The sequence below is a fragment of the Ursus maritimus genome, unplaced genomic scaffold (genome assembly GCF_017311325.1).
Source record: "Ursus maritimus isolate PB19 unplaced genomic scaffold, ASM1731132v1 scaffold_22, whole genome shotgun sequence".
NCBI classification, from domain to species: Eukaryota; Metazoa; Chordata; class Mammalia; order Carnivora; family Ursidae; genus Ursus; species Ursus maritimus.
This window is the reverse complement of record NW_024424675.1, coordinates 6,693,616-6,765,133: the sequence shown is the minus strand read 5'-3', so window position 1 is coordinate 6,765,133 and position 71,518 is coordinate 6,693,616. Positions and strand designations below refer to the sequence as shown.

The window sequence follows — 71,518 nt, the reverse complement described above, 5'->3', positions numbered from 1 at the left end:
TCCCTGACGCTTCCCGGACGCCCTACTGGAAGCGCGCACCCCAGCCCGTCCTCCCTCGCTCACTAGGGAGCCCGGCGGGCCGGGGCGGGCGCCAGGCCGGGTGCCAGAGCGCTTGGCCGGCCGGGCCGGAGGTGCCCGCTTCCGCCTGGGCCTGGCACCGCTGGCCCATTCATCGTGGCGCGGGGTGTGGGGGGGGGGGCGGGCACGGCCCGGGTGGCCCCGTCACCCCTCTGGGTGCCTCGCGCCGGGCTCCGCGCGGCCCAGCCGGGGAAACGGTGCCCCTGGCCCCGCCGCCAGGGGGAGCAGGGAGCCGCCGCCCGCACTCCGGGAAGTTGCCACCGCGGCCGCCCGGCGTCCGGACCCCGGACGGCCCCGGTCCTCGCACGGCGTCCCCCGCAGCCCCGAATCCCAGGGCCGCCTGTCGGGGGCCGCCCGCCCCCCCGGAAGCGCCTCCAGGCCGCAGCCTTCTGGCGGGCGTGCTCGGCCTGCGGGCCCCCCATTCAATCCCGCCCTCCTCCCCCCGGCCGGCCCCCGCCGCCTTCCGCCCGCCCCCCCAACCCTCCAGCCCGGACTCCAGCCCGGCAACGTCATCCGGCCGCTTCCCGAAACTTAACCCCTTCCTCCGCCAGCTGTGCGCCGCCCCGCCCCGCCGCCAACTTTCTTAGCCCAACTTCGGAGCGTGCGGGCCGGCCCGACGGCCCGCTGGGAGGGAGGGGTCGCCACGTCGCGCCGCCGGACCGCCGCAGGTTTCCCCCCTCCGACAGCGAGGGGCGTGAGGTCCACACCGCGGGGCGCGCTCGGCCACCGCCCCTGCACGGGGTTCGTCCGGCACACGCCCCCCGGGGCCCGACCCGACCCCGAGGGTCGGCGGCCGCAGCGACTGCAGGCGGCGGGCGGCGCCGCCGGGGGAGGGGCCGCCAATGAGACGTGTCACTCGCGGCGCGGCCGGCTCCGGCCCCGGCGCCCCGACGGCCCGGCCCGCGCGCCGCCGCCGCCGCCGCCGCTGCTGCAGGGCCCAGCCAAGTTTCTTACCTGCAGCCGGAGACGCGGGAGGGAGAGGGAAAGGGCAGGAGCCGCCGCCGCCGCGGAACCGGGAATGAGGAGCCGGCCGAGCCTCCGCCAAGAAGCCGCCCCCGAGCAGCTGTAGGCGCCGCGACCCCGACGCCGTCCGCCCCGTCCGCCGTCCGCTCCGGCCGCTCGCTGGCTGCGTGCGCGCGTGTGGAGTCGTGGCACTTTCTGCCTCGGAGCTGGCGAACGGCCCCCTCCGCCGGGATCGCCGCCTCCTGCCTTCCCCACCCGGGCCAGCCATTCATCGAGCCGCCTCTCCCCATTGGCCCACGTCCCGCCACTCCGAGGGTCGCTGGCCAGTCAGAGTGCAAGCGGCCGAGCCGTGGCGGCGGCCATTGGGCAGAGAGGAGGGTCTCCGCCTCGGCCAATGGGAGAGGGGAGGAGCTGCGGGGATCCGCGGGGGGCGGGGCCGGGGAGGGGCGGGGTCGAGCGGTGCGGCTCTTGGCCCTGCGCGGGGGGCGGGGCGGGGCCGAAACGCCCCGCCAAAGGGGAGGGGGTTGCCGGTCGGCCCCGCCCACTCCAGGCCCGCGGCGCCTCTCGCAGTCGCGCCTTGGGGCCGGCTCTGTCCAGACAGGCTGCGGAAGGTTCGAATCCCGGCCGTGCCGAGCCTGCGCCACTGAATCTCGGCGGGCCGAGGTGGCTGTGGGTGTCACCCTGAGCGCGGTTGCGCAACCCGCCAACAGCCGGGAGGAATGCCTTATTTAAACCCACTAACTTCCCCCAAGCAGCGGTGCCTCCAGGCCCAGGATGTGAGGACAAGTTCGGCTGGGGGTCAGCCCGGAGAGGACGAGCTCTAATCTTCAAAGAGATGGCATTCAGTACCAGAAAGGATTTTCTTCAGCAAACGGAGGAATTAGGATCGAAGGGCCAGAAGGTGCACAAGGAGTGGAGGGTGGATGTGATTGCACCCATTTTTAGGGGTGGTACAACTGAGTACAGGCTATTCGAGTTACTTGTACAAAGCACAGCTGGCAGAGCAATAAATATAATCCACCCTATGGCGTTTTACGCCGTGTAAAGAAGAGGGTGAGAGGGTCTGACCCCAGCAAACTCACCCGTTTCCCAGAAAATTGAGCAAATAGTACTTCTTCATTATATGGTCTCCTCCCCTCAATATAAGCCAACACTGTCTCTTCATAACCAAATAAGTCTTTCAATTAAGATAATTTTAGGCCTGGTTTTTAACCATTAGATCAGGGTCTCTTAAGGCCAACTCTTTGAACTTGAGCCAAAGCCAGCTTCTTTCAAATTTCCAAAAAGCCAAAAGGGCTGCTGCAGCCTAATCTGCCCCACACCACTTCCCTGGCAGTGGCTGCAGAACCCTGTTCCTAATATCTATTCGTCGGACAATTTCACATTACCACCCCTCCCCATCACTGGTACTGTACTAGTTGTTGTTAGAAACATGTGGAAAATACAAGCTGTGGTGAGGGAGTAGAGGGGCTGAGTTGAAGTTAAACCGTTCATTCCTGTTTTTAATCTCAGCAGCTCCTTAACATATTAATGATTAATCAATGGGAATTAACCTGGATTAACTTTCAGCACTCAGTCTTTTTCCAGTGGTGAGCCTCCACTTGAAATGAATATCCAGAATCTCAGCCTCTGGCTGGCATATCAACTAGTTCTAACTGACCATGGGTAAACCAGTTAACTTCTCTGAACATGGGTGTACCCCTCTAGGACAATCTGGGTTTTAGAGAGGAAATTCATTTGTTCTTCATTCATTTGTTTGTTCGTTGGTGTTTGTTGAGTGCCTGGTATTCACTAGCAGGCTGGGCAAGCAGCCTAGAGTGATATTCAGACCCAGTAAAGACTCAGCTGCCCTTGAGGACCTTGCTGTGGGCAGAGACCCTCATCTTACCCACTGTTTAGGGTTTCCCAGAAGCAGATCCTGACGGGGGTTTGGATTCAAGTGACTCATTTGGGGGTGATCATAGGACACATGGGTAGAGAAGTAGAATGGGAGGGAGCTGAATCAGGCAAGTAACACGATTATCAAGCAAGTGACTGGTGTGGGCAACCGGGCTCAGTATCACTGGGCATGCCGGGAAACCGTGTGGAACACATCCCAGAGATGTCCTGCCTGAGGAGTGAGGAGGTGGCTCATTTACCCACCGCTCCCACTCCTCATTGACTGAGAGCTTCCTCTGAGAGGACTTTAACTAGTCCCAGGCCTTATCAGCCAGAGAAAACCTTCTGGCAGAGAAAAGCAGCCGCTCACCACAAAAAGCCCTTGGCAGAAGGATACGTGCCTGGAGGGTCTGGAGGGGTCAGAGTCGTATCTTCTATGCAACCGTGTCCCAGATCCTGACACGGCACCTACACAGAGTAGAGGCTCAGTAAACGCATGTTCTGTAAATATGTTAAACAAATTACAGGGTTGCGAAGTTCCTAGGCATGAGGGGGCTCTCTGTTCTCTTCCATAATCTAACGTTTGGTTTGGCCTCAACACAATGTATGTTTCAGTATGGAGACGTGGCCTGGCCTGAGCCTTTGCCTTCCCTCCCTCCTTGCTCCTTGTCCTCCCTCCACCAGGCTCTGTTAGGGCCAAGGCAGGTCCCCTTACCCCCCGCCTGACCTGGCCTGACCTGACTCTCATAGCCACTGCTGTGCCCACGGACCCCCATCCTTGGTCCTGCTCAGCCTCATCAATGAGTTTTGGCCTTGTTCTCTCCCAAGGTGTGTCTGGGAAAAACAGGAACCATCCCAGGATTAGGAGGACAGGGGTGCCTGTAGGGAGATGGAGGGGCATAGTGGGTTTTAGTTGTGTGTTAAAAACAAATAGAATGTTCTTAATAGGAAACCCTAAATATACAAGAAGAATCACCTAGTATGGTCCATTCACTCATGACGGTGCTATGCTTTCTATTACAAAATCACAGGTGGTATTTTAAAAGAGTAGACAGAAAAGATGAGACTATCTTATAGTGTAAAAAGAGCTTTTGCTTTATCAACAACTATGAAAGGGTGATAAATGACACACAGAATAGAATGTCACGTGGAAACAAAGCCATCGTGTCAATATATAGCATTTTTGCATCTTACATGCACCAGGAGCTATTCGAGATGCTCTATGTGTAGGTAAAATTATTTAACCCTCAGAACAACTCAGTACAGGGGGTACGGTTATTATCTCCATTTTAGGGATGAGGAAACTGAGGCACAAGGAGGTTGAGCAACCTGCCCGATGTCTCAGGGCTAGTCAGAGGGGGGAGCACTGGGCTTCAGGGTCCTGCACAGGACCGCTGCACTTGGTCCCAGATACTGAAAGGCATGCTGTGTGTGTGGGCGGGTGACTTCAGGAAGAGATTTGTGATCCATGACAGCTGACATCACTCCCTTGGCCCTCTCTTTCCAGCAATAGTGATGCTCAGCTTGGTTGGGGACCCACTAGGTTGGGAAACCATTGTAACAGCTCCAGTGACAGGGGCTTGGGAACGGGGTGGTGGCAGGAGAGGGAGGTGCAATGATAGTTTATGAGGGGCAATTAGAGGTGAAGTAGGTGAGGGTTGGTGACCACAGGGCGTGAGGGACAGGGATCTGCCTCCTGTGAGCTCCTGTTCCTGGCTGGTGTCCAGAGTGACACCACTGGGGCAGGACCCACAGGAGAATGAACATGTAGGGGACAGGAATTGGGGAGGATGTTGCATGTTTATTGACATGTGGAATTTGAGGAGCCTGAGGGAAGCCCAGGTGGAGATACTGCTTCTGTGAAGTTCAGGCGCTAGGGCCAGTGTGGGTCACACGGACCGGAAAGCTAAGCACATAGTTGGGGATTTGGACCTTAAGGACAGAGATGAACACACACAGCATATAGAGCTGGGAGCTGCATGTGGATGGGAACAAGAGAAAGCCAGTACTAGAGTCCTGGACAGAGAAAGGAAAACCCACAAAAGACTCTGTATCGATCAGCTATTGCTGCCTAACAAACCACTCCAAAACTCAGGGGCTTAAAACAAGGCTTGAGGCTTGGCTGATCTTGGCTGGCCCATGCATGGGTCTTTGGGTAGGTTGGGGTTCACCTCAACTCAGTACCTACTATGTGCCAGTCACTGTTCTAGGTGATGGCGAGACAGCCAGGAACAATGCAAAGGGTTTCCTTTGTTGGAGCTCATATTCTAGTGAGAAACAAAAAATAGACAAGTCAACCAATAAATAAACAAGATGGATACAAATGGTGCAAAGGGCTACAAGGAAGAGAACAGCCTCTAGCGATGGAGAAGGGCAGGGATCTAGGAATGGGGAGGGCGGTGGGTGTAAAGAACATCATCAGAGGAAACCTCTCTGGGGAGGTGATGGTTGAGTTGACACTTGAACACGAGAAAAAGCTGATCTTGTCTTGGAAAGAAGGATAAGAAGAATAAGAAAAAAAATCCTGCGGTGGGGAGGAGCTTAGCTGTTGGTTCAGGAAACAGGAAGAAAGGTAAGGGACGAGCAAGGCTGGAAGGTACCTAGGTATCCCATTCCCTAGAAGGTATTGGGAAGCCAATGGCGTTGGGGAGCTTTAAGCAGGAAAGTCTTGCGATCTGATCTACATTTTTAAAAAAACACATTAGCATTAGTTAAGACAGCAGAATGGTGGATCCCCAGACCAGCTGGGAGGCTTTTGCAAGATTCCAGGCAGGATAGGGCTGTTATGCTGGTAAATACTTAACACTGGGCTCTGGAGGTAGGGGTGCAGGAGGTATTCTTAATTTGCAGCAATTGCCAATTTCCAGGGTGTCAGTACTCCCGTCATAGCTGATTTTAAGCTGCTGAGTCACTGAACACAAAGGAGGGAAGGAATTTGCAGTAATATGCCATTGTATACCACAGAGATAATCTCATAAATCATCTCAAGGGCATATGTAACAATAAAATGTAGTGAAATCATTGGAAAGAGATGATGTTGAGTATTTATAACTTCTGTTTTTCATACAATCTGTTTCTTTTTTAATTTTTTAACTTTTTAAAAAGACTTTATGTATTTATTTGGGAGAGAGAGAGAGAGCGTGAGTGGTGGGGAGGGGCAGAGGGAGAGGGAGAAGCACCGCTGACCTTGGAGCCCAACAGAGGGCTGGATCCCAGGACCCCGGGATCATGACCTGAGCCAAAGGCAGATGCTCAATCGACTGAGCCACCCAGGCGCCCCTCGTACAATCTATTTCATTGTAAGTTTATGTCATTAAATTTTTAATAAAGGCTTTGTTTAATGAACTGCTTGAAAAATTCTTAAAAATGTAACAATCAGCTGTCATGAACCAGCTGGCTCCTTCACACCACGAATATAATCGTCATCTGGACCAGAGTGGAGGGTGCGTGTGTGTGTGTGTGTGTGTGTGTGTGAGAGAGAGAGAGAGAGAGAGACCCAATGGGTTGTGAAACTGTACATATTCGTGTTGGCATTTCTTCACACGTCTCATTCCTTGTCTGAACTTCGGGCTCCTTGGGGTCGGTAGCTCAATCTGATGCGACATCATGTTCCCTGAACACCGAGCCCACCACCTTGATTTGGGTACACGCTCACCTTACTTAAGCTGGGTCTCCACCGAAGACACTGTGGAAAACAAGATTTGAGTGAAGGCAGTTTTTATTTGGAAGGTGATCCCAGGAATCACCAGGAAGAGAGAAGAGAAGTGAGACCCAGAAGAGAAGACGATGATGAGCGGTGCAAGTTTCCTGTGTAGGCCGCTGAAGCCCCCCTCCATGAAGGAACTCTGGGGGCCGGTGTGGAGTATGTCTCAGCATCACCCTAACTGAAAAGCCAGGAAGCTTGGGTACTTATTCCCTAACACCCCTCCATTACTGGTTGGAGGCTGCTTCTGGTATTTCCAGCCCACACCAGAGACAAAGCCCCAAGGAAGAAGGCACCGTTGAGGTGCATAGGAATGGCGGACTGGGTGTCAACAGGCCACCAGCAGTGTTCGTCTGAAACTCATGAACCCTTGTTGAATGAATGAACAAAGGAATGAATGAACGTAGGGCCCTTTGAGCGCCTTTAAACACAAATTTAAGATCTAGAAGTTTTAAAAAAGAATGCAGCTCCTTCTCCATAGGCAGCACATTTATACTTCTGCAAAATGTAGAGCAGAGACCCTGTGATATCCCAGACGGTTTAAGTTTTGCAGGAGTGCCACTTAAAATCAGAGTAATTTTATCATGCACTTGAAGAAAAATTGCTATAGACAGACTATAACAAGTGTCAAAAGAAAAATAAAATTTACGCAAAGAAATTGGATGGTAAGCGTGAGCCTAAATCACCAATTTTTATGGTTGCAGGTGGTAGTAACAGGTAACTTGGGTAAGAGCGTTTGGTTTTGTGTGGGTGACATTGGAAGTGAGCTTGGAGTTAGGAGTCTTGCAAAAATGAGGACTGACCCAGTGGCTGGCTGTGAGTCCCCAAAGAAAGCAAGGGGAAAAAAAAAAAGATGGTTGATGTATATCTCACACTTTTACTATTTCTAAAGTGCTTTGCAGATGATCCTTACCAGAACCAGGAGAGGGAAGTATTATTATTGTACCCTCAGTAGCAGAGGAGGCAGGTGACTTCACGCTTATGACAAAGTTAAATAAGCCTCGGAGACTCCAAAAATGGCATCTTTCCATAATACAGCCCTCTGGGTTCTGGAATCATACTCCTCCGTCTCAGATGGAAAGTACCAGTCATGAATAACGTATTGTGGTCCTGGGATCAGCTTAGTAGGGCTAGATGCCTCTCGCTGGACCTCTTGGGATGAAGTCTGAGAGCCACTGAGTCAGAAGCACAATGGGGCTCTGGTTTTCCAGCCCTGAGTAGAAAACATCCTTCACTAGCCTAGCTAGTTAGACATCTTGACTCTTCTCTATGATTACCAGCGATGAAGAACTCAGGACTCCAGAACTTTGTCCCACATTCCTGATTTACTTCTTTCATTCGATAAATATTTATGGAGCATTGCCGCACACTAGAGTCTATGATAGGTGCTAAGAATTCAGCAGAGAATGAGCCCATAGGACCCTATGCTCAGTGAGCTTACAGTCTGGTAGAGATGGGGGCAGGCAATCAATAATTCATTAGACTAACGTTCAGCTTGTGGTAAGTGCTCCAAAGTAAATAGAGTGAGAGGGTATACAGGAACTGTGAAAGACCTGACTGTCTTCTTTTTTGCTCTTTTTCTTTCCAATCCATCCTGCTCACTTTTAGCAAACTTGACCTTCGCAAACGACTACTCCCAGCCTGTCTTGCCTCCCCCTCGGGAGCTTGAAATCGTGCGCACTGCATCAAACCTTCGTTTCTCCGCCTGACTTTTGTGGAAGTCCATAGCCTGGTGTCCCCCTCCCTTCGCCAAGCTCTGCCTTTCCCTGTCTGTGCCCACCCCAAACCTCTGCCCAGAGCAGGCTTTCCCCAGCTTTAATCATTCCCTTCCACTCCACCTTCCAGGAGCTGCCTTTGATCAATCATTCCAGAACTGGGCGCTGAAGTTTGCCAGGTACCCTCTTGGTGGTGGAGGTGCAAAGCTGGATCGGACTTGCTTTCTCTCCGCCCTCGTAGAGCCCACAGAGCTGTTTCCTCCACAAAACCTCTGAATGCACTTTCCCCCCCATTTTACCAGCTCCACGCAGAGGCCACTCTGACATGACTGGGCACCAGAGTTCACCGGCAAAATCCGTGTACTGGAATGATGACTCTTCAGCAATGATAAAAACTTAGGAAAGGGCTGAGTCATGTGTTTTCCTTCCGAATTCCCTGTGATTTTGGAAGTCCTTTCCTCTGTCTATCTTAAATCACTCCTACCTGTGTACTCATTTCTTAAAGCCTTACTCTTCCTGGCTCGAGGGCAGAGCGAAGGCACCCACTCAATGCCCGGTGTCTGCTGAGTGTTCACAGAGTGCGTGTCGGTTGATTAGTAAGTGCCTGGCACTTAAAAATCATTATTCTAGACCCTTCTCTGGGTTCTGCCCTCCAGACTTAAAAAGTGCAGCTCCTTCAACCTTTCTTCCACGTCTTTTTCCAGCCACTTAATCATCGTGTGGCTCTTCTCAAACTCTGTTAATCAGCTTTTAAAAAAAAAAAAAATCATTAGTGAGAGTTTTGAAGAAAGTCTTTAACCAGAAGCAAAAAAAAAAAATAAAAAAAAAAGAAGAAGAAGAAAGAAAAGAAAAGAAAAGAAAAGGAAAAAAAAGTATAATAAAATTCAGAAAGAGCCCACTAGGGTGGTTGGATTCAGCTCTCTGCTTTGGCTTGGCAGGCCCCCCAACCGGCTCATAGATCAAGCCGACTGGCTCGGCCCGGCACAACTGTCCAGCCTTCGATCTGAATGTGCACTGCAGAAAAATTAGATTTGGTGGAATGAGAACATTGCTTGTAGCCCCGTTGACACTCCTCTTCAGACTGCTAATGGTCACTGTGGTCAGAAAAACCCACGCCTGGTCAGAAACTCATGAGCCGGTTGTAAATCAGACAACTTTTGTTTCTTTTTCTAGTGTCATTTTACTGCGAGTCCGTGGATTCTTGTAGAGTTTAGGTGCCATCTGTGGTGGTGATGGTGGGGGTGTGTGTGTGTGTGTGTGTGTGTGTTTGTGTGTGTGTGCGTGAGAGAGAGCACAATGAACTCAGACTAATTCATACTAAAGTTTTACTGACTTGCCATGCAACATCTCCCAGACATTTGCACCAAACTGCCTCTAAACCATCTGTATCAGGAAATCATTCAGATTTACATTAAAATCCATGAAATTTTTGCGTTCTACTCCAAAATATATCCACAAGGACAGATTTTCTAAAAATGGAAATCATTGTATTATTATTTTTATCAAAGTGATATATATATATGAATACTGTACATGATACAGGTAATATAGGGAAAAGGATCATGAAAAATATTTAAAAATCACCTGAAGTCCTAGCCTCATAGGTAACATGTTTTTACTTTTTTTCCTCCTACACTATTTTCTATTTATAAATATATGTTGTTTGTTCTCATATAAGCTTTTAAATCATCTACCACTGTGTAAAAGGATTCTGGCTATTTATCTGGTAGCATCAGGTCCAGGCACTGGGGATAACCCACCTGTTTTCCAGTTTGAAAAGCAGGACCTCAGGAGTGGCGCCTCCAGAAATCATACACATTTCAGAAAAGGAAAGAAGAGAGAGGGCAGAAGAATGTTCTGGAAATGTACAGGGTGGGTGCTTCAAGGGAAAGTGGGGGCACATTTCTGCCTCTGTTTAAGTCTCCCAGGGCCCTGGCCTGCCTTTAGCCCATGGGCAGCAGGGGGCCATCAGTGTGGGCAACCCCCAGGGGTATTTGCAGGCCCGTGGGAGCTGTGCAGTGGGTTGGTTTCCCCCTAAATGACCCACCTACAAACCTACATTAAACTTCCTTGCAGGCAGGCCTCATCCTCCTTTAGCAGAACGCTAAACGCGCCAATTCCTAAAGAAGTGTTTTCTTTCTTTCAGGCAGGAAAACTAATGAGCTCCATCTTTGGCATGGATCAGAAAATTCCACTGTGGCGTTGGCAGAGCTTACACCAGCACCAGAACTTTAAAGAAACCCCACATTGAGAGCTACGAGGAACAAAGGTAAGGCTGATTGGCCTGATTTCCTTGCTCACAGTCGGGGAAAGAAAAAGGGAAAGGAGAAAGGAACAAAGTACCTGGCTGGGAGAGGTGTGTCCGGCCGGAGGGAGGTACTTTCCCGAGCGTTCTCGGAACCGTCCATCTCCTTGGGCAGCACAATGCCCTCCTTATTCCCCGTGTCCTCACGACACGTTGGCTGACTTGCAGCCTTACCCGGCACAGCGTCAGTGGTAAACATTCAGACCTGCGGCCGCCGGGCACATCTTGGGCAGATTCCTCCAGCCACTGGGGTGGGTTTCCACTCTCAGCAGAGGTGGGAACAAGCCGTGTTTGCCTCACAGTCTCTTGTTTTTGGAAAACAGTTGGCAGACTGAATTGAGTAAATACAGCATGTCGCCTACTTACCAATAAGTATCTGTTCATTCATTCAGTAAATGACTTTTGAGCACCTGTACTCCAGGGGCTGGAGATACGGCATGAGCAAAACAGACATAGACCCTCTACTCATGAAGGTTTGGGGTGGGAGGTGGACCATCAGAATTAAACAAATACAGTAACTTCAGATACTAAGAACACAGAGTGGTGAGATAGAAAATGACAGTGGGGAAGAGGCTCTTTCAGGATGCTTAGGTGAAGCCTCAAGTGATATTGCAGCCAAAATCAGAACCTCCCAAAGGAACCAGTTGCCAGAAGATGTGGGTGCAGAAGTCTTCTAGGGAGAGAGGACGGCATGTGCAAAGGCTCTGAGGCAGGAACGTGTTTGACAGCTTCAGGGATTTGAGGAAAAGCTGATGAGGAAGTCATGGTAATGAGCAAGGTGTAAAGGCAGGGGCCAGATTCATTATGAGAATTGTCACATGTAACATTGTAGACTGTGTTATAGTTTGCACAAGGCTTTGAACACACACTATCTCAATTCAATCATCTCAACATTCCTATTAACTTCCTCAGGGTCACAAAACTAGGAAGTGGCAGACAGGTACTCTGACCAAGAACTCTGTTTGCACAACTCCAGAGGGCACTATCCATGCAGCAGGGGGAGCCATTCGTATCATTGCTTTGAGTTTGTGCAGTGCACAGCCTGTGCCACTGTACATAGTGACCCTGTGCTAGCTCAGGTCTATTTTCTCCAAATTTCTGTGCTTTTTCTGTGCTAGGAACTGTTGGGAATACAAAGAATAAAGATATTATTCTAGCCCTTGGTGAGTACATGATTGGTTAAAGAGAAACAATATATGAAGAGATGGTGGATGACACAAGACAGTTTTTGTTTCTGGCAAGTATATTATGAATAATTTAGTAGGGATGCAAGATTTCAAATTGGCTTGAAGATTTAGATTGGTGGATATACAGAAAGAGAAATCCATAGGAGTCATCACACACACACGCAGTAAAAACCTAGTGTATTGTAGACAACCATAAGCACTTGCCTCCAGCAATTTGAGACTAAAAAAAAAATAAATGTTTATTATCCTATGATATAAAAGACAGAACCATACAGGTAAAATTTTGGCAAATATAAGAAGAGAAAAAGAAATCATCTATAATCTCATTAATGAAACACAACTGCTTTTCACATTTTAGTGTATTGCCTTGTGGTTTTTCCTCCTAGGTAAGCAATTTGTGTGTGTGTGTGTGTGTGTGTGTGTGTGTGTGTGTGTGTTTATATGTCATGTGTGGGAATGTATGGATACATCATACATGTCGTATATACACCTACCACAAATACACACACACATTCTCACCTTTCTCGAGATATAATTTACATGCTTTAAAATTCACACATTTTAACTGTGCAGGTTGATGAGTTTTGGCAAATAGAAACACTTGAGTAATTGCCACTATACTGAAGATCTAGAACATTCCTTTACACCACAACTTCCCTTACCCCATTAGTCACTCCCCCACCCTACCCCACCCTTTCCTCCAGGCAATCACTAAACTTACTTCTGCAGCCTGAGACTAGTTTTGCCTACTCCCGAGCTTCATGGAATCAAGTGCATACTCTTGTCTCTGGCTTCTGTTGTTCAGCGTATCTCTGAGATTAATCACGTTATCACGTAGGTACCAGGAGTTTGCTCCTGTTCGTTGCTGACTAATATTCCATTATAAGAATGTACAAGAATCTGTTCATTCATTCGCCTGTTAACAAACATTTGGGTTGTTTCTTGTCTGGGGATATCATGAACAAAGTGGCTATTCTTGTACATCTGTGGAGGTGTTTTCATTTCTCTTGGGTAAATACCTGAGAGAGGATTTGCTGGGTCATTTAGTAGATCTGTATGTTTAAAGAACAAACTACCAAGCCCTTTTCCAAAGTGGTTGTACCATTTTACAACCTATGGGAGTTCAGCTTACTCCACAGTCGCACCAACACTTCTACTGCCGTTTTTAACTGTAGCCACTCAGGTGAGCATGTGGGAGTTTTAAGTTGCCTCTTTTTCATCACTAATGATGGGGAGCATTTTTTTTCCACAGGCAAGTGTTTCTATAGTTGTAATTCTTTGTAGCCTCTGCTTTTTAAATTTACACTTAATATCACCATTCTTCTCTGTTTCCTCGCAGTCTTCATGACCATTATATTAATGGCTCCTAACACTCCAACACGGAGATTCTCTACAATTTATTCAATCATTCCTCCATTAGACATTTAAATGATTTCCAATTTCCCACATTTTGAAATAACACTGAAATTAACACATGAATGTCTAGGTTTCCCCCATATTTTAGACGATTTCCTTTAAATTAATCACAAAAATAAAACCATCGGGCCAAAGGCACTTTTGTGACTTTGGGAGTGTAAAATGTCAGGTGGACATTGAGGCTGCTGTCTTTGAAGGCACAAGCTGAGCCCCCGTTTTCATCTCTTAGCTCTGTGCTGAGGTCTCGGGATTGGGCCCCTTCATGTATGTGATCCTTTCGTCTAGGGGCAGGGCTGATGGCTGTTTAGTAGCCATGATTTTTTGAGTCCTGGGTAATGCTGAAAAGGTTGATGCTATCATCGACACAAAGCTCCAGGACAACAGGCTTCATTCCCCTTTAGCCAAGTTGAAATGTGGGGAAAGAAAAACTCTGGGGTGCCTGGTCCCCTGAGAATGATCTGTGAAGCCAAGTAGCAACTGGGGCCATTCACTGGCAGTTCCATAGTCTCGGTACACGAAGTGTCCGACCAAAGGGGCCAGGAACTGGATTTGAAGAGTGTTTTGATGCCATGCAGAGTGTTTTCACTTGGATTGTATGTTTGTATGTTGGGGGTCTCTGGGAGGACTGACGCTGATGATGGGGAGGGGTATGTGGGAGGAGTTGGGGGAATCACACTCCACCGCTATAGTACAGGTGTGAGGCTAGGCACAGGCCTGGCATGGGCATGGGCACCTGGGGAAGCATATTAATCCTATCAGGCCAGCAGAGACCCTTATCAATCTCTTTCCAAGTATCCGACAGCCCCCCAAACCTAGCAAGAGCCATATTTTATATGGTTCCAGGTCCACATCCATATTCTTGTTTCAGGAGGATTGTCCAGGTAGATAGAAGCAAGAGGAATTTGCATAGCAAATCAGTCCCCTGTGGGTACCCCATTCTGGCCTGCCTATGTGGAAGAACAGGCCTTTGGGCCAGGTTGCCAGGCCCCTTCTTCCCCCTGGCCTCCCCCTGAGAGTGTCGTCTGAGCTCCTACATTTCCTCAAGGTGCCCTTGATGACCCTCCAAAGGGCAACCAGCAGAATGCCTCCATCTGCCTGGAGACCCACCAGCAATTTCCAGAAAGTCCTGATTGTACTAAAGCCACAGTATGTGTCTTTCCCCCTTTAAATGTGAACTTACCAAAGACAAACACCATTCCCTATTCATGATGTCTTAGTCTGGGTTCCCCCAGAAGCAGACCTTGAAAGGAGGATTCAAGGGCAAGTTGTTTCTTTAGAGGCAATCCCAGAAAACTCTGGCAGAGGGGTGGGGAAGTGGGCCAGGAGAGGGAAGGCAGCAAGATAGGGTGTGTCATCAAGCCAGTTAGCACTGTGGGCAACTGAGGCTCGGAGGTCTCTGGAAGATGGCACAGAGCGTGCCTCCAAGCTGCTCCACCTAAGCGGGAGGGAGCTGGGGTATTTATCCACCAACCACCAACAGTCCCTGTTGAGGAAGTTCCTGGGGAGACTTTAATTCCTGGGCTCCCAGCTGCATGGCCTGCAGGCAGGGTGGGCTCCAGCAGCTGAGGAAAGCCCCCAAACAAAGAGACACAGGTGCTGGTGGCTGGAAGTCAGGCCACCTTTGTGCACGGAAGTGGTAAAGCCACAAAGCTATGGGCAGGGCACAGCATGAGCTGTGCCTCCCCGGCGTGGCTCAGCACTGGCAATGAACAGATCCTCAGTAAAGCAGGTTGGTTGAATCCAGAGGGCTCAGCCAGCTTTGGCCCCAAAGCTATGGCTTCTGTTCGTTCTCCAGCAACCCCTGAATACTGCCATCAGCTGGCAGCGTGTGTTTAGGCTCAAACCCAGAAGACGACCACCATTACATTTGTGAGCAACACTTCTTAAAGTGTACTCTCCGGACCCACAGCGGCAGCGGTACCGGGGAACTTGTTAGAAATGCAGATTCTTTCCCTTAGCATTATCTCCTCCAGTGCCGTCCATGTTGCTGCAAATGTTGGGTAATCGTTCTTTCTGATGGCTGAGTAATATCCCATTGTATATATGGACCATGTCTTCTTAATCCAGTCATCTGTTGAAAGGCATCTCGGCTCCTTCCACAGTTTGGCTATTGTGGACAATGCTGCTATGAACATTGGGGTGCATATGGCCTAAGTGAAATAAGCCAAGCAGAGAAAGACAATTATCATATGGTTTCACTCATTTATGGAATATAAGAAATAGGAAGATCGGTAGGAAAAGAAAGGGAAGAATGAGGGAGGGTAAACAGAAGGGGGAATGAAGCATGAGAGACTGTGGACTCTGGGAAACAAACTGAGGGCTTCAGAGGGGAGGGGGGTAGGGGAATGGGATAGGCTGGTGATGGGTATTAAGGAGGGCATGTATTGCATGGTGCACTGGGTGTTATACGCAACTAATGAATCATGGAACTTTACATCAAAAGCTAGGGATGTACTGTATGGTGACTAACATAACATAATAAAAATTTATTATTAAAAAAAAAAAAGAAAAAAGAAATGCAGATTCTTGAGTCCTACCCCCAGGCTTCCTGAAGTCAGGAATTCTGTGGAGCCAATCTGTATTCTAACGAGCCCTCCATATGATTTAAAAGTACCCTAAAGCTTGAAAACCACAGTTTTAGACTCTAAAATTAAGATAGTCTCCAAGGCAAGGCCATTTGCTCTTTGGTTAGAACGCTTCCCGCTCCCAACCTCAAGCACCAGAGAAGCAAGGGGATGGAACTTCTAGAAACCTTTCAGACTCCAGCCCCTTTTGTGGGTTTTCCTTTTCATTGGGAGGGCTTATTAAATAGAAATTGCACCTAATTACCAATCACCTGCAGAGGAGAGCTGCGCAGGCGTGTGAAACCATAGAAGGTACCCTGAGGGACATCTGTGTTGGGTTTGACTAAGGAGAGAGGGTGGGGGAGGTTTACATTTTCCTGTTTGTTTTCTGAGCTAATATTTAAATTCTTCTGTTTGCCTCTGGACACGCCAGGTGGGCAGTGGGGGAAAAGTCATGGGTCTGCCTCGGACTTTTAAATCAATCATAGAAAATGTGCAGAGGAAGAGTAAGGGGTGGGGGTACCCCCTTGAAGTCAATTTGTGTGGGAAAAATTGAGAGAGGCTCTTGGGTCCCTTGTGTTGGCCCAAACCAGGTGGGGTAGGGGACGCTGATAGACTCTAGAAGGGCAGCTGCTTTTCCAGAAGCAACAACCAGAACAGCATCCAAATGTATTGTGTCCTCAGGAGGGGCTCCCTGCGGCCCTGATACCAGCAGTGACGGTGGGCCTTATGGGGGACCCCAGTGGAGTGACATCACAATGTGACCCCATTCAGGATCTCAGGACTGACTTGCCCCTGCGCCAGGATATAAGCTTACCCTCCTAGGGCTGGCCTGCACTCACAGGGCCACAGCAACCGAGACAAGCTGACCTGTGGCGCTGACCTGCCGGGCACTCTTGGTGAGTATTCAGACACGCTGAGAACCAGGGACAGAAACACAGCCGAAGGGTGTCTGGCCTAGTGCCTCAGGGTCCCACACTGGGCAGCAGACCCAATCTGGTGGCTAGCAGTGTGCCAGAGCAAGCCTGAAGCGGGCTTACACGATACAGACACCCCTCTCCTGACCTTGCTGTGTGGGTTGCTATCTGCAGGAACTGATACTCTAATCACCTCCTGTCTGCCCAGTCTGCCACCTGCCCCGGCTCCCTGGACAAAGGTCATCTGGGTGCTTGATAGAGGCTCCGGGGCGGGGAAGCCAGGCTCTCAGATGGCATAGCCACTAGAGAATCGCTCTGAGTCCCTGCTGGGTACAAAGGCAGCCATTGGCCCAGTGAGACCCTCACAGCATGTGAGGGATGCCGCGACCACCTCCCCTCTGACAATGTGCACGGTGGCCTTCCTCTCTGTACGCTTTGCTTCTCTCTTTGGCTGTTTTTAAATCCAACTCCCAGTGGTGCCCAGTGTAGCAAGTCTCTTCCTTCCCTCTTGGGACAGAGAGAGAGAGAGATTTGAGACCATTATGGGAAGTGGGGAGATGGGTGAGAACACCGGAAGGGTAGGCAACAGGGAAGAAGGAAGGGTGGTGGTGAGGGCAGGATGCTGGCTTTTTCCCAGCTGAGTCACCAGCAGTAGCTTGAGGGTGGTCTCAGGCCCAAGGGTCTTCAGCAGCCATCAGTGGGGACTGGCACAGGGGACACCAGAAGGCGGAGCCCACCTCCCCCACTGCCCTGTCTGTCCCTTGGCTCCGCACATCCAGATGGACCGCTGGCCATCTGTAGGAACCGGTGGGTGGGTGTGCACAGGCGCCGAGCACCTCACACACAGGGAAGGTTTGTTGGGGGCCCATGACTTTGAGCCCTCATTTGGAAAGGGAAGGAACAAACACTAGGCACCTACTACATACCAGACCCGCCATCCCTGTGATTGCTCTTAATTCCTGCCACCAGGAAGGTGAAGGAGGCATTTTCATGCTCATTTTATAGATATGGAAACTGAGAACTATGTTCTGTGCTGGGTGCCGCATTTTAAGAGGGACATTAACCTAGAATTTCTATACACTCAGTATACGGACAAGCATATCCATAGATTAGAGCGCTCTGAAAATAGAATGGGCTCCTTTGGGAGGCAGTGAGAGTGCCTTTGGAAGCATCCGGGCAAACCCGGTGCCTTCCGTCAGCAGGGCTGGGACAGGATCCTTGTGATCAGTCGGGAACTGAACCAAAAGCGCTTTAAAAGCTGTTCCAAATCCCAGATTGCAGGATCTGGGTCTCAAAACCTTGCTAGCCTTCCATGTTTGAACCCAAATGGGTCAGGCCTTCCAGGGGGGCTGCAGACCTTGTTAGTGGGGAAAGCTTGGAAGGAACCATAGAGACCAGCTCCCCCCGCCCGCTGGGCTGCAGGTAGGAAGCAGGTGGCCAGGCTGGTTCTGGGGGAAGCAGGGGTGATCCAAGGCCACAGAGCCAATTCCCAGCATGAATATGTGTTGACTGAATGAATGAAGCGATGACAGTGCCAGGACTGGAACCAGCCTGAATGCTGATCAAACACCCCTTAGCCCATCTTTCTCCCTCTCCTGAAACTCTTTCTTATGAAGCTTATGATTCAGCCAACACTTGCTGAGCACCTACTGTATGCCAAGTGTGTTCACCGAGATAATTTCCCGTAATCTGCCCCTTACCCATCAGCTGGGTGTCATTGTCCGCATTTCCCAGGTGAGGATGGTGGGGTGACTGTCCCAGGAGCAGAGGACTTGCGGAGCCGCCACGAACAATAATGACAATGCAGGTCTCGCCAACTCGAAGGACAGCAGGACCTCCACCTGCCGCCTCCCAGCCTGTGCAGCGAAGTCCTTTCCTATTTATCCTTCCTCAGGACAAACTGCTGGTGACTTGCCCAGCTGCTTGGGGGCTATTTTACCTCCTCTTTGGCTTCGTCCTGGCTGCCGTTGGGCTCCCCATGGGCCTGCCTCCTTCACTGCCCGTGCCTCTCGCCCTAACGGGACAAGACGGAGTGACTGTTTCCACACCAACAGATGTTATGCGCCAAGGAAGAAAATATGCTAATCAAAATCAGCTTTGGCTAATTGTAGCAATTTCCCTTCTGCGCATTGCCCTGAAATAGTAGCCACGCTCTGTTCTTTTTTCACATCAGGGAGCCCCAAATTGGCAGCTTAAATGAGGTTGCAAAGAAGTCAGTTAAACAGGCCTTTTTGCTGCCAGTTACCATGGATGAAGCCTTGAACATGCTCTCCTGGTAAGACCCCAGTTCAACCGTTCGTGGACTTGGCATCTTGCCGTGGATAATTCAGACCCACTGTTGGGCTGCGAGAACCTCATTTAATCCCAGGGGAAGGCAGAACCTCAAGGGATTTAACGAAGAGCCAAGCTCTAGAGCACATGGGCTGACCTTGAACCCTGGTTTACTCTGGTTTGTTCTACAGCCAGCGCCGGTGGATAGCACTTTCCCCACTGAGGGAGATACTCTCATCAGCCGGTCCCGTATGGTAGCCAGGAGCCACGTGTGGCCATTGAGTGCTGGAAACGGGGCTAGTGTGACTGACGGACCGAATGATCAATTTTAATTTTAAAAGAAGTTTGGCTTAAATAGCTTTGTGTGGCTAGTGGCCACTGGACCGGATGGGGTGGCTGTAGCCTTGCCAACTTTTGTGACTTCATCTCTTGACCTCGTTCCCCCCACTCCCCCCAGCGGCCCCCTCCCGCTTCATTCATCAGCCAGACCTGCAGCCTATGCCTCCAACAAGCCAAGCTGTTTCCTCGGGGCTTTGGCAGCATTGCATTTTATGGATTAACCCTGTCCACCATCACCGCCTCAGGTCAAGGGTGTCTCCTCAGAGCACCCTTCCCGACCTTGTCTGAGATCGCCCCAGCGCCACTCCAAGCTGGTCCTGATTTCGCCGAAATTACCGTGTGTCTTAGTCCAGATTGCTGTAACAGAGCACCATGGACTGGTGGCTTCTAAACAGCAATCCTATCTCACAGTTCTGGAGGCGAGAAGTCCGAGATCAAGGGCCAGCACGGACAGGCTCTGGGAAGCATCGGCTTCCGAGTCTGGACAGCCTTTTTCTCCTTTCGCCTCATGTGGTGTAAAGAGCGCTTTCTGGGGTTCCTTTTGCAAGGGCGCTAATCCTATTCATGAGCATTCCACCTTGATCACCTCCCAAAGGTCCCGCCTCCTATTACATCACTCTAGGGGTTAGGATTTCAACAGATGGATGCTGGGGTGGGAGGCACACACATTCCACCATGGCATTGTGTTTGGGTATTTTCCTGTCTACTGCCATCTTCCTGGACAAGAACTTCAGCCTGCAAGAGCAGGGGTGCTATCTCTCATGATCACTCCACCCCGGACCTGGAACAGTGCCTGGAATGGCGCGTGGTAGGTGGAAAGTGCTCAGCACAGTGTCTAGAGCGAGTGGACACCCTGCAGGAGGCAAGGTAGTCACTGCCTCTGTAGGCTTCTTCTGTGGAATCCAAAACTTGGTGGTTTAATACAGCAATGATGGGTTATTTCTCCCAATGCCCTGGATCAGAAATTTGGGTAGGGCTCAGCTCTACATGGAATTGGCGAGGGTCACTCCGTCACCCTTCCAGAACTCCCATGGCCTCCAGATGGCATCTCCATGTGGTTAGTCAGACTTTATGACAGCTGGCTTCTGAGGGAGGATGCAGAGTGAACAGGCTTCTTGAGGGCCAAGCACAGTCCTGGTCCCACCACTTCACCACATTCTGTTGGTCCTGGCAAGTCTCCAATAAGCCCAGATAAAAGGCTGGAAGGGGGGAGGCTGCCCACCCCCCAGTGGGCGGGGCGTACGGGAAGCAAGGAACTGGTGGCAGCCATCTTTGCTCACTACCACAATCACTACCGTTACCCCAATAGCGGTGCTTCTCAAACTGGATTGCGTGCATGCACCACTTGGTGCCTTGTTAAAATGGAGATCCTGATTTAGTAAGTCTGGGGTGTGGCCTGAGATTCTGCACTCCTAACAAGCTCTCATGAGATGCCAGTGCTTGGGTCGATGACCATCAGAATGACAGGCAAGGCTGTATTAGAGTGCATCCTGTCAGGGCTGGCCAATGTTTAGGTTTGGCCCCAGACACAACCATTGGTGCATCATTCCCCTGATTAAGCATTGCCCATTTTCACTAGGGTCCATGTGATCAGTCTCTTCTCCCCTGGTCCCCAGGCTTGTGCCCACACAGTGCCAGGAGAACCATCCCACTCCATCTCCCAGATGCTTCCCACACATTGCTTCACCAAGCTCTACAGCTCCTTCCTCCTTTTCTCTAATATTGGATTCCCAGCACATCTCTTGTAAAATTGGTGGGGTGGGGTTCTTTCAGTTACAGGTAGAATCAAACTCAAATTAGTTTAATGGAAAAGGATTGATGGGCATGTCATGGCTTCAAGAATGGCTGGATCCAGCCCCTCAGTGATGTTGTCAGAAAAATGTCACCATCATCAGTTCTGCCTCCCCTTGGAGCTCTCTCTGGCAGGCTCTCCCAAAGTGAAGGAAGAGATGACCCCTGCTTTGCAACCACACCAGGAAGAAGACAACATTTCTTTCTTAATCTTTCTAGCAAATGTACCAGAATTCTCTCCGCTTGGTCCCACTGGAGTCCCGTGTCTGCAACAAACCAATCATGGCGGCCAGGAGGATGTGTATCAGGCCTTGGTCATACTATGCTCCTGCAGCCAGATAGTGAGGCCAGCTCCACGCAGACCACACGGAATGGGGTCCGGAAAGGTGCAAAAATCAGAAAGGAGAGAGAGCTCTTGAGAAGCCAAGAACTCACCACAGTTCGCCATGAGAACAGATGTTCTGTGATGGTTGGGGAAGCAGAGGGCAGGGGCCGTATCAATTCCAGGGAGCCTACAGCCAACCAGGCCTCTTAGCCCCCAGCACAGACTCAGAGGGGCTGAGACCTTTAGTACCAGAAAATTAGTCAAGGCACGTTCCACAGAACACTGGCCTAAGGGATGTTTATTGATGTTACCTATAAGTCTGTGTGGTCCAGGAAGCTTAGGAGTGGGTTAGGCCAAGACAGCAGTTCTCTTGCTGCGTGGGACTTGTCAGGGTCTTGAATAAGCTGGAGTATACTTCGAATCCTCGAGTGAGGGGAAGATGAAGGCTATTGTTCTGTTGAGCACGCTTTGGGAAATTATCAACCTAACGCCACCTCACCCATTTTATAGATGAATCAACTGAGGTTGAGAAAGGGAACGTGATTTGGGAAAGTTAATGTAACTCGTATGGAGCTTCTCCAACCGCTGTGACGTTGACAGATCTGATGCTGTGTAGAAGGGTTACCTTGGAGCTTGGTTTCCTCCCCCCGAAGGGTGTTTGTTCTCTCTCCCAGACGTCCCCTGCAATGGCTCTTAGGCTTCCGTGGCATGGCCCCTGTGAGGGGCTCCAGGCCCCCCAACTGCTGACCCCTGCCTGGGACTTGCCCCTCGCCCGCCGCTGCCAGCCTGACGGGAACCACTGACCGGGCAGGAAGCCCCGTGGGTCGGGACTTAGAAAAACACAGCCACTCACCCAGCAAGATGGCAGCTTTCTGAGGTTGAAGGGGCTCCAAGGTTGGCCAGATGTGGAAGTGTAGCAACAGCCAGGGCACTGCGAGTGCCAGACAGGAGGGGCCGGGGGAATTCAGGTTCCTAGGGCCAAGCGTGCACCGTAAACCCAGACAGAGATCGTGCGTCAGGACCGTGGTGTGAGATGGTGGTTATCACAACAGCATCTTTGAGGGCCTCTCTGGGGGTGAGCACTTCATATGTGGTGCTTCTAAGCCACTCAGTGGCCCACGATTACAAACAATAAAAAGTGGCCATTGGTCAGTTGGCAGAACTCACAAGTATTAGCTCAACATGAAGGATTCAAGCTCCTCTCCTTGCCAAGTACACAGTCGTGGATGTGTTAGTAACCTCTCTAAGCTTCAGTTTTCATATCTGTTAAATGGGGCTAAAATGAGTTCCTGCCCCATAGCTTTGTTAAGAGGATTTTATATATATATGTTCGAGGATTTGCGCTGCCTTGCCTATCCATAGGAAGGACTTCTTATGAGATGCTGGCAATGGAGAGGTGGGCTCAGGTCCAGGTTCCTGGCTAGTTGAGGCAAAGCCAAGCTCAAACACATGTCCAGCCAATGCCCTGACTTGGCTCTTTTCTGCCCCTGCACTGCCATTCAGAGAAGCAGCACTGAGCAGACAGCAATGGCTCAGAGCCCAGGGAGTGCAAAGGGCTTTTTCAGGTCTGGCTCTGTATGACGGGGGGGGGTGGGGGTGGGGGTGGTGGCATCTATGTCTCTTTGGTCACTTCCCGGTGACTCTATCCAAAGATCAGGTGGAGAAGTTGATGTCGTGATCAGGGTGGGATGTGTGTAATTGACCCATGAGAGAAGAGCCAGTGCCAAGCATGACTTGGGTGGGCACCTGCCATCAGCAATCAAAGCCTGGAAGGGAAGAGATAGGGGACCACACCCTAGCATTTTCAGCCAGGTCTACAGGGACTGGAAACCATGCCTCCACCAGTATTTGTATATATTGCAAAATGATCACATTAAGTCTAGTTAGTATCCAATACCATACATAGTTACAAATTTGTTTCTTGTGATAAGAACTTTTAAGATCTATTCTCTAAGCAACTTTCAAATATATAATAGAGTTTTATGAACTATGGTCACTATGCTGTATGTTACATCCCCGTGACTTTCTTATTTTATAACTGGAAGTTTGCGGCTTTTGACTGTCTTCTCCCACTTCGCCCACCCCCATGCCCCACCTCTGGCAACCGCCAATCTGTTCTCTGTATCTATGAGCTCAGTTTCTTTTTATTTGTTTGTTTGTATTTTAGATTCCAACTATAAGTGAGATCATATGGTGTTTGTCTTTCTCTGACTTATTTCATTTAACATAATGCACTCAAGTTTCATTCATGTTGTTGCAAATGGCAAGATTTCCTTTTTTTTTTTTTTTAAGATTTCCTCCTTATGGCTGAATAATGTTCCGTTTTATGTATATGCCACATTTTCTTTATCCATTCATCCATCAGTAGACACTTAGGTTGTTTCTGTGTCTTGGCTCTTGTAAGTAATGCTACAATGAACATGGGGTGCAGATATCTTTCCAAATTAGTGTTTTCATTTTCTTTAGATAAATACCCAGAAATGGAATTGCTGGGTCATCTGGTGGTTCTATTTTTAATTTTTTCAGGAACGTCCATACTGTTTTCCACAGTGGCTGCACCAGTTTGCATTCCCACCAACAGGGCACAAGGGTTCCCTTTTTTCCACATCCTGGCCAACACCTGTAATTTCCAGTCTTTTTGATACTGGCCTTTCAAACAGGTGTGAGGTGATATCTTATTGTGGTTTTGATTTGCATTTTCCTGATGATTGAACATCAGCAGATGCCTTTGAGATGAAAATCCCAGTGGGGACTTTTGGGAAGATTCTGGGCGTGTCTTTGGGAAGACACTCTGGGAGGGAGTGTCTGGCCACTGAGTGGGAAGATGGGAAGTGGAGGTGGGAATGCTGGTTGCCTGTTTGTAGATGACCTTCATGGGGGAAAATCAGAACATGTCCCCAGGAAACCACACCAAGTTTAAAGATGAGAACCACTCACCCAAGATGAAGATTTTATGAGTTGAAACTTGAAGGCAAAGGTTCCTAACCTGGGGCCCCTGGTCCACAGACTTCTGAAATTTGATGTCGAATTGTATTTATGTGTGTGAGCTGGACATCTTTCTGGAAGGAAAGTCTACAGCAGGAGAGGCAAACTGGTGGTATGGCATTGTTTGTTCGGGTCCACATCATGTTACAGATATTTGAATTATTGTCCATCATTTTAAAAATGGGAGTTTGCACATAAAAATCTAAATTTTTAGATTCTTTTGAAATAACTCACCACATCTGGTCACCAGGGACCCACATTCCTGAGAGGGGACTACCTCCTTTTAGCGGGGTGTGGCACCACACTCAGCCACAGCCCACACCTTTTGTGACCTCCCTGATGAATGCCAAATATCAGTTCTTGTTTATCTTTGCCCTCGCACTGTTTTTCCTCACTGATTTATTTTTTTCACTTGCCTGAACCCTTTCGATTTATGTTTGTCACCCTTCGTCTGAACTTTAAATAAATGCTCCAAAGGGTGTCTGATTTCAGATTTCAAAAGGGTCATTGAGACTCAGGTCCTAAACTCTTCCTTGACAATCCAGGGTTGAGACTAATCCTTAGTAGGAGAGGAGCACCGCCCTGCCCAGGCCAGAGAACTCAGTCTCTTCCCCCTAAGGAATGTGGCTATGCTCCATGTCCAGAGTGTGTTTACAAACGAGCAGGCTTATCTTTTGATGGCTACAAAACACCAAAAGGTCTCTAGAAATGACCGAAACTCCTTTGTGTAATCTCTGCAAAAGTCTTGTTTGCAATACAAATAGTTCATTATCTGTTCACATGAATAATGCAGTAAATGAAATCAACGGCAATCTTTGGGAAATCCTTTCTTTATGGCCTTGAGAACCTGGCTTTGAATGGAAACAAATCAGAAAGAGAAGAACACGACTCTGGCTGAGGTCTCCTCTCTGAAGCCAGGACCAGGAAGCCTAGTTATTTTTTTTTTTTGGAAAGAGTCTTTAGTAGGTCTTTGCACTTGGGAAAATTGGGTAAATCATTAGGGCCAATTTCTGAACTAAAACACACAGAACATAGGCCCATACCCTGACAAACAGAGACAGGCAGAATGGGAGGGGTCCTTAGAAGGTACTGGAACTGCTCTGCTGAGGACCAGCAGGCAAGGACAGGCACATAAAATGTGAGCAAAGGGAATAAGGGAAAGTTGAATCTGGGACTAAGCATTCTTTCTGCCAAAGAGCAAGCAGAAGACACATAGCGTGGTGACCTCACATGTCTTAGGAGGAATGCAGTGCTTACAACACTGCATATGTGCACAATTCCACCTGGACCATGAGACGTCCCCTTGCTGGCCAACGGCCAGCTGCCCCAGTTTGCATTTGCACCCAAGTAAAGGAATTCGGTCCAGAGCAGGAAGGAGAGAAAATGATTGCCCAGAAATGCAGCGGAAGCCTGTCTTGATGACTCAGCGCTTGGGAATGCACATATCAGTCTGAGGCTCACTTGGGTTTGAGGCCCGGCAACGCCATGAGTCAGTTAACGTATCTTATCTGTAAAATGGGGATCGTCACAGAGCCCAGCACCTTGCATGCGGGACACATTAAACAAAGTCATACATGGGAAAGAGCTTCCCGAGGTGCCTTGGGGAGCCCGGGGAGGCACTAACGGCTCTCTTAGGCTAGCTTTCCCTGTCACCAACCCTGAGAATCGAATTTCCTCGCAAGCAGTTAATTTGCAAGGGGTCCAGGTCATACAAGTAGGAGGGCGAGGAGGCAAAACAGGAAGGGAGGGTGGCCGCTAACTGTCCACCAGCAGGTTGCCACCATGGGCCATTGGGATCCGATCCCTCTGGGGACATCTGGGAACTGTCCCACCCGAGCCAGGCCGGCACTGGGCCTCTATCCGTCTACTGCTGCCTGTCAGCTGCCGGGAAAGCCACAGGCTCTGGGGGAGGGAACCGTGAGCCCCTAGAGGATGTGGGCAGGCGGGCCGGCCCCCGCTAACCTTGCCATTGTTGTCCTTCTGGTTCCCATCCTGGAGAGGGAAGAGCATGGGCTTTGGAGCTCACACCCCAACATTGCCTTTTACTAGATATGTAATCCTCGTTGCCCTTCTGGGCCTCAGTTTCTCCATCCTTCAAAATAGGCACAATTTTCTGGTGCTGCCAAATGAATCTTGAGGTTAGGTGGGACCACGGCCGGACAGAGGCAGGCAACGTCGTAGGTGTTCAACAAATGGGAGCCCTCTTTGGTTTCGTTTCTCCCACTTAACCCGCCACTCAGGCGTGAGCCCTGCTGGTGCCAGATGTTCTTTCCAGATGAGCAGGGGCACCCTGACATCCGGACTAGTGTTTGCCTCAAAGGCGACTTCTGAGTGACATGTTGTCCTACAGCAGTTCTCTGCCTAGCCTTGGATTGTCATGCTGTGTCCCCTTCAGCTGCGAGCTTTGTGAGTTTGCGGCTTTCATCAGATCTGGAGAGTGAGCCAGATGTGGAGTAGGATCCAGGAGGGAAATCCCAACAGGAAGAATTCCTGTCTCCTGCGGCTCACCTGGGAGCCCAGGGTTGGGAGTGTGGGCCAATTCAGGGGCTTCTGCTCAGTCAGAGGGGGAGGAGAGAGCTGCCGGAAAAAATGCAGGATGCCCAGTTACATTTGAATTTCAGATAATCAACGAATAACTTCTTTGGTATGTCTGTCTTGTGAAATATTTGGATCATACTTATGCTAATAATTTATTTATTGTTTATCTGAAATTCAAACTTAACTGGGCATTTGGTATTTTGTACTTTTATCTCCTATATCTGGCCCCCCTAGGCTGGGGGAGAAAACCCTCACGACAGGGAAACAGGAGAGCAGGGGCTGAGTAAGGCTGCGGTGCTGGCTGGAATCAGCTTCTGCCTGACCCCCTGGGCATTCTGGAACAGGACTGGTGCCAGAGAGTTGGTCCCACCTTGAGACAAGGGGATCAGGGGCTTTTCTACTTTGAGATTAGAGGTCACTGGCGGCTCTGAGGCAGGGCCTGGGCCTTCTAACCTCCCAGGGGTCTCCAGGTGTGGTGGCCTTCATTGCTGAGATACTGCCCCGGGGGAGCCACCATCAGCAGCCGCGCCAGCAGCTGGGGGACCGGTGTCTCAGCTGGTGCAGGGCTGGGGACCTACTCATCTGTTTTTTCAGTTGCAAATTTTAAAGAGTCTCTATTGCAAAGTGTGTCTCCTTAGGGACCGCTCTGCCCCTCCCCACCTTCCCTAAGGAGCTCTGTGGCCGTGGCGGTGGGGAGCAGAGAGGGGCAGGTGGGTCCTTACGGCAGTGAGGGCACAGGGCTTTGAATACTCACGGAGCCTGCAGGACCATAACCGGATCCCGTGGCAGCGAAGCTGCTCTGGTCCGCACAGGTAATTAGCCCCTTCTAGACTTTTAGAGATATCGTGGCAGCCTCTTCTGGAGTCCATGGCTTGGGGCTTTGCCCTGGTTGGAAGGTCCCTACTCGTGGGGCCTCTTTGTTCCGACTCGTGGCTTCAGCTCACCCATCAGCCCTCCCAGCATCTCCTGCCCCGAGCTCAGGCTCCTCTGTCTGGCCGCTGATTGCAGCGCTGCTCCAGAGCCACAATGTTTAGGAAGTGCCTCTTCCTGTCGTCTCATGGCAAGCCCGAGCCAGCAGGCCGCTCGGTCTCAGGCACCATTTTCCCAGCCCAGCCGGTGTTCCGGACATTACCCTCTGGAATCTAGCAGGTCTGCTCATTCTGGAATTTTTGTCCCAGAGTGGGAAGTCCCCTGCCTCTATTACCCACTTTGCAGACATTGTCTTCTCTCTTGTGGATAATGGAGCAAGCTTTCTCCTTCCTCTTCTAGAATCCGTGGGGCAGATGAAACAGACTCTCCGTTCGTGTTTCCTTTTTCTGGAGAAAATCCTCCTTTTCCCCAAGATGATATTGTTTTCCCCCTCTCTCTAGGGCTACAACAGCAGAGAGAGGCAGAATCAAACAGCTCTACCCGTGGGGGAATGTAAATGAAGAAGTTTAAAAATATACGATATAGAACACCCATATTCATAGCAGAATCACCCACTATAGCCAAAAGGCGGAAGCAACCCAAATGCCCATCAGTGAATGAATGATGATAAAATTTGGTATATACCCACAATGGGTTATTTCTCAGCCTTAAAAGGAAAACTCTGACACACAATACAAAGTGGATGAACCTTGAGGACATTATGCTAAGTGAGATAAGCCAGTCACAGACAGAAAAAATGATCCTACCAATACCAGGTACCTAGAGTTGTCAAATTCATAGAGACAGAAAGGAGAATGGTGGGTGCCAGGGGCTGGGGGAGTGGGGAATGGGAGGTTACTGCCTAATGGGTAGGAAAAAGTTCTGAAGATTGCTGGCACAACTATACTCAACGCTATGAAATATACACTTAAAAATTAGTGAGAAGGTAAACTTTGTGTGATGAGTATTTTACCACAATGAAAAATAAAAATAAGTGGGAAAAAGTCTGTAAGAAATGCAGATGCCTTGTCCAGGGAGGGGAACTAAAATTCTCATCTGTTCCTTAGATGACTTATTTCATCAGCTTAGTGCCTGGTCCTTTGCAGAGAATGGGGCCCCAGGGGAGAGGAAAGGTTTTCATGAAGAAAAGATGCAAGCCCCAACAGTCCCAGGTAGAAGCACTGTGCAGACAAGAGGATATCCGGCGCAGGCAGGAGAAAGGGGACAATTCTATTTGGGGAGAGAGGGTTAGTGACGGGGACAGAGCCTTAGTGAGGCGGACAAGACAGGTGGAGTGTGGGCGAGCCGGGGAGACAAGGGCCTTCAACAGGAGACAGTTGCAGGATGTCTCGGCTGCAGGCACAGTGATCTTAGTGTCAGTCTATAAAACCTGATTGGAGAGTGCCGGGACTAGAAGTTTTGGAAAATTCAGATATTTTTTGAATTTTAGAAAGGCAATATGGTGCCTATTCTGTGTATTATAGAACATTCCTGGTAGAATCTGGCTCAGTACACTGTAAACAAGCCCATTAATATTCCTGTGGTGAAATGTATAAATATTCACACTAAGTGGGATAATAAAGACTATAAATAGCTTTGTGTTGGTCTAGGCCAGGTTTTGCTGCCAAATACATTTTTTAAAAAATCATCTGGTTTTCAGAGCTTTTTGGACCTGAAAATGGCAGATAGGGACTTTGACCCTGTATGAATTTTGTATCATCTAAAGACTGTAAGTTACCAAAGACACACGATGTTGGGAGGGACCAGAACAACGAGGTCCAGCTAATTCAATGTTCTGATTTTATACACATGAAATGGAAGTGACTTGCCTAATGTCATAGCTCTGGTCATGGACGGAGCAGCCTCAGGTCTCCTACCCTGCATCCGGCACACCCCAGAGGGCTCTACTAGACCCACACTGACCTTTGGAGTCTGGAATCCATGAAGACAATCCCCCCTCTCCTTTATGGTTCCCCAGAGACGTGACCTCTTGCCTGTGGGAACGTCCCCCTCATCAATGAAGTGTTCTCTGACAGGAACCTGCAGAAGTCTTTGTCTTGTAGGTTCATAGACTTCACTCGAGGTCTTGTCAGAGACAATGCTCAGTAATGTTCTGAGAAATCGTTGTATTTATTTGGGTATTCATCACACGCATCAGGAGAAAGATTTACAATTAAAGAGTCGTGTGTAAGACAGCCACCAAGGAGTAGAGAAATCTTGTTTGCCATTGTAGAATTGGAGTTCAGGGCGAGGAAGGGAAATACTCCTTTTATTTGTGAATGATGAGCATTAATGGTCATTGAAAAATGATTTTTTTCCATCCCTGATGCCTGCCCATGGGACTAATCCTGCCACAGGCCTCTGGGTGGGATGAAGAAGCTTTTGTGCCTTGCACTGTGTTTGGTGCATAGAAGGCATACCACAAACACGATGAATGAGTGAGTGACTGAGTGAATGAATATGGGGGTGGATTAGTTAGGACTCTATTACAGATTGTACAATCCCAACTTAAACGAAATTAAACATAAGTGAGAAATATTGCCTGATACAATTAAAAACTTCAGGGGTAGGTGCCTTCAGGCATGGCTAGATCCAGGCCTGAAAGTGGGTCTTGGGAATGTCTCTTTCCTTCTCACAGATCTGCTTTCCTACAGGTTGCTTCCTTCCCAGGTAGGTTCTCAGGGACAGGAGATGACAGAGATGGTCACCAGCAGTTCTGTACTCATACTCTGCCAGCTGAGCTCGGCCTGGGCTAGGGAACACACCATACCCATTTCTGAACCAATCACTGTAGCCAAAATGATATACTGGTTTCTTTGGCCAGGCCTGGAGCCAAGGGGCTGGGAAGATAGAGATTGAGGTTTGGGGAACAGCGAGTCCCCAAAGGGAAGTAGAGATGCTGGTTCCAGAAATAGAGAGAGCCAGTGCTGAGCAGGGCTGGACAACAGGTGACCCTTACAGGGGTAGATACCAAAGGGTCTTTCCATGGCATGCGAAAGACAGACAGGCTCGTGTTTTAGAAGACAGTGCTCACTCATCATCAGGTAAATACAAATCAAAACTACATGAGATACCACCTCACACCTGTCAGAATGGCTAAAATTAGCAACACAGAAAACAACAGATATTGGTGAGGATGCTGAGAAAGGGAAACCCTCTTATGCTGTAGGTGAGAATGCAAACTGGTGCAGCCACTCTGGAAAACAGTTTGGAGGTTCCTCAAAAAGTTAAAAATAGAACTAGCCAAGACCCAGCAATTGCACTACTAGGTCTTTACCCAAAGGATACAAAAAGAGTGATTCATAGGGCTACGTGCATCCCGATGGCCCATTGCCCTCCGCACACTGGAGGCCAAACTATGGAAAGAGCCCAAATGTCCATCGACTGATGAATGGATAAAGAAAGTGTGTTGTGTGCATGTGTGTACATATATATAATGGAATATTACTCAGCCATAAAAAAGAATGAAATCTTGCCTTTTGTAACAACGCGGATGGAGCTACAGAGTATAACGCTAAGCAAAATAAGTCAGTCAGAGAAAGACAAATACCATATGATTTCACTCATATGTGGAATTTAAGAACAAAACAAATGAAAAAAGAAATAAAGAAAGAAACCAAGTAACAACCAAGCAATGCTAAGTGAAGATCTAGAGAGTATTATGCTAAGTGAACTAAGTCAGTCAGAAAAACACAAACATCGTACATCTTCACTCATCTGTGGAATTTAAGAAACAAAACAGATGAACAAAGAGGAGGGAAAGAGAGAGGTAAACTGTAAAACAGACTCGTAACCACAGAGAACAAACCAAGAGTTGCTGGAGGGGAGGAGGGCAGGGGGATAGGCTAGACATGTGATGGGCATTAAGGAGGGCACTTGTAATGAGCATGGGATGTTGTATGTAAATGATAAATCACTCAATCCTACACCGGAAACTAATATTACACTGTATGTTAACTAACTGGAATTTAAATAAAAACTTGAAAAAAGAAAGAAAGAAAGAAAGAAAGAAAGAAAGAAAGAAAGAAGAAAGAAAGAAAGAAAAAGAAAGAAAAAGAAAGAAAGAGAAGAAGATAGTCCTTAGAAGCAACAGAAATCAACTTGACCGTATAACCATAGAGATTTGCGTAACCATAGTCTTGGGAAATCATGATGCGATACAACCCCAATGAATTGGCTCACCTTCGGTGGTGCTTACTCTTTTCCAGACAGTGTACTGCGTGTTTGTCATTCAGTTAACTCATCTGATCTGCACAACCACCCTGTGGGTGGGTGACATTCATTATGCCCACCATTCAGATGAGGAAACTGAGTCTTTGGTTCAGAAATCTTCTCAAGGTCTCCCAGCTAGTAAATGAAGGACGGATATTTGCACCCACTTATCTCTGACTCCCTAGCTTGGGTATTTCTTCTGCCCATCTGCATTGCCCTCAGATCTGCTTTTCTCCATGTTGCTTCCTTCTCAAGCAAGCTCTCCATACGCGGTGGCAAAGATGGCCACCAGCAGGCATAGAGCCCGCCAGCTGAGCAATCCTCACAGAGAAAGCCATTCATAGGTGTGCCAGGATGTGGCCTGAGAAGGTGAAGCGTGGCCATGGGCTGGCCCCAGGACACTGTGGTGAGCATGGTAGGCCCTGGAAAGTCATTCCTGGGTTGACTGTACAAAGTGGAGCCCTATGCCTTGAGGCTATGAGCTTCCATCCAGAAAGGGAGGCAACCTTAGAGTATCTCCTCAGACTTTTAATGGCTTAAGGGAAAGAAAGCTCCTCAGAGTCAGACCTCAATGTCATAGAAACATTACCACCCTTCTTTTTATTCTTTATCTAGCAATGCCTGGGAGGGAGAGACAGACCGGGTCATTTGAAGGGAGAAGAGATAGTTTTGAGGAGCAGGGCAGAGGTGTACAGAGCTAGGAGTATTTGACAGACAACGTTCCCTTGCATCCTGAGAGGTGAGAAATGCGTACTGTCCTCACTCTGTCCTGGTCCAACTCCATTGTCCTGCCATCTGCACACTGGAGGCAAGGGCCTCCCTAAGGACAATCCCGAAATTATTCTCATCCTCATTCTCTTGCCTTCCCTTGGTGCTACAAGGCTGCAGGGTTTTGAGACCATAGGGATGGACCCTGAATTTTTCCATAAATCTGCTTAGTTTAGAAACTATTTTTATTCTCCATATCTTTGAGGCTTTGAGCACATGATAAAGCAGCATAATTTAAAAAGTGTGTGAGTACTCCGAGCACATAAATTTAAGTTTTAAAGTAAAAGTAGAAAGAAAATGAGGGCATTGAGCAGAAGAAGCAAATATGATAACTAGGAAGGGAGAGAGATTTTATCCAAGCTAACTTCTAAACGTGGCCGTTTAGCTCAAAGCTTCCCAGTAGGCTGAGTAAAAAGAGAAATATGTTTACAAATTCTTTTCCTCATAAGGATAGAAATATACCAGTTTTGAAAGGTATACTTTTTTCTTCACATTAAAAAAAGATTCACCATGGGGGGCATTTTCTAGGACAAAATGTGGGTAGCAGCCCTCTCAACAATGTGAGCACCTATGCAGATTTCTGTTCTGTACCCCTTCAATAAAAGGTAAGAGCAAAACATGAAGCTCATTATCAACATCTCAGTTCCCTGGAGTAGGCAGTACCACATATGCCCAAATAGAAAGACAACAGGAAAATAAGAGAAACTCTCATTTGCTCAATTAGAAGACCCCTCTGAAAATGCTTTTTTTTTTTTTTTTTTGGCCATTTGAATGTATAAACTCTTAGGGATGTAGATAAAATCGTTTGTTTATACCTTCTCATTTCATAATTTAACTATACACATTTAAAATAAAGTATTATGCAAAGTAATATATTTAGAAATATTACGCTTTTCCATTTAGATTTCGAGGAAACTATAGTATTCTAGCTATGTTCATGTATGGCCCACACCAATGTCTCCATCATTGGGGTCAGCCCTAGAGCCATCTTACTTGGGCTCCAGAGAATAATGACTTCACTTTCAGCTAATGTTCGTTGAGAGATGTTACTTTTTATTTTTATTTTTTTCATAATAATATTTTTGTTATGTTAGTCACCATACAGTACATCCCTGGTTTTTTATGTAAAGTTCGATGATTCATTAGTTGCGTATAACACCCAGTGCACCATGCAATACGTGCCCTCCTCACTACCCACCACCAGTCTATCCCACTCCCCCACCCCCTCCTCTCTGAAGCCCTCAGTTTGTTTTTCAGAGTCCATAGTCTCTCATGCTTCATTCCCCCTTCTGATTATCATATGGTTTCTCTCATCTATGGAACATAAGAACTAGGAAGATCGGTAGGAGAAGAAAGGGATAAAGAAAGGGGGGGGTGTAATCAGGAGAGATGTTACTTTTTAAATTTGTATACAAATCTTATCCCAAGCCCCAAATACCCATTTTTTTTGGCATTAGAGCAGCGCCCCCCACCCCATTCCATTTATCTGATGGGGTGTGTTTGGGATTGCCTCTTCACAAAGACTTACTATATAGATTTTTAAATGATCTTTAAAGGATGTCAAACATTTGCAACCAGAAGTCATTCCTTTGGGAATCATGATTAAATTCCATTGACCCTTTATGCCTTATTTAAACAGGTGAGTGACTTCTCTTAGCCTCTAAAACCAGACTTGGTTGAAGTCGTTTCCTGCCAGTGTATCCTCCCCAAACAGTACTTTGTGGTTCAAAACAATGTAATTAAGAGAACGCCCTGTAACACAAGACTCTTTTATGGGGCAGGACTATGTCAAGGCATTTGTGGTAGTTTTGACATGTGATGGCTGAGTGCTTCATGTGACCGTAACATAGCCCACCCTGAAGCCCACCCTGGAAATGCCCCGTGACTTAGAAAGAGTGCTCCCCTGAGAAACAGAGTCAACCCTGTTTTGTTAGGTCACTTAAATTCTTAAATTGGTTTTCTTATGGGTGAAATGAGGGGTGTAGGGTGGGTCAGACAGGGGTTTGAGGGGGGGCACAAGGAGGACAATGGGGATGGCTCTGTATATCCCTGGGAGGCTCTGGCGCCCTCCCCTCATTGGCAAGTCAACAGAGTTATTCTGCTTTGATCTATTTTATATAAAGGGATTCCAGGTAAATTTTCCTTTGAAGTAAAAATCCCTTTTTTTAATTAAAAAAAAAAAAAAGAGTAGGCCGTTATGGAGGCCTGTCCGCTCTGAAGTTCTCTGACTTCAAAGCCATCAGGGGTCATAGTTAAATCTTCCTACTGATGGCTAATGAGGATATGATGTGCCTGGGGAAGCGGGGGACAGGCTCTGCCTGCTAGTTGGTCAGCATAAGCCATCTGGCAACACAGACATTAGACAACCCACTATAACATCCCACTTAGTTGGAATCCCATCATCCTAGAAAATCTGCTCATAACTTTATGAGCAGCAAATGACAAGGAAATGGTTCTCAAACTTGGCAGCAAATTGGAATCACCTGGGGAGTTTTGAAAATTCCGACGTCTGGGCCACACCCCATGCTAATTAAGTCAAGTGCTAGAGGAGGGACCCAAGCTTTGGTTATTTGTGTCTCCCAGCGTGAGTCTAATGTGTGGTAAAGTTTAAGAATATACAGTGTTGGGGGGCGCCTGGGTGGCACAGTGGTTAAGCGTCTGCCTTCGGCTCAGGGCATGATCCCGGCGTTCTGGGATCGAGCCCCACATCAGGCTCCTCCGCTATGAGCCTGCTTCTCCTCTCCCACTCCCCCTGCCTGTGTTCCCTCTCTCGCTGGCTGTCTCTATCTCTGTCGAATAAATAAATAAAATCTTTTAAAAAAAAAAAAGAATATACAGCATTGGTACAGTCACTATGCGAAACTGTACGGTGGTTCCTCCAAAGATTAAACATGGGATTACCATTTATTCCGGTGATTCCATTCAATCCGAAAGAATTGAGAGCAGGATCTTGAAGAAATATCTGCACACCTGTGTTTATAGCAGCGTTACTCACAATAGCCAAAAGGTAGAAGCAAGCCAAGTGTCCATTGAAGGATGAATAATGAGCAAGATGTGATATATACATACAGCGGAATATTATTCATTCTTAAAAAGGAAGAAGATTCTCACCCATGATACGACATGGTTGAACCTCGAAGACATTAGGCTAAGTGAAATAAGCCAGTCACAAAAAGACAAATACGACTCTACTTAAATGAGGAATCTGGAGTAATTGAATACATAGAGACAGAAAATAGGGTGGTGGTTGCCAGGGGCTGGGGGGAGGTGAGGGTGGAAACTGGCTATATGATGAGTTTAGGGTTTCAGTTTTGCAAGACAAAAAGAATTCTGGAGGTTGGTTGCACAACAATGTGACTATACTTAGCACTACCTAAATGGACACTTAAGAATGGCTAAGTGATAAATTTTATGCTGTGTATATTTTGCCACCATTAACTATAAAATATAAAAAAAGTTGCATCATGTAATGCCTTGCATCTCCAAGTGTGATCTGTGGGCCCCCAGCTTGGGCATCTTCTCAGGAGCTGGTTAGGAATGCAGCACCTTGGGCCCCACCCAGGCCTGTTGCATCAGAACCCACATTTTTAAACAAGACCCCCCTCCCCTGCTCAGGTGGTCTGTGTGCACATTAAACTTTGAGAAGCGCTAGTTGTGATGGACTCAACATTTGACCAGGTTGGAAGACATGGCGGATTCGGTCAATTGCTACCCAGCATCCACCTCCTCTTCCTACTTCCTCTAGAACCCGGCGTTCTCTGAGCGGCCATATGTCCATTGGGCTGCCCTCATCTACATCCCCATGCAGACCACTCCCCTGGCCAGTGACTGGTTTCCGGGTGGGCATGCTGCCTGGTTCTGGACGATGAAACTAAGGCAAGCTCTACTGAAGAGGTTCTGGGGACACCCGAGAAGAAATGGCCTGTCCTTCCTTTGGAAGTTTTCGTGTCCGGATAGGACCCGAGCAAATTCTGTGCGCATCTTGGGACCTTGGACGCAGCTAGCCTGGTCCTTGACACACACAGACGCACACACAGACGCTGACGGACAAGACCCTGGGGTCTACCTCACCGATGGATTTCTGATTATGTGAGATTAGAAAAGTATTTTTTAAGACCATTTGAGTCAGGTTTTCTGTTACTTTTAGCTGAGGGTCTCTCAACCTTGAACCTATTGACATGTGGGGCCGGGTAATTCTTTGTTGGGGGAGGGCTGTTGTGTGCATTACAGGACGTTAGGCAGCAACCCTGACCTCTATCCCTTAGATGTGAATAGCTCTCCCCCTCCCTCAGTTTTGACAACCCAAAGTGTCTCCAGACAGATTGCCAAATGTTTGGGGTTCAACGGGGAGGGGGGGCACAATTTGCCCCCAGTTGAGAACCACTGCCACAGACAAAGGCATCCTAATGAATGTGAAGGCTTCTATTCAGTGGATCCTCAGGAGGATAAAAATTGCGGCTGCCTATGCTCCAGAGTGTTTCAAGGATCAAAGTGAGATCAGGTGTGTGAGAAAAGCAAATACACACAAGGTGTTGCTAATCATTACCTGTCTTTGATGCTGCTGCTGCTGCATTGATAGCAATGTTGTAGTTTCCATTTATTCTTTTAATGGGCAGAGATGTTGAACTTAACAGATGGCCAATGTGGATAGTGAATGGAATTTTCCCCCGGCAAAGCTGGTGAACCCTGCCAGGACTCTCTGGGGCTCTTCCTCCTGCTCAGAAACCCTGCTCTCCTACAGCCCGGCCCCAAGCTGGATCCCCAATCCCAACTCCTTGTCCCAGGAGGTGATGGGGCTTCAGAGCTCACCCTTTAGCGTATTCTCACAGATTAAGAGAGATCTTCATATTTAGCTGCTGGAGGGATGGATGCCCCCCACAGAATAGTGTATTCACAGCTCACGCACCTGTGTATTTAAGACCTGCGGTACTGGGACCCTGGACAACCAGTCTTGCCTTATGCTCCCCTTCCATGAAATGACTGACACATCAAGGTCTCTTTCCCTAGACGCCACCTGACTCCTACAATCAGTGCCTTCAGAGCATCACTTCTTGGACAGTTTGTGTCCCTAAGTGTCATAATATGTCTCCTGGGGCAGGAATGCTTATGAGGGGAGCTAGACTTCAGGTGCGGAGAATTGGAAGCGTGGGAACGGGAGGGGACCAGCGCTGGAGGCATCTGAATGCCATGGACGGATCAGTCACTTACTTCGCCGAGTGCTTGCCCTGGGCCAGGCTGGGGCTGGGGCAGGGATGGGGAGCAAAGGGTGATAGGAGGCAGCTGTGGCCCTCACGATCTACTGGGGCATATGTGGTGGATGCTGGGTTGCTCTCCTGACCTTATCCCCTATCGCGGTATGGGGTAAATACCCCCACTAACATGGCAACTACCCCGATTTTGGGCCGCATCCCCACCCCTGCAGCCTAGGTGCTCTGTAGGTCACTGACTTGCCTTCTGAACCAGAGATAGGACACATATCTGGGCTTGATGTATGATGATACGGACTGGAGAAGGCATTCATTGGCGGCTTCTAGGGAAAAACAGTTTTCTTTTGAGGGAGGGGGTCGTGCCTTGGCAAAGTGATGCCAGGTCCGGCTACAGCCCAGTTATTTCCAAAAAGGAGTCAAGCTGGGGATTGAGCCCATGTATAAAGGAAGGCCAAGCCAAGAGAGTTGCAGGGAACCCAAGCCGGAGCCTTGATCAAGCATGTGATCTGCCTCTGGACTTCTTGGTGGCAGATGTTAATAAGACCTTCTTACTGTGTAAGCCAGTTTGAACTGGATTTTTCTGTTCCTTGAATTACAAACTGTCCAAACTGACCCAGAATTTGGTACCAAGAAGGGGATGCTACAATGAGCAAACCTCAAATGTGAATTGGCTGAGAAGAAGTATTCACAAGGAGAACAGCAGGATGTCTTTACCTAAATTAGGAAGACGCTGATCCCAGGCCAGCAAAATGGCTGCTTCTCCCTGTTTGATCCCAGGATACAGACCCTCTGTGTAGGGAGATAGGACATTTGGAGAGATCTGGTGGGAAATACTCAGGATGTTGGCTACCTCTGGCAGTCTTTGTTAAGATCCTAAGAGACTCGGGGTGTCTGGGCGGCTCTGTCGGTGAAGCATCTGCCTTTGGCTCAGGTTACGATCTCAGAGTCCTGGAATGGAGACCCATGACAGGCTCCCTGGTCAGCAGGGAGTCTGCTTCTCCCTCTGCCCCTCCCCACCCCGGCTTATGCTCTTTCTCAAATAAATAAATAAAATCTTTAAAAAAAAAAAGTTCGTAGGAGGCTCAAATGTAGGAGGAGGGTAGCCTGTTTGAAAATGGGGAGGAATAAAAACACAACTTTGCAGAGAGAGAGCCTTTCTGCCTGTGGCCTGCAATCCAAAGTGACTGGACTTTGATGAGCAAGCCTGCTGGGTCAGAAAAGCTGATGTAACTGGCTAAAGTTAGAACACAGGCAGCAAATCAGGTGGCTTAGCAAGAGAAAAGATCAGGCCCTGGGAAAACAGTGTCCGAAGGTTCCAGGTCTCTACAGAGCATCTTGTCTTAGGTGCCTCAAGCTTGATGAAGAGGACAACTCACTCACTGTGGACATGGAACTAGGATACAGCTGCGGGGCAGGGAGCAGAGGTGGGGTACCTTCACGTCAGAGGTGAAGAAGATGACACTAATCTAAGGTGTAGCGCCGTGGGCAAGGCAAGAGCCCCATTGCCAGCTCAAGGATTCTGACCTGAGACCAAATCCAGCTTGAACTACAGCCCCGGACTTGAATAGAAGAAATCCAGGAGATTCTTAAGGATGCTGACTTGCCAAAGAAAGGGGCCAACCAATGCCTGAAATAGCCTGTTCCTCAGGGCAACCCTGGAACTTGTACCCACGACAAGTGTGTTGTTAAAGCAGTGACTCTCCTTGAAAGACACACGCCTACTCAGATGTGGGCTAGGTAGTGGACAGGGCAGCTACACCAAACGCAGAAATGGGGTCCACCATTTTGGCTGACTGAGGAACTTGCTTTACCACCATGGCAAGGAATCCCCAATATTTCCTCAATACTGCATGCACTGTTGGCCATTGGCAACATGTTTCTCATGGTCCCCTTCTCCAAATGGAGAATTCCCCTTCTGGAAATTCTTATTGCAGATATACTGGGTTTTCCCCCCACTATTGACTATGTTGGTGGTGGTGAAGTTCAGAATTTAGTTCATAGGTTACCATCCCATGAGTTGCTACTTCCAGACATGATGGAGAGTCTGATGCATCTTCCAGAAAATATGAACTTGAATCTGAATCCAGTAACTGAATGAGTCATAGGGCTTCACCCACTGGGGGAGAAGGTGAGTCTACATTAACCAAGTGTGGGTATTTCTGATGATTATGTAGGGAAAGGAGAATGTACAGATGTTGGGTCACCAAAGGGGTGGACAATAGTGGGATATTACGGTTACTGTTTAACACTCATCTCCTCTTCTCTGGATAATAATCCTGATTTTGTTCAGGTTACTACACTTGATCTCACAGCTTGTATGGTCTAAAGAAAGTTAACTCCCCTCCCAGATCTAGGACCAGAGCGTACTGCCAACACTAAGCTCACACTGGTGACCCTATGCAGACCTTCAGGACTGGATGGAGTTCTGCTTAGAACTCCTTGGAGACACGTTTTCTCTCTTTCCTTCTTCATCTGGGGTGGAGTGTTGGGGAATATGAGTCTTAAAGCAGCTGTTTCACTGCCATGAGGGCACAAGGAGGAAAAGTTGAAAGAATCAGAGAAAATGGAGCTGTGGTCCTGATTGCACCATACCCATCCTTACCCTTGGGCTTTTGAGTTATGTAATGTCTTCTTTGGTGTTTGATCCAGTTGAAGAGTTTTCTGTTATGTGTCACTAAACCACCAACCATTACAGAGTGCAATAAACACTAAAATAAAAATATGAAAAAGTGTTGGTAGGAAAGAAAGAAGGTGGGTTAATTAGCTAAGAGGAGCAATGATACCATTTTTTTTCTTTAAGACAACTTTATTGAGATATCTTGAACTTACAGAAATTGTTTATATTAAGGTATACAATTTGATTGACATACAGACATGCACTGGAAAGATCACCGTGATCAAGCTAAACAACTTATCCATCAGTTCTATATAGGTATCCTTTTGTGTATGTGCATGTGTTGAGATGTAATTTAAACTCTACCCTCTTAGAAATTTTCAAGTATACAATACTTTACTGTTAACTATTATTACTGTGCTGTGTATTAGATGTCCAGAATTTATTCATTCCATGTAACTAAACCTTTGCACCTTTTAACCAACATATCCCTATTTCTCCAACCACTATTCTACTCTCTAGAAGCTATGTTTCTTTAAGCACTGCGGGTGGGAAGAGTAGCAGAGAGAAACCCATCACAGTTCTTAGCATTAAAAGCACCCCTTTGGTGGAATTTATTGGGCTCATCAAAGGCTATCATACATTTCTCAGTCCATCCAGGTGGGAATGGATGTGTTGAGGTCTTCAGTGCAGGGCACTGCCCCTGACATCTCAAAGTCCCCAATAAATATTGAGTGGTGGAAGGAAGCCTGCCATCTGTCGCCCGCATCCCTCGGCAGAGCAGTCCCCCAGTGTCCCCTCTCACTGTGAGAAGCCAGCCACCTCCTAACCCTGTTCTCCCACCGCCGTTACAGAAGATGGAGCATATGTCTCCCAGGCTGAGAGCCTTCCTTTCGGAACCCATCGGAGAAAAGGATGTTGCCTGGGTGGATGGGATCAGCCGTGAGCTTGCCATCAATTTGGTCACCAAAGGTTTCAACAAGGTAATTCATTTTTTTCTTATTGCCCCAACTTTGCTCCCCAACCTCTCTTCCCCTAGCCCTGCCAGATGGCAGCCGCTGCTATGTGTCCCTGCAAGGGGCCGTCACAGAGCAGAGCCGCCACTTGGCAGAGTGCCACTTGCTTCAGCGCCACTGACCCCTCATGCTTGGGCAGCCTCGAGGGCCAGTAGATGATGGGCAAATTGAATGGCTTTGGCTCAGAGCAGCTGGGCCGGGCATGATTCACTTGGAGTTCAAACACTCAGAGGTCAACAGAAGTGAGCCGGCCGCCCGAGTCTGGGGCTGGGCTGTCAGGATGGATGATTTGTGCGCACTTCCCACCTCCATGAAGAGACTCGTGGGGTCTCCCCCGCCCCACCAGGGCACCAGCTTGGCAACAGCAGGTGGAGTAACAGCAGACTGGGGTCTACACCAGAGTAAGAGGATAGGAGTTGTTCTAAGATGTCACTCAGAGCCCAAGAATGGCCTCAAGGGTATCCCGTGGAATCGGAACGTTCTTTTCTATATAATTATTTGTTTTTATGGTGCTCTTAAAAAGCTGCTTGGAACTTTAGGAGAGCATAGGAGACGATCCCAAAGAGAACCCAAAGAGAGTGATCACATACAGAGGCGGATGGGAATTCACATGGAGCACTGCACGCTCGGTTGAGAGATGTTGCCCACAGCTATAGTTTCTAATGTGGGTCTATACCACGGTGCAGGAAAACATTGCAGAAACGCCCAGCAAGGCTGGGAACTGTTGCTCGCACGGCTGGTCATCAGTTTGGTGTGCGCCTGCATAGGGCACGGCTGTTTCCAGGGGGTCTCTGAACTACTGGGCCTCTGGTTTTCTGGTTGACACGCTGCTTATACCAGTTGTGAAATATTCTGAATATCAACGCAATCTACAGGCCCATTTACTATCCACTAGGTGGTATTGCCAGGAAGCTGGAGCTCCACGATTGAGGTAGATTGGATTCTTTCCTCCCAGATAAAGGACATGGGACCCTTCCCAAGCAGGTAGTGAAGTAAGCAAGTCTGGTTAGGGAAGACATTTTAAATTAAAAATTTCCTTTTTAAACGAAATGATTGTCCCTTTTTCTTTTCTATTGTGGTGTAACGCACCAACATTGATCTGAAGGGTTCAGCTCAGTGAATTTTTACATACACACACACACACACACACACAGAGAGAGACACCCCCAGATTCAGGGACTGAATACCTCCAGAATGCCTGATGATCCCCTTGTATCTCTCCCCCGTCAATGCCATCCCCCACTCTCAGAGATACCCATTATTCTGGCTTCTCCCCACTTTGATTTAATGTTTTTTTGCTGCTGATCAGCCAAACACAGCATTTTAAAAATATTTCTATTCACATACAGTGAATTTCACCTTTTTTAGTACACAGTTCTGCAAGGTTTGACAAATGCATGCAGTCATGAAGCCACTACCACAATCAAGCCATAGAACAGTCCCGACACTTCAAAATGTTGCTCTGTGCCCTTCATATTCCCCACCTTCAGTCCCTGACAACCACTGATTTGTTTTTTGTCCCTACAGTTTTGTCTTTTCCAGCATAACTGTGTTTTAAATGAGGATTACAGGTGGGGCAATAGACATGTTTAAGATTAAGAAACGAACAAATAATGGGAAATTTTCAGGCATTCCAGACTTGCTACACAGATTCAGGGCTGTAGAGAAGAAGAAACCATTTTCCTCAATGTGGCCAGGCCCCTCTTATGCTCACGACCTCCTGGTGAGAACGGTGACCAGCACGCCACTCCCAGGCCCGACTCATTCCTCGGATCACTAATTCCAAGCACTAACGTAAGGGATCTCACCTTTCTCCTTTGCTTTGGGCCCCTCACTCACCTGCGAACCAGATGAGGGTTACTATTTGCACTTCACAAAGGAGAAGTTGGTGCCTTGATCAAGGTCCCGAGTGAGGTTGAGGATGGCAGGGGATCGTGTTGTCACAAACCACATGGGAAGATCTGGGTCCCGGTGGTTACCATGGCAGGGAGGGGGCTGACCCTGGGATTCGGGGGTGAGACTCGTTTCAGAGCTGAAGCCTGGCTGGGCCTGTAAAAGGATCCACAAGACCGGATCCAGGAGATCCAGGCGCATCGGGTGAGGACGGGTTGGTGGGTAGGGCCAGCAGGAAGAGCCTCCAGGGCAGGCCGATCCTGCAGGGAAGGGTCTCAGATTTAGCATATAAAAATGCAGGTGCCTATATATTATTTTAGACTTTTATTTTTAGTGCAGTTTTAGGTTCACAGCAAAATTAAGCAGAAGATGCAGAGATTTCTCATGGACCCCGGTGCCCCCAACATGTACATCCTCTCTCATGAGCCACACCCCCACCAGAGTGGTACATCTGTAACCATCCAAGAACTTATGTTGGCCCAGCGTAATCACCCAGGGTGCATACGCAGAGTTTCTGTGGGTTTGGACAAATGTTCAATGACACATATCCACCATTATAGTAACATACAGAGCTGGTTCAGTGCCCTAGAATCCTCTGAGCTCCTGGATTTTTATACCCTGCCTCCAGGAGACCCTAGGGAGGGACACCTGTCTGGGTCTCATGCAATCCTTTGTCTTTGCTGGCCTCTGCATGGGTCTAGTTGTCCCTTCCCCCAGCTATGGCATGACTTTTCTAACTATTGATTCTTCTATGGATTCACCTAAGTCTCTTCAGGACCTTGACAGTCAAAAATGTGGCTTCATTCTCTCTGAGGTATTTTGTGCCTGTCCTTCTCCCAGGCAGTCAGCCTTGTCAGACCTAGATCTTGGAGAATCTAGATCTCTACTGTCTGATATGGTGGCCACTGGCCATTGGTACCTACGGAGCCCCTGTCTGAATAGAGATGTGCTATGCATCTAAAGTACACACTGTGGGGGCACCTGGGTGGCTCAGTCATTAAGCACCTGCCTTCGGCTCAGGGCGTGATCCCGGCGTTATGGGATCGAGGTCAGGCTCCTCTGCTGGAAGCCCGCTTCTTCCTCTCCCACTCCCCCTGCTTGTGTTCCCTCTCTCACTGGCTGTCTCTATCTCTGTCAAATAAATAAATAAAATCTTAAAAAAAAAATAAAGTACACACTGTGATTTTAAAGATTTAGGATTTTAAAGTACCCCTCCCAATGCAAAGCATCTCATCAATAGTTTTTTTTTACTAATTACATGTCGAAATGATATTTGTGACGTATGAGAGAAAATAAAGCATACTGTCAGAACTAATTTCACCTCTTTCATCCTCCCTCCTTTTTCCTGTGGCTACTAGAAAATTAAAAATTATATATGTGGCTGGCCCACATTAAATTTCTACTGGACAGTGCTGGTCTAGATTTAACAGCAGAAGGGCTGCAAGGGACAAAGGAAGGACCTGGAAGGGAAAATACGTTGGTGCACAAAACGCTCAAGAGGCTTTCCATGGCCCAGCTCTCGCTCTGTCTTATGTTCCCCACGCCCACCCGCTCCGGTATATACCCAAGCCAGACAGTCCATGAGTCACAAACACAGACGGGGCCACCCGCCTGCAGGCCTCTCTTGAAATGGACATTCACCCCCTTCAGGACCCCATTCACAACGGACCTTCTCTGGGAAGAAAGCCTTCCTTCTGCCCGCCCACCCCAGCCTAACAAGCTCCTGCTTCTGAACACTGAGTATTCAATAGGACCCCTTGCTGTGACATCTGTCCTGTTGACTCTTCTTTCCACACATGGCCTGAGAGCCCACACTCATTATGCTAGAGAGGCACAACTTGCCTTTGGGGCTCTTCCACATCTCCTGGAAGCATAGGATGGTTCTACGATCTTTGTACTCCTCTTCTCCCTATGAACACACTGCCCAGGGATGAGTGAATTTCCAGGCACTCAGTAAATTCAGGGCCTTTGAGCAGTGCCCTATGCGGCAGGTGCATTCGTTGGGGGGATAACCCTGAAGTTATCCAACAGCAAGGAAGTAAGTTTACCATCCCAGAGAATCTGGTTTCGTTCAATGTTCTTTGATGATACTATAAAGTCCTATCCTTGAGCCTGAATCTTCCTCCTGAAAGATACTTGGAAGATCAGGAAGGGTTATATGTTCTGGGTACCCACCTGCTCCCTAAGCCTCTCCTAACAGCGGGATTCATGCATGATGTCTGCTACATGTCAGGCTCTGTCCTCAGTGCACTACTTGTATCTCATCAAATCATCAGAAAATCCTATAAGGTATACTATTGCACCTTCGTTTTACAGATGGGGAAATAGGCACAGAGTAGCTGTGTGACTTGCTCAAAGTCACTCGGGGTGAGAGAAGTGAAATTTGCATCTGGGGAGACAGTCTCTGGGGGTGGGGGGTACTCATGCAGAGGCCCCCAGTGCCCAATGTCTGGGCCCTGCAGGGAGTCAGTCATGCAAGTTTGGGGTTACCCTGCATAGGGTTGCCAGATGAAATACAGGGACCCACTCTGTTAAATGTGAATTTTAGTTAAACAAATAATTTTTTAGTATATCTCGGGGAGACATGGAGAAGAAAGAAGGGGCAAGCCCTGCACTGGATCGAGCATTCGCACTGGAGACAAGGAGTTTTAAACCAGAAATGACCGAGAGGTACTGGATTTTCAAGATTGTCACTGGCTACCAGTGGCCATGAAGGCTGAAGAGCCAGCATCCGGTTAGAGATAAGAGAGTTATTTGATCCCCCAATGAAGTCTTGTGGCCACGTAAGTGCAATCACTCTAGGCTCCGAGGAGCTGGCAGGCAGCTCCAGGCAGAGATGTCAGCAAAGCCTAAGAATCAGCGAGGGCCGAACACACGGATGTGTTTGCAAAGGCCAGGTGACGGATGGAAGGTACACACTTGTGGAGAGCATTGCATAACCTGCAGGGTGTCAAATCACTATGTTGTACATCTGAAACGAATGTCTGTCAACCGTACTCAAAAAAACAGTTGAAAAGAAAAGGCCAGGTGTCACAGTGAAGACGGAAAATTTTCATTGGCATGGACCAGGACCAGCCACCTAGCACTAAATGAAGATATGAGGCCCCTTGTTCCCCTATCCTGAGGGCTTCAAATGACTGTAGCAGAGCATTAAACCAAGGGGGCCCTCTGTCCAGGGTGTGGGAGTAGGCCCTGTCTGCCCAACATTCCCACATCTCTGCATCAGCCTCCCCACAGCCAGATTTTTGTAAGCTTTGGTCCAAGGAGGGAGAGGTGAGAGATTTCCTCCTCCTTAATTAGGGGCTCACTTTCTGGAGCCAGCAGAGAAATGGAACAGGCTTTGGACAGGGCTGTGATGGGGACCCATTGACGATGGGTTCCCTTGGGAGCAGGGTGAAGTGAGCTAATTTCCCTCCCCACTTCTGGAGGGTAGCAGAGCTAGCGGATGAGGGACAGTCAGGTGGCAACTTGGTTCCGGAGGCCATGAGAAGAGGCCCTTCTTCCTGCAACGTTCCTGGAAAATTTACCTCTGGTCCTACATGGTATGCATTCCCTGGCTTCCAGGCGCTGAGGCTGGTGGGATGTGGAGGCTCTGATCACCCAACCAGCTGATGCCAACAGCGGGGCCTCCGAAAGGGCAGAGGCCGCCATTGGTGAGAGACCAGATGCGGACAGTTGGGATGGGCAAGCCTGGGGCTCAGGAAAACAGGAATCAACCCCTTGGATTCTCAGTGATTCCATCTGGAGAATGGGACAGGGTTAAAAGTGCCAGGGGTCTGGAGCCCATCAAAGGTACTCAAGAGCCACTTGCTATTATCATTATTATTACTGTTATCTATCATCATCACTAATATTCTTTCTCCCGGGACAGAGCTCCTTGTTCCTTGATCCTGTAACTCACTTCTGCACACCCCCCCCACACACGCCCACTGCAGCACCTGGCTCAATTAACATTCAATGTTAATAATTCAATGTTGAATTAAAAAACATCTCCATAAAATCACCACTGACAATATGAGGATACTGATAAAGTAAAATGAGATCGTTCTAAGCAACAATACGGCTTTTCAAAAAAGATGATTCAAGTAGCAGTTAAAATGACCATGACATACCGGCTGTTTTTTTAATCTTTTCAACAACTGGACCATGACTAAAAATAAGAAAGTCCAAGCTCCAACAGCTTGGGTACATTTTACAACTGCAATTCAGCTTTTATTTAATTTCTTTAAAAAAAAATGTTCCCTTTGGTTAAGATGAAGTTTGCTTTGTTTTATGTAACTGAAAGTAAACAGACAGCAGCAGGTTTTCCTGGAGAAGGCCCAGGACTGCAGGCATGGACACTGGTTCTTGTTCATTCCCAGCTGGAGAGCCCCCAAACCAGCCGCAAGACACGGGCATTTATGTGACCTTAAATCTCCAAGCTTCACCAGTTAGCAGCTTGGTCAATCTGTGGCCACGTGGACTCGGGCGTCCCTTTCTCCATGTAGTCCTTGCTCCTTATCAATAATCATGTGATAAAATTATAAAGAGATCAGTGAAAAGCTGAAGAGCAGTAGTTAGAAAACGAGAGAATGCCGAAGAGCCATCAGTCCAGGTGTACTTAATATTAATTACAAGTGTTTTTCATGCACACAGACTCTTTAGAAGGGAAGGATGGACAAGGTTCATCACATTTTATGTTCTGTGCTCGTCTCACAGGCTAAGCATTCCAGGACATTTTCCTAATGTTCTTACATTGAATCCACTTAATTCAGTTTGCAAGGTGGGGCAGGGCACGCTGTGTGCCTTCAAGCGATGCAGAAACTGAGACCTGGATTCTTGGGGTCCTCACTTCAGGTTAAGTGGGTTGCCCGAGGTCACACAGCTGGTTTGCAAGAACAGACTGGTATTAAGGTGCCCTTCATCTACCACTCCCACGTGCAGCCATCTTGGTTGAAGGAGATTTTGTCCCCAAGGGGACACATGGCAATGTCTGGAGACGGTTATGATTATCCCAATTTGGGGGGTTGGGGGACTGCTACTGGCATCTAGTGGGTAGAGACTGGAGATGCTGCGAAACTTGCTGCAACACACAGGACAGTCCCCATACCCACCCCAACATCACGCAATTACCCACAGTGTCAACAGTGGAGAGAGTTAAACACTCTGCAAGATCGATTGAGAAAGCAATGGGGTAGGGAGCATCTCTGATTCCTCTTTGTGTGTATGTGTGTGTCTCTGTGTGTGTGTGTGTGTGTGTGTGTGTGTCTGTGTGTCTGTGTGTCTGTGTTAAAAAGAAATACTGGGATGCCTGGCTGGCTCCATTGGTGGAGCATGCAACTCTTGATCTTGGGATTATAAATTTGAGCTCCATGTTGGGTGGAGAGATTACTTAAAATCTTAGAGAGAGAGAGAGAGAGAGAGAGAGAGAAATACTAGATCAGAGGCCAGAAGGGAGTACGCTAGGCTCTTGCTACTCAAAATGTTGTCCCTGGACCAGCATCAGCGGGGGTATGTTCAAAATGCAGACTTTCAGGCCTCTCTCCAGACTTGGTGAGTCAGAACCTCCTTTTTAACAAGGTCCCAGGTGATTTACGTGCTCATTAAAGTTGAGAAAGACAGGTTCTGGCTTACCCCAGGCTGGACACCCCTCAACCCCGACCCAAGAGATGTGCATTTAACTTGGCCTCACATCTCACCAAGGGCCCATCCCAGAATCCCCATCGCCCTGGTCAGGGGTTCAGGGCCTGCCATCACTGTCCCTCAAACCTGACCTGTGCCCCTTCCTTCGATTTTCACGAGAGTTCTGGTGCTGGAGAAGAGCCGGTTTATTATAACCTTTCCCGTCTTTCTCTCTGCCTCACCCCCTCCCCACAGGCCTACATCCTGTTGGGACAGTTCCTTCTGATGCACAAGGATGAAGTGGAGTTTCAGAAGTGGCTCATCTGTTGTTGCGGTGCCACCGAGTGCGAGGCCCAGGAGAGTTCTCACTGCCTGAAGGAGTGGTGCTCCTGCTTCCTATAGACACACACCCCCTTGCTCTGACGCCTGGGTAAACGGCGTGCTCTGTACTGGCAGCCAGGCTTGGGGTCATTATTTTTGTGTTTAACTTGAAGGATACACGTTCATTACACAAAGTAGGGCAAGAATACAAAAGAGGACAAACAAAAGACAAATGATCCCCAAATTCGCCACCCAGAAACAACTGTCTGTCACCTCACATGAATATCATGCTAAATAGCTCCGCATAAATTTATAGAAAAGAATCTTTTATTTTAAAATAGGGATTAAGTGTTAAGCCAGTGTATTGGTTATCTATTGCTGCGTAGCACATGAACCCAAAGCACAGCAGCTTAAAACAAACAATTTTCCCTCACACAGTTTCTTAGGGTCAGGAGCTGAGAGGGGCTTAGCTGGTGGTTCTGTCTCTGCATCTCCCAAGAGGTTGCAAACTCTCAGCTGGTCAGCAGTCATCTGAAGGTTTGACTGGGGCCGGAGGATCCACTTCAAGTCGTTGCACTCACGTGGCCGTTGACTGGAGACCTCAGCTGCTCTTCACGTGGGCCTCTTCATAGGGCTACACATGGCGTGGCATCCAGCTTCCGCCAAAGTGGCTGACCCGAGAGGGAGTAAGAAAGCAAGCAGGAAGCCACAGTACCTTTTATGACCTAGTCTCTGACTCACACTATATCCCTCTGCCTTCTTCTATTTTTAGAAGCAAGTCATTAAGTCCTCAAGAGAAAAGCATTAAACTTTCTTGAAACAGCAACTAAATATGGTGGATATGTTTTTAAGAGCATCATAGTCAGGTTTCTGAGGTATAGTTTATATTCAGTAAAACTTGCCCTTTTTAGGTGTGTAGTTATATGACTTTTGACAAATGCATTGTCCCATAACCACCTCCAGAATCAAGATGGAGAACCCTTTCATTGCCCCAAAGAGTTCCCTAATGCTGCCCTGTGATCATCCCTGTGCCCCTCCCCAGCCCTTGCCAACCAAAGATCTGGATTTTGTCCTTACAGTTTTGACATTTCCAAAAAACCAAATAAATGTAATCACACAATATGTAGCCTTTTAAGAGTGGCCTCTTTCACTTAGCATAATTCAGCTAATCCATTATACAAGCTTTATAAATTCAAGAAAATGTTGGCAGATGTTGTTGGTGCCTGGCCCTGTATCCTGTTGGCATTCACTGTTCTAATACAGCCCAGTAATTTCCCTCAGCAAGCACCTGAATAGCCTCTGCCAGCAGGGATCTCTGGTTGCAGGAGTGGGGATCCGCCCATGCACAGGGCAGAGAGGAAGTACCACGGAGTTAACACCCAGTCCTGGGTGGAAGTGACGGCTAAATGCCTCAGTGTCCTTGTGCTTTGGGCGGGACAGCTCTGAGGTGGTCTCTCCCAGCTTCCCAGTGGGGTTGAGCCCAGCTTCCTGCAGGGGCCCCCTGCCCTCTTAACACCCCCAGGCATTTGCTTTCTTCCTCTCCCACTCTACTATCAGGGTTTCCTGGGATCACCCCTCTATGAAATATTCAATTTTAGTCTCAGTCTGGTTTGAGAAGAAACCAACTTAAGACAGAAGTGTTAGAATTTAATTTTATTTCAACAGAAGTAAAAAAGTGGAACTGAGAGAATTACTGAACTTCTTTGAATTTTTTTCTTCATTACTAGATATAGTCTTTCTAACTCAATTTCTTCTAAAGTGTAAAGAATAATATGGGGAAAACAGTAAGAGAGAGGTTAGTATCATTAGGTATATTATATTTTAAACTCTGTTTTTCAATATTAGATGGCATGAATTCCCATTTTAAAAAAAGAAATGAGAGTAAAAAGAAATTAGCATTCTTACTTCTCATTTTTTTTAATTGGCTTTAGTATTATTTTTAACTTGTCAAGGTTTATACCATTTACATGCTTCCCATAAGCTTCATCCCTGCAGTTTGTTCAGTCTTAGTTGTATATTTAAGAGCTTATCATCAATCCATGTTGGTATAATTATTTTAAAAACCATGGCTTTGTTACTCCTGAATTCTTTGTTTTGATACATCTCTCTATTGGTTGAGTTGGATGATTATATTACATAATAGGTCAGATTATGCTGCTGTAACAAACAATCCCCCAAAGCTCAGTGATTTAGCCAGCAGATGTTGATTTCTCTCTTAGGCTTCATATCTAGTATATGCCATCAGGAAAGCTCTGTCCATTATAATCACTCTGAGAGATAGGTAGAGGGAAATTCTCTTTCAATACATGCTTGGGGTGCCTGGCTGGCTCAGTCAGAAGAGCATGCAACTCTTGATCTCAGGGTCATGAGTTTGAGCCCCATGTCGGGTGTAGAGAATACTTAAATAAATAAAACTTTAAAAAAAAAACAACATGCTTCCATGAGAACCACAGCAGTGGCAAGATATCATGGTGAATTACACACTATTTCAAAGCCTCTACCCAGAGTGATATATTCCACTTATGCTCACATTTCACTGTGAACAAAGCAACATTTATTCACATTTCATCATGAACAAAACAACAAAGCAAATCACATAGTCATACCTAACTTCAAAGGGTCAAGGACTCTTCTGAACTCAGAAGAAGCAGAAATATTTGGTGACAGCACTAATCAAGATCACAGTCATCAATTGGGCTCATTAATTTTTCCCTGGGTGCCTCACAGCTTCACTTCCTAAGTTCATAGTATGATTGGGATAGTTCCACTGGGGTCTGTTTAACTCTTTCTAGGTCTGCTTCTCTAGCTGTCCCCAAGGAGAGGCCATGAAGAAGAATTCCAGGTGAGCCAACTGACTGACCCAAAGATTTAAATAGCTGCATCTCCTGAGGTCTCAGGTTCCGACCATCCAGAGCCCTTCCCTTGCTCCCTCCTGTATAGCCCATCCTTGGATTAATTCCCTACTGAGATAGTCATGAGATTTAGAAGTCACTCATTTTCTTTTCTCTTTTTAAGATTTTATTAATTTATTTATTTGAGAGAGAGAGAGAGAGCATGAGCATGCACGTGCAAATGTGGGGGGGTGGGATGTGGGGGAGGAAGAGAGAATCTGAAGCAGACTTCACGCTAAGCACCTGAGCCAAAACCAAGAGTTGGACACTTAACCAACTGAGCCACCCAGGTACCCCAAAGTCATTCATTTTCTAACACAAGAGCTGGTTGGCTCTAGGGAAAGGAAAGTGGGAAGTAGCCTTGTCCTTCACTCTATTTCCACACACCTCCCATATTGCTGAAATTCGTCCCTTTAATCAGATTGATGTCTAGGCTCATGTAGGAAGATTACGGAGCTGAGCAACTTAGGAGGAGATGGGCTTCCAAGATTAAGGAGCCTCTACAGAGGGACCCTAGAACAGATATTAAAAACCAGGATAGATGTTCCTTGTGTAGTGTAACTGGAGGACACTGAGGATGAACACTGTTCCCCACAATTTTCTCTACAGACACTAGGAATGTCTTCATCAGTCATTCATTCTCTTATGTTGATTTTAGGTTTTCTCATTAATAAAATTATTGGCCTCAATTCTTCACCTTCTCCCTGTATTTTCCACCTTTGTCAGGTGATTTTGCAGTCCCTCCCACTAGAGGCAGAGTAACTCCCAGGCCCTTGACTTAAACTTGACTATGTGATTTGCTTTGGCCAATAGTATGAGTTTGAAATGACAGCATGCCAGTTCTGAACTTCATTGTGCATTTCCACTTGCTCTCTCATATCTCTATCAACGTTGAGAGAAGAGGTAGCTCCTTGGATAACTGCTGCCCCTTCAGAGTCCTAGAATGAACCCGAGTGAAACTGATCTGAGCCCAATTTGCAGCAAGGACCCGAGGCAAGCCAGACCTGCAGCTTGATGCAAAGTTGTCCAGCAGAGCCCACCCTGGATTAGCCAACCCGCAGCCAACTTATATAGATGTGTGAGCAGGAATAAAGGATTGCTATGCAAAGACACTAATGTTTGGGACAGTTTGCTATGCAGCAATATCTAACTGGTACATTCCTTCTAGTCTAACATGTCCTTCCTCTGTGAAACGATGTTGCATTAAAACCCAACCAAACCTTTCAATGGGGTAGCAGTCCAGGGTGAGTGAAAGAACATTGCCTCTGAAGGCAGCCAGGCACAGGTATGAATTCCAGCTCTGCCAACCAGCACCTTATCCTGAGTAAGCTGCTTAACTTCACTGAACCTTGGTTTCTTCATCCATAAAATGGGGGCAGGAAGGTAATTACCCTGCCTTGGAGCCTGGATTAATTGAAATAGTATATGTTAGATACACGGTTCATAGTAGAATCTCTGTGTCTGTTCTTGGTGTTCTCCTCTGAGCCTGACCCCCTGAGTGCTTGGTTATCTCATGATACTTGGCAGAGAATTCATAGCTGTGAGTTGGAAGGGAGCCCAGCTATCAGCTTATCCAATTCTGTTCCAGCATACAAGTACCAGACACTGTACACAATACACTCTTTAGGGAGATGAGTGGGTAAGAAAGGACAACCAATACACATCAGATTTTGACTAGATCTTATAGGGTCACATCAGCCCACTGATCCCTAAATGCGTTTTTTCAAGGACACTCAAGAGGGGTGACCATGAGTGTGTGTCCTCAGCCAAGTCAAAGGCTCATCTTCTACTTGGCAGGACAGTTGTTTCAATGATCTGGGAAAGGACTGGTGCCTGAGAACATTTACCAATTGTCACGGATTTGTGCAGAATCTTAAACAGGAGGCAAACCATCTGCAAGGAAGAGGGGTCAAGTATTGACTCTTAGCCCAATATCGGTAGTTTGGGGGTACCCGTGAATCAATAAGTGATTTCAGTTCGTATTTATGGAACATCTAAGGCTCTGTGCATGGTTAGGTGCTAAGGGAAAGGCAAAGGGAATAAGAACAACTTTCTCTGGCTTCAAGTAGCTTACAGCTTAACAAGAGATGATTGGGAAAAGGAAGGGGAAAGCAGCCAAGGTGTTAGGAGGTATAGCTTAGCTTGCACTGTCCCAGAAGTACCCCAAGGCAAGGGTCTAAGGGAAAGTAGTGCATTCAGGAATGCTCCCAGGAAATGCCAGTAGGGGAGTGGGCCGTGTGGCAGGAAGGGGAAAGCAGCCAATAAAGGTGTTCCTTCTCTGGCACCATGGGCAACTGGACCTCAGTCCTGCCCAGGGAATTCTGGGAGCCAGCGGAGAGCATGCATTCAGTCACCTCACCCTGGGGTAGCTAAACACCTGCTCTTAATAGTCATTTATTGAGGACTGCTCCCACAGGAAGTTAATCCCTCAGCTCTTGAACCTGCCACGTTAGGAAAGCAAACCTCACTTCGCTTTCAGGCACTGGCAGCTGGAAGTCAGGCCAGCCGCATTCACTGAAGTGGTAAAGGTGAGGGCACATGGGGTGGGAGGGGGGCGCCCATAGCTCCTGCTACATGCTGGGTTTTGGAGTAGGACAGGCCTGGCTTTGAAAACAGTCCATCCCTTACCAACCGTTATAAAGCCTTTTGGAAAATCTCCCTGTCGGCCTCGCTGCCCATCTGTAAAATGGTGATGATAATAGTATCTATCTACTCAAGTACTGGGAAGATTAACATTCCTGGCATCTGATAAGAGCTTCATGCATAGTAGCTCTAAAAACCTAAGTATTAAAATGTGCAGCACTGACTGTGTATTGTTATTCATAGAAAGGAGAGGTGGGGATGAATGAGAGTGGTCAGGGAAGACTTCTAGGAGGAGGTGACATTTGAGCTTGGTGTTAAAGGGGAAGTCAGGATTGAACAAGCTGTGGATAGGGAAGAGAGAGGGAAAGAAGAAGGTGGCGGGAGAAGGAGCTATGAGGGGAAACACAAACCCACTTGGCCAAGAGAGAGTGAGTTGTGGGAAGCTATAGAGTCCCTGCAGGCTCTCCCTCCTAGCAAGTTGGTGCTTGGCAGCAGTGAGTGGGGACGGGGACCCTGTTGGTGCTGATAACCCAGAATAGGACAGCCCTGCTCCCTGCACCTGAGAAAGATCCTGTAGTAACTGGTTACTACAACCAACAACCCTTTACTCTTCCTTGTATCCACACCCTTTACACAACTTTGTAACTCCTCCTGCCAAGAGGTAGAGTCTACCTCTCTTCCTATGGAACCTGGACTAACCTTGTGACTTGCTTTGGCCAAAAGAATATGGTGGATGTGACCCTGTGATGGTTGTGAGCCCAGGCTTCTGCTTGCTCTCTTGTACCCCTGGGGTGACCATGTAAACAAGCCTGTGCTAGCTTTGCTGGAGGATAAGAGACACACCGGCCAGTTGTCTCCATTGCCTCGGCCAGTAGCCAGCCAACAGCCAGCCACCGGAGTGAGGCCATCCTGGACCAGCCAACCCAACAGCTGACCTCAAATCCATGAAGAGTCCAGCCGAGATCAGCCATGCCTGGCCCAGAGCCAGAAAACCACCCGCCCAACCTACAAACTCATATAAATAAATCCTATTGTGTTCAGCTGCTCTGTTTTGGTGGTGGTTTGTTATGCGGCTAGAGCTAACTGCTAGAATACCTGTGTGAGCCCTCAGAGCGTGGAGCATCTCCACGTGTAAGATGGGAAGCTCCCACTTATTTTTTAAAGGGCACCCTGAGTGATATCCTGGTAAGTGGTGATAATGGGAGGGATCCCATGGCTCACACGCAAATAGCCAAGCAACGGTGGTGGGGTCGAGTAGGGAAACAATGGCAGCTAAGCTTTGAACCAAGTATTTTGTAAAGAGTGTGGCTCAGAGTGGAAGAAGGTAGGATGAAACCGTGACAATCTCAGAGGGCAAAACAAGAGTTATCAATGATGTGACCAGTTGTGGGGGGTAGGGTGGTTTATTCCTGGAAATTTCTGAAAGAATACTGACTCATGGAGATAAACCTTTTAGCAAGTGTTTTTGGAAATATGTGTGTATATGTATGTGTGTGTGTATCTACATGCATATATGTATATAGGAGTATACATGTATATATGTGTATGTATGTGGGTGTACATATATAGATATATAATTTTTAAATGTTTGCTGCTCTAAATACAGAAATGCAGAAATAGGAATGATTGGGCACACAGGCACCAGGCAGTTTGCTAGCACCCAAATCCTCCTGGGGTGAGTGGGGGCACTGTCTCTTACAGTTGAGAAAACTGAGGACCAAAGACGTTGATCCTGCAAGTCACTTCACTCCAGGTCTGCGGGACAGTAAAGCTGTGCCTGCTGCCTGCAGAACCTCCCTCGGTGGTGGGGAGGGGGCAGAGCTGGCCATCCAGAGGTGCTCTCAGCGACACAGACGTAGCACCTACCAGGGACAGACAGGCATTAGAAGACACAAGGGAGCTCATTCCCATGGCCATGGGAAGATGACTGATGAGAGAAGTATGGGCCTCGGGCCTCGGGGCATATTCTGTGCGGCCAGCACCCTCTCCCCCCCACCCCCACCAGCCTCCCGTTATCGCTGGTCTCATATCCTGAGCCGTTACTCTAGGCAGAAGGGAAAGCTCCTCCTGAAATTCTTTGGCTTGGAGACTTAGGGACCCCCTTTCTCAGTCCCCTCCTTACTTTCTAGTTCTCCCTTTCTTTGCTAAGATCAAGGTCGCTTGGAGAAATGGAAGTAGGTATTTACCTTTACAGACCCATTCTTGCCCATTTCTACCAGATGCTTCTTGGCTGCACTTTGGCTTTCCCTCTATAGTCAAGTCTCTGGTTTATCATTGAACAAACTATGCCGTTGTGTTACTGAACCTGGCCCAGGGACTGGATCTTTTTGGACCAGGCTGAGGGGCCACTGGATAGTGCCACGGAGTGGGTCTGGGATCCATGGACAGATCACTTGACTTGTCTGTGCCATGAAGAGAGTATCTGATTCCCCCGACTCCCGGCGTGGCTTTGAAGAGAGCTCAAAAATAAACATAAAGACATTTTAAACATGAAAGGAAGTAGGGTGACGGATGGCAGTGGGACGGGTAGTTATTGCCCGGTTTTGTTCAGGACAAGAGCTACACATGGTTAATGGCGGTGGCACCTCCTCAGATCTCACGGTTTACGCGCGTTAGTCGGTACCGGCTGGGCTAGGCTGTGACCAGAAAAAAAAAGCCCACAAAGCTTTCTGTCCCAGCAGAAAGAGCCTTGGGGATGGCTCACACCGGCAATCACATGCCCGGCTTGGAAGTGACATGTCACTTGCACTGACAAATCATGGGCCAGAACAAGTCATACAGTCCCGCCCAGCCCCAAAGGGAAAATGGCGGCAGACATCACAAATCACTGCATGGTGGATGAGGGAGGTGGGCGAGAGTCACAGAAGGTCCCCAAGAAGGCTCCGTTCCATGCCATACCTGTCCCTTTTCTTTGTCATTTTGCAAACTTGCCACCATCATTGAAATATAGGAGAAAATTGACGCCCCCCCCCCACAAAAAAAAACTACCATCCAATATTTTATTCTATTTCTTTCCGGTCTTTCTTCAATGGCATAGGTATATGTTCATTAAGAACAGCTTTATCGAAATACATTTCATACAGCATAAAACTCACCCTTTTAAAGTGTATAATTCAGGGGTTTTTGGTATATTCACAGAACTGTGCAAACCATCACCACTATTTAATTTCAGAATATTTTTATCACCCCCCAAAGAAACCCCGTTAGTCACAGGCAGTCACCCCTCCACCCCCACCCCAGTCCAGGCAACCACTCATCTACTTAGTGTCTCTACAGATCTGCCTGTTCCGGACATTCATGCAAACAGAATCATACAGTATGTGGTCTTTGGTGACTGGCTCCTTTCACTGAGCATAATGTGGCCAAGGCTCATTGTGCTGTAGTGTGTCATGTGTCCGTGTTTACCACGTACATGGGGACATTTTAAAAAACAAATTGAGGGCACCTGAGCGGCTCAGTTGGTTAAGTGTCTGCCTTCAGCTCAGGTCATGATCCCAGGGTCCTAGAATCAAGCCCTGCATATCAGGCTCCCTGCTCAGCAGGGAGGCTACTTCTCCCTCTTCCACTCCTCCTGCTTGTGCTTTCTCTCTCCCTCCATCAAATAAATAAACAAAATCTTTTTTTAAAAAAATTAAAAAATAAAAAACAAATTGAGATCCTATCAAACATCAGTTATCCTGTTCCCTTTGTTTATATGTTCTGTTTTCCTTCATCAGTCAATTTTTGGAAAATAGTTTTTACCATTTCCATAGCAATTCATCAAATGTATGTGCAATACTGGGTTGAATTGTGCCCCTAGTTTTGGACTTTTAGGTGTTTGCTGACTTTTTTCAGCATTATAAACAAAGCTTTTATGAGTAGCTATACATTTTTTATTAAATGAATGAATGAATGGAGTCATAAATAGAAATATGTGTAACATTTCTCATTCTTCCCAGAAGGAAGATGCCTAGAAATGGCTCTAAATGGCGAATAAACAGGGACAATTTTCAGGCTTTTTATTCTTTTTTTTTTTAGATTTATTTGTTTATTTATTTGAGAGAGAGAGAGCAGGGGGAAGGGCAGAGGAAGGGGGAGAGAGAGAATCCCAAGCAGACTCCCCAGTGAGGGTGGAGCCTGATGCAAGCCTCGACCCAGGATCCCAAGATCATGACCTGAGCTAAAATCAAGAGACAGCTGCTTAACTGACTGAACCACCTAGGCACCCCTAAGACTTTTGATTCTTAATGCTAATGCTTTTCTAGAAAGCTGAGTCAATCTGCTAAACATGGCTTTGAGTTGGTTGGACCACATGTCACTCAGAGTAAAATCAATTCTTTACCGTGGCCCAAGAGGCCCTGCAAAGTCTGGGTCCATTCCCTCTCCAACTGCCTCTTCTCTGCCCCACCGGCTCTCTCTGCTCCAGCTGCTGGCCTCTTTGTTGTCCCTTAAACACCTGGACCTATTCCCTAGCAGGGAGCTCAGTGGCCTCACAACGGCTGTTTCCTGTGGCTGGAACACCCTTCCCAGGTCTCCCTATAGCTCACTTACCTACTTCACCATTATAGCCTGGCCCAGTGCTGGGCCTGGGTAGCCGCTCAATAAATCTGTGTTGGATTGTGCTGATGGCCTGCTCCATCCTTCTCCCTAGACAGCAGTGGCAGCTCTGGTCTTCGAACAAGTCCTCATCGGTGGTTTCTTCTTGACTCAGCTCTGGAGCAAACTAGACAGGTAGCTGCCTCCAGGACTGTTTATTCTGCCCTATAGTGAAACCTGGAAGAGGTGAACTCTACACAGAAGCCCGCTGGTGACTGGGGAGTACAAAGATTTGTTTCTGAAAGGAGAGCAAACCTTCCCAGGGCCCACTCAGCAAAGAGCCCACCAGCGGCCCAGCCAGCCTCCAGCCCCTGAGCTGCTTCCGGGACAGACCGAGGCACTGGGATCTCATCCATACCTCCCAAGGAGCAGGATCCCCACACCCAAAGAGGGACAGTGGCCTTGCAGAGTGGGTGGTTTCCTGACTAGCCCACATTGCCATACAGGCAGGAGTCAGTAGAGGAAACCCATGGGAAGCTGGGAAATCCCTTCTCTGGCCCGTCTGGCAAAGCAGCAGGGAGTCCCTCAGGAGCCTCCCATTGTGGGACATTTCCGGCCAGGCTCCTGGGGTTTCCACTGCAGGCAGAAGATCAAAATCCCCAACCCCAAACAGCAGTGTTTTTAAAGGGTCTGTAAGTCAATGGACAAACAATGTCCCGTAATTAATAGCCTTAGAGTTAGGCCTGCATCAAGGAAGCCAATTCAGAATGAGTTGTGGTCCCAGAGCCATTCCTAAGTCACCTCCACCAGCAAGCAGGCCCACCTCAAGGGCCAAAGAGCTTTCCCTCCTAATTCACCCTACCCAGGCCACTGTGGGGGTGTGGTGGGAAGGGAGGGACCCCTTACTGGCTCAGAGCATTCTGGAATTCCTCCATTAGAATGGCCACTGGTGCCCAAAATGTTTTCTTAAGTATTCTCAACATGGCAAATCTCTGTCTTCTGAAAGTCTGTTTGAATTTTGGCAAGAATGAAGTTATTTAGAACAAAGTCTTATGAATATGCTGGGTAATCAAGTTACGGAACATGATCTTTTAAAAAAAATTGTTCAAGTGTAACAGACACACCGAGAGGTGTACAAATCATAAACTGGTCACTTGGAGAATTTCAGAAATGGAATACCACCAGGTGACCACCGCCCAGATCCAGAATGGAATATTATCTGCAGCTCAGAGGCCCCTCATGCCCCCTCCAGACAGGTTTACCTCCCCTATGTCTGTTGTACTGACATCCAAGAGCAGAGATTGTTTAGACTGTTCTTGAACTTGACATAATGGGTACCTGCAACATGTACGCTTCTGTGTCCAGTTCTGTCCATGTTTCCTGAGCTTCGTGCATGATATTCATGTATAATATTGCAGGCGACAATGGCTGTATGCTATTTTGCTGTATGAATAGACTAATTTGCTTATTGGCTATTGCAAATAATGCTACTGAGAACATTCTTGTATGTGTCTTTTGGTGGATGTATGCACTCGTTTATCTTGGGCATATGCCTCAGAGTGGAATTGCTGGCTAGTGGGGTATATGGAGCTAAGACAATAAGTGAAGCAGCTGGGTGTCATACAGTAAGGAGCAGTGGGGAGTGTGGCAAACTGGAGCACCTCTGCCTCCTGAAAGGGAGCCGCTGGCATTAAGCTACTAACTAGTGGTGGCCATGTCATCTTCAGTTTTTCGAGAGCTGCCAGAAACCCAGACTTCCATGTGAGGCTTCCCAACTTTTTAATGTAACAAATTTAGAAAGTTTGAAAAATATTGTACAGGGCAAAACATGTTGATAACTGTAGTCTGCCTTATAGTGAGGAATTTGCTACCTCTGGTAAGCTAAACAAAGATGCGTGCAGGGAGCCCAGGGACCCCAGGCCAGTTGTGGTCAGAAGGTGGAGGAAGAAGAGGAAGCTTTCTGAAAGGTGTGATTCCTGAGTGGGCTCTTGAGAAGGAGAAGCTAGGGGAAGAAGGTGGAGAAAGAAGAGGAAGGGAAAGTTAAACAGAGGAAGAGGTAACAGTCTGACTCATGCTTGGGAAATAGCAAGAGAGCCTTGGAGTTTTGGGGGATGGCATATCTGGAGTGCAGGATACATGTGGTAACCTTAGTGGGGTCCTTCAGTGGGGACATAGGCAGATTGGGGTGCACTAGTGAGGGGAGAGGAGGCGAGGAGGAAGGAAATGATTAAGAAGCATAGGGACAAGAAGTCTGTCTCACCCAGGGCCCCTCAGGAGGCTTTGATGCTGGAGGCCTTTCAGCTTTCAGTTCAATGCCATGTTTAATTTTTTTAAATACGTGTGTATTTGTGTATCAACTTCCATCATTTGACTAGCTTTGGGGAGGAAGCCTCTCCATTCCTTTACCATCTTCTTGAAGAGTGCTCACAACTGCTTACAATGCTTATATTCAGGCACACCATCTCTTGATCCAGTTTCAGGCTCAAGTTCTTATGATGGTTTTAAACCCTCATGGTGCAGGTGGAAGTGGACATGATCCATACCTTTCAACTTTTCACATCACGCAAAGGGATCTAGAATGGTATGTCCACATCCAGCCTGGGAGAGCTACGACACACTGCATTGTTCATGTCTGTTTTAGCATCTACCATCAGTGGCTTGAGAAGGAAGTCAAGGTGTTAGAAAATCCAATGCAGTGACTCATGTCTTCACTCACTGACTCGGGCATGTGGGCCAGAGGAGCAAGAAGCAGAACAGGCAACAGGCAGGGCCTTCAATTGAGATGGCATGGAGGAAAAATGCATTTATCTAAGTGCCATCCTTTGGAGAGATTCCTCAGTATTGACTAATATATGAGACCAATCACCTAGGCATACCCTGATATAGATTCATTCATTCATCCATTCATTCATTCCGTTTTTTTAATGGCTACAAATTATTTTACATTCTTTCCATCAGAAAAGGGATATAGAGTCCCATGTAACTGCTTTGACCAACAGAGTATGGCGGAAGCTTTGCTTTGTGACTATACAAACTCTAGCCCAGTTCACTGAAAGGCCAAACCACCATACAGTGAATCTGATGACCCTGAGATCACCTGGCTAAGCTCCACCAAACATTCTCAGCTAAGTCCCACCTCCCAAGCCTTCCAGCCCAGGCACAGATATGTGAGTAAGAAAGACCTCTTGGAAGTGGATTCTCAAGCCCCAACGCAGTCTTTGAGATACCCCTAACCACTCCAGTCTTCCCAGCTGAGGCCCCAGACATTATGACACAGAAACAAGCTATTCCTGCTGGGTCCTGTCTGAATCTGTGGGCACAATTAAATGGTGTTGTTTTATGTCTCTAGGTTTGGGAAGGCTATTGTGCATAAAAGATAAGAATTATCTGGGATAAGAACCTATTATGTATTAGGTGCTATTCCAGGCACTGCAGATAAGCAATAAGCAAGATAGGCAAAGTCCCATGTGGGGCTAACACTCTATCTGGGGAAGATAGATAATGTAAACAAACACTGAGTTGGTAACTCAATGATTCAGAAAAATAAAACGGGGGAATGTAGATGTGACTGTCAGGCTACAGTGGGGGATGATAGGTCTAGGGAAGATCTATCAGAGGAGATAATATTTGAGCTGAAAATTGAATGATAACAGGAGGATCAGGGGAACAGCAAGTACAAAAGTGCTAAGGATACTGGAAGACCAGACAGAAGCCAGTGAGAGCGGAGCATGGTTAAAGAAGGGCATGAGTGGAGGAGTTGAGGCCAATGAGACAGGTTGGGTCAATCCAGCCAGATATTCTAGGCCATGATGAGGAGGCTGGATGATATCCTAAGAGCAATGGCAAGTGACATTATCTGTACATTTAAAAGGTGACTCTGGCTGTTGTGTAAGGAATGAATTGCAGAGGAACAAGGGAGAAAGCAGGAACACCAGTGAGGAATCTTGGTTAGTAATCCAGGTCAGAGATGATGGCAGCTGGGACAAGAAGGTCATATTGGAGATGGTGAGAAGCAGATGAAATGAAGCTGTACTTTTTTAAAAGATTTTATTTATTTATTTTACAGAGATAGAGACAGCCAGCAAGAGAGGGAACACAAGCAGGGGGAGTGGGAGAGGAAGAAGCAGGCCCATAGCAGAGGAGCCTGATGTGGGGCTCGATCCCATATCGCCGGGATCACGCCCTGAGCCAAAGGCAGACGCCCAACGACTGCGCCACCCAGGTGCCCCTGAGGCTGTATTTTTTAAGTAGAGCAGACAGGTCTCACAAATGGGTTGATTATAGAAAGCAAGAGACAGAGAAGAAGCAAGGACAACACCTAGGTTTCCCTTTGTCCATCTTGGATAGTGTTCTAGGTATTATGGATGCAATTTTGTGGAGACTCTGGATTCTGCTATATTCTTCTGAAGAATATAGAGGCTTATTTGTCTGTCTGGGTTTTTTGGTTTGTTTTATAAAGCAATAAAGTTGGCTAGATTCAAACTGCAGACTCTGCCTTTCAGGAACCAGCTCAAATCTCAGCTCAGTTCTCCTAGCCTGGCTGGGCTGTGGAAGTCTTTCCCACACATGTGTGGTTCAGGGGTCTGCCAGCGATTTGGACAGCATTAATACACAGAATAGGGGGCTGATCCTCACCTCCCTGGGGTTCTCCTCCCCCTCTTAACCGCTGTAGTTGCCCACACTCTGCCTCTGGTTCTTTCAGCCAGAAAAACTGCAGATTTTCTATTGGTGTTTTAGTTACCCCCACATAATTCAGGCTGGGAACTGTCCTCAAGCTAAAAGCCATAGAAATATAAAATGGGAAACTCTGCCTATGCCATTCCTTTACTTCCAAGTATAGTGGCCCCTCCTGATTCTGCTTGCTTTTGTTCACTCTCCAGTGCATTCACACAGGTCTTTTTAAATTAAATTTCATATTTTGAGATAATTATAAATGCATATCCAATTATAAGAAATAACAGAGATATCCTTTGCATGCTTTACTCAGTTTCCCTCAGTGGCAGCATCTTGCAAAACTATGGTACAACAACTCAGCCAAGATATTGACATTGCACTAGTCAAGATACATTTCGATCACTGCAAAGGTCTCTCATCATTGCCCTTGTATAGCCATACCCATTGCCCTCCCACCTACACCACTTCCTTAGCTTCTGGTCACCACTGATCTGTTGTTCATTTCTAAAATTTCATTGTTTCAAAAATGTTATATAAATGGAATCATACAGTATGCAACCTTTTGGGGATCTTTGTGCTTATTTTTGTTTTGTTTTGTTTTGCCTAACATAATTTCCTGGAGACTCATCCAAATTGCTTGTATTAATATTTCATCCCTTTATTCCATGGCATGGAGGTATCCTAGTTTTTTGTTTGTTTGTTTCATTTTGTTTTTGACCATTCAATTTGTTGAAGCACACCTGGGCTAATTCCAGCTTTTGACTATGACAAATAAAGCTGCTATGAACATTTATCTATAGGCTTTTCTGTGGACAAAAGTATTCATTTCTGTGGGATAAATGCCTAGGAATGCATTGCTGGGATGTATAGTAGTTGCATGTTTAGCTTTTAAAAGAAACTGCTAAACTCTTGTCCAACATGGCTGTACCAGAATATAACCCACTAAGCCGCGAATGAGGGATCCAATTTTTCTGCATCCTTATCAGCATTTAGCATTATTACCATTTTTTATTTTAGTCATTCTGATAGGTATATAATGATATCTCATTGTGATTTTAATTTGCATTTCCCTAATGGCTAAAGATACTGAGCATCTTTTCATGTGTTTATTTGCCATCTGTATATCCTCTTTGGTTAGATGTCTGTTCATTTCTGAGCTTTATGTTTTGGAAAGCAAAGCAACACATGTAATTCTAGTATCTGTGTTCCCTGCAAGGCTCCACATTTACAGCTGCCCTATCTTCCACCAGCTGAGGCTGTCATAGTAAGGGCATTGTTGCTCTAGGGTCCAGGAGACGATCATGGGTGTAATCACCCATCAGATCAGAAAGGAGGCTGGGGAGAGAGGAGGGAGAAAGCCAACTCTGTGGTGTCCTTAAACAGAGTGCTATGGATAGGATTTCTTCTCTCTCCACCTCTCCCTTCTCTAACCGGAGCAGATACTCCTGATCAATTACTCAGAGTACCATCCCTTCTACATCTTCCTGGCCTCTCTCAAAGCCACAAAAAGCCGACCACCCTGTGTTATACCTAGTACATGCTCCATGAATATATGGGTTTGGTGGATTTGTCTCATTGGAATTCCTGGTGTGCACATGACAGAAATCCAGTTAGAGTTTGCCTGACCCTGAGCAGGAATTTGTTGGAAGGAATCATTTCTGAAGTATAGCCAGTTAGTGCAGTAAGGGCAGGAGCAAGCTTTCTCAATACTACTCTCCCTCTGACTCTCATCTCTGTCTCTCTGTCTCTCTCTGCCTAGCAGCTTTATTCCCTCCGAGCACAGATTTCAACTTCCACAACGCAGGGAATAGGGATGCCACCAGCCCTGATGCCTCACACCCATGGCACCCAGAGGGTCTAACTTTTACCTGCAGTTTTAAAAGTCCTGGGGCAAGGTCATGGTGGACTCAGTGGAGGGCAGGGGGTGGGCCACCATGGCTGGCAGTAGAAGACAGATATTTCCTCCAAGTGGGTAGGCCTTGTAGAGCTAACCATTAGATGCCCTTTCCAAGTTTAATGCCAGCTTTGAGGGTTCACTGGAAGACACACAAAGCTCATGCTTTCCTTTGCTTTTCTCACCTCCCAACCTGGAACGTCTGCTGGACTCCAACTCAAATGCCACCCAAGCTTGGGAGCCTAGTCAGGTCAGCCTACTGTGTGACCTCTGTCCTGGGGTTACTCTAATTTTTGATGACTTACTCTATGAGTGAGGGTAATGCTGGCTGCTGTAACAAATAAGCCCCCGCATCACAGTGGGTTATTCAAGTTTTTTTCTGGCTCACTTGAAAGTGCAATATGTGTATTTGAAGTTGAGGTTGCCTTCCACATGTTAATTCAGGGATCTAAATCCTCCTTCCATCTTGTGGCTCCACCCTTCTCTGCCTCAGAGTCCTCTGCATTCAGCCAGGAAGATGAGAAATGATAGAATGGAGAAGACACATCCACTTCTTAACCACCTCACATCTGTTCACATCCTCATTGGTGGTAACTGGTTACATGACCCCTCCAGAGTATAAGGGGTGATGGGAAATGTAGTTCCTGGCTGGATAACTGCTTCTCAGCCACAACTTTATACTATGTAAGGAAGAACATACAGGCTTACCTCAGAGATAGTGCTGGTTTGGTTCCAGATCATCGAGATAAAATGAATGTGACAATAAAGTGAGTCAAATGAGTTTTGGGGTTTCCCAGTATATATAAAAGTTCTGTTTATACCGTACTGTAGTCTACTAAGTGTGCAATAGCAATATGTCAAAGAAAAAACAATGTACATACCTTAATTTAAAAATACTTTATTACTAAAAATGCTAAGATTTCTGAGATTTCAGTGCGTTGTAATCATCTGAGATTTCAGTGCGTTGTAATCACTGGCGACAAATCACTGTAACAAATATAATAATAGTGAAGAAACTTGAAATATTGCAAGAATTACCAAAATGTGACACCGAGACATGAAGTGAGCAAATGTTGTTGGAAAAACGACACCGCAAGACTTGCTCGATGCAGGGTTGCCACAGACCTTCACTTTGTAAAAAACAGTACCTTCAAAGCACAATAAAATGAGGGATGTGTCTGTTTTGGTGGGCTGTGGGTTAGCTTGCCAGCCCTCCCCTGCCTGTGCAGGCGGCCACCCATACATGAGTGCCTCATTGTCCTCTGTTTCCTGTCTGCTAATCTCAGTGTCCACAACACCTGGAATCCTTGTCTCTTGTCACTCCCAGAAATGCAGCAGACTAATGGATTCATGAGAGAAGATGGTCAGCCTCACCCAATAGTTTTTTAAAAGAAAATTGGCAAGCTGTAGTCTGCAGGCCAGCTGCCTGGTTTTGTAGATGAGGTTTTATTGGAACGAGGGCAGGGACTAGGGACAGGTGAGTGAGACAGGGTCAGGCAAGTGCGGGATTAAGTCCTGTCTTAATTTTGACATTTTGTTCATCATGGATTTTTGGAGTCACTTCTGACTTTTAAAAATAGCACGTTGAAATATTTTTTTATCCTGATTACTGAGTTTCTTGGTACTCCCTTAAATGTTGTTGCCCAAGGCAAGTGTCTCACTCACTTACCTGTCATGGTCCTTCCCGCTCTGAAGAGCCTGGCATCTGGGAATGTGCCCAGACCAGGGTACAACTGGCACAGGGAGAGGAGGGCGAGGGCCCCGCTGCTGCGTCCTGGAGAACTACTCCACACTCTCCTCCCACCAGCCCTGCAGCGCTCGGAGGCTTCCACTACTGTAGGGCAACTGCAGGTGGTGGGAAGTCCCCAGAAGGCCTCCCTCCTCCACCAAAGCTCCAGATGCCTCTGTAGTGACCCTGGGACCTTGCTTATCTCATTTCCCCTGCACCATTTTGAGTTGAGTCCCGTAAGCTTTCGAATTGAAGCCACATCTCGTAACAATTTGGTAGAAAGACACAACTGTCACCAGTTTGAAGCTGTAGACACCAGAGCTATTTGGTTTCGCTCCATAACCCCCAGATTTTATTCCTCTGTGCTTTGCAACTGATTCTCTCCTCTCCTCTCTCTCTCTCTTTCTCTCTCTCTCTCCCCTTCCCTCTCTCCCTCCTCCTCTCCTTTCCTCTTCCTCTTTGGCTCTCTCTTCCCCTCTCACTGTGACTTCCATCCCCTCCAGCCTTGGAGCATGTGCTGTCTGGGGCTGCATTGGGAGGAAGATGGAATGTCTTCCGGTGGGATCCAGGCTCTGGCAGTTTCTCTGGAGGTCACAGTGTGGAGGGATGTGGCAGCTTCCTTTAAAATGAAAATGGGACTGGAGCTGCTGGGTGGCTCAGTCGGTTAGGCATCGGCCTTCAGCTCAGTTCATGATCCTGGAGTCCTGAGATCAAGCCCCGCATTGGGCTCCCTGCTTGGTGGGGAGACTGCTTCTCTGTCTCCCTCTGCCTGCCGCTCCACCTGCTTGTACTCTCTCTCTCTCTCTGTCAAATAAATAAAATCTTTAAAAAACAAAAGAAAATGAGACTTTCCCAACCAAATTGAACATCTTGCATCCCACTAGAGAAGGACCAAAGCCTTAGAAAACCACCTTACCCCTCCCCCAAGAAAACAAACCAGTTTCTATGAATTAATGGAAGCTGACCTACTATACACATTCATCCTATGGCCCTGCAGTTCCCTCCCTGATGCTGAAAAGAAAAGCAAGAGCCATGTTCAAGAAGGTTCACAGCAACATGAGGCATAATCACCCCAAATTAGAAACTACCCAAATGCCCATCAACAGTAGAATGGACAAATATATTGAATAAATAATTATCAATAATAATCATAAATAAACAGGTAGATAAATAAATGCCATCCAATGGAATATTCTACAGCAACGAGAATAAACAATCTACAACTATATACATGGACACCATGTTGAGCAAAAGAAGCTAAACACAAAGCACATGTGGGCTGATTCCAATATGTAAGCAAAGTGAATCTCTGCTGTCCGACGATGGTGGCTGCCTTGCAAGGTAAAGGCTAGAAGGGCATGTAGGGGCTCTTGATCCGGAGGTGCTCGGTTTGTGAAAGTGTGGCAAGCTGCACACTTATGCCACATACATGGTTCTATGCACCTGTTATTTTTAAATAACTCAAAACCCAAAAGCAGGCCTAACTGGCCACTTGGACTTTAGGAGTGGTGAACAGGTATGAGAGGAGAGGAGGGCAGATGGCCTGCAAGCCTCCTGAATGCACCCCTGTGAGGGCACAGTCCTCAAAGCTGGCCTACCTCCCACACCTGTCTCACCCCAGGATAACCACGTGGGGCTGGCCACATGGGCTGGGACACCACTCCTGCCCCAAGGACTCAGTTCCCCAGCTTCCAGTCTAGCCAAGACACACACTCAGTTGAAGCTCAGTGCAGCCCAGTCAGTGCTGGGTGGGTGACCCCTGTCTCTCCTGGAAGAGGACATGAGACCTCTTAAAGCAAAGCTGAGGCAGAGCCAGCTCTCACCTGCCTGCCAGGGCCACCACGCTCCAAGGCCCATGGCACCCTTCATACTAGGTCTGTTCAGCCCCTGTGACCACACTGTGTTCCTTACAGCCTTGAGAGAAGCCAGTGTGTTGGTGGGGGAGCTTTCATTGACATAGTCAGCAAGTGTTTGTTGAGCACCGACTATGTGTCAGGCACTGTGCTAGATGCTGGCAACCCACTCCTGTCCCCAAAGCCCTGAGAGATAAAAAGCAAATACAAAATAAATAAGATGATTACCAGTTATGATAAGAGAGAGAAGACCCATCCCTAAAATTCATGGGTTCCAGATAAGAGTTCAAGTCCACTTCCTTCTCTTCCTGTTCTATGCTCCATCCTATTTCTTTTTTTTTTTAAGATTTATTTTTTTGCTTTAGATAAATAGAGAGAGAAAGCATGAGCAGGGGGTGGGGCAGAGGGAGAGAGAGAATTTCAAACAGACCCCCCACTGAGCACAGAACTCGCCGCAGGGCCCAATGTGGAGCCCGATCCCGTGACCCTGAGATCATGACCTGAGCTGAACTCAAAAGTCAGACTCTTAACCGAATGAACCACCCAGGCGTCTGTCTAGCCTGCCTTCACACATGTGAACAACCCAGGTGCACAACCGCTTTCCACCGCCTCCTCTCCACAGGTGCGGGAGAAGACACCCAGAAAAGAGAGCCTTGTATAGCTGTGTCAGCAGGGAGGGAAGCTGTCTGCGTAAAGGTGTATACACCCCTGGGCTCTGGGTGAGTGCCTTCCCTTGTCCCCATCCAATCCTTGCCCTATGGGGAGTGGCATGAATAGGGGAGGGTAAGAGCAAGGCTGAGGGCAGAGCTCCTGTTCACCTGGTTCGAATGGCAAAACTGATTGTATTAATTGGTGTAGGAGCTACTTGGGCGGGGTGCCCTGTGGGTGCCAGCTATACAAAGACCTAGGGAAGAGCATTGTGGGAGGAGGCAGGATGGAGTTTACAGAAAGAAGGCCCAGGCACCTGGAGCAGAGGGAAATGAGCAGGGCAGACCATGCAGAGAAATGAAGGCTTTATTCTCAGGGTCAGGGACCCACTGGAGGGATTTTTTATTTCTTACATATTGAAGTATAATTGACACACAATAAAATGCACCATCTTAAGTGTACAGGTCGATAAATTTTACAAATACATGCATTCATGAAAACACCACCAGAGCAAGACATAGAATATTTCCAGGGCCCTAGAGAGCTTTGTTGTGCCCCTTCCCACTCAATAGCCCCCCTCAAGGATAATTACTGTTCTGGCTTACATTAGCAAGGACTGCTTTGCCTGATTCTGATCTTCGAATAAATAGAATCGTATGACTATGTGTTCATTCATGTCTGACTTCCTTCACTCAATATTCTATCTGTGAGATGCCCCCATTTGGCCACATGTAGTGGCAGGTCATACTTGTTCGTTGCTGTGTAGTATTCTGCTGTGTAAATTTACCATAATATGTTTATCCATTCTCTTGCAGATGGACAGTTGGGCTGTTCCAATTGGGGGCTCTTATGAAGGAAGCAGCTATGGGTACTCTTAAGTCTTGTGGTGGTCCTGGGTGCCCATCTCTGTTGGGTGTATGCTCAGGAGTGGAACTGCTGGGTCATGGGGTAGGTCTATAATGCCTTTAGTAGGTCCTGTCAAAGAGTTCTTCAACGTGGTTTGAGAATTGGATGGAGGGCTTCAAAGAGGAGCGTGAGCAACCTGCAGTATATATACAAAATGGCGGTTCAGCCGCTGTGTGGTGAAGAGCTGTAAGGGGTCAGAGTGGAGGTGAGGAGACCAGTTAGTGGGTGGTGGAATGATCCAAGTAAGCAAGGACGAGCTGCAGGTGTGACTGGTAGCAATGGGAATGAGGAAGATGTCATCCCAATTCA

General features: G+C 47.6%; 2 protein-coding genes across 4 annotated transcripts in view; one reads left to right on the top strand and one right to left on the bottom strand.

The window, feature by feature from the left end:
- Positions 1-1,333, bottom strand: part of RRBP1 (ribosome binding protein 1) — a 62,640-nt gene extending 61,307 nt beyond the window's left edge. For 2 of the 3 annotated variants that reach the window (XM_040637957.1, XM_040637958.1), the window contains exon 1: positions 1,033-1,331. The gene's annotated coding sequence lies outside the window, so the exon portion shown is untranslated. Of the gene's footprint in view, positions 1-1,032 lie in introns of all 3 variants that reach the window. The other variant, XM_040637959.1, reaches the window with a different exon arrangement.
- A 40,209-nt stretch (positions 1,334-41,542) lies between these two features.
- BANF2 (BANF family member 2) lies at positions 41,543-49,677 on the top strand. The gene is made up of 2 exons (XM_008710019.2): positions 41,543-41,668; positions 49,451-49,677. Exons 1-2 carry the CDS (start codon positions 41,543-41,545, stop codon positions 49,595-49,597), a joined length of 273 nt encoding a protein of 90 aa, XP_008708241.1. The 3' UTR covers positions 49,598-49,677.
- The last annotated feature ends 21,841 nt before the right edge of the window (positions 49,678-71,518 follow it).

What these genes read in the sequence shown, in the direction of transcription:
- BANF2 (XM_008710019.2), top strand. Translation starts at nt 41,543, where the DNA reads ATGGAGCATATGTCTCCCAGGCTGAGAGCCTTCCTTTCGGAACCCATC. An exon ending in TCACCAAAGGTTTCAACAAG is followed by an intron (nt 41,669 to 49,450) that starts GTAATTCATTTT and finishes CCCTCCCCACAG; the next exon opens with GCCTACATCCTGTTGGGACA.